This window comes from Anastrepha obliqua, chromosome 1, assembly GCF_027943255.1.
Source record: "Anastrepha obliqua isolate idAnaObli1 chromosome 1, idAnaObli1_1.0, whole genome shotgun sequence".
Taxonomy (NCBI): domain Eukaryota; kingdom Metazoa; phylum Arthropoda; class Insecta; order Diptera; family Tephritidae; genus Anastrepha; species Anastrepha obliqua.
Window position 1 is genome coordinate 88942250 of NC_072892.1, and position 72089 is coordinate 89014338.

The 72089-nt window shown below is 38.1% G+C and overlaps 1 protein-coding gene across 1 annotated transcript; it reads right to left on the minus strand.

Moving 5' to 3' along the window:
- Positions 1-11810: 11810 nt before the first annotated feature.
- On the minus strand, positions 11811-43444 carry LOC129235874 (uncharacterized). The gene is made up of 2 exons (XM_054869935.1): positions 42978-43444; positions 11811-12070 (listed from the first exon to the last, which is right to left on the minus strand). Exons 1-2 carry the CDS (start codon positions 43432-43434, stop codon positions 11811-11813), a joined length of 717 nt encoding a protein of 238 aa, XP_054725910.1. The 5' UTR covers positions 43435-43444.
- Positions 43445-72089: the final 28645 nt, after the last annotated feature.

Sequence of the window (72089 nt, forward strand, 5' to 3'; positions counted from 1 at the left end):
GCAATTGATCTTTGAGTAGAATTTTGTTGTAATGCAGATTGAAGCAAGCTACGTCTTCCTAAAACTTTCCAGAACTCCATCCTTCTTTCTCTCTGAGCGTAGCCAGGATGCACTCAAATCTCTATTGCTGGGAAAGCTATCATAAGGTACTAAAATTGCTACTAAATAATCTAGAAGGACATTGTGTAAAAATAACAAGTCAATAGAAGCAATATTGACGAAGTTAAGGCACGTTGCGCACCACTGCTCCAGTTTGTGAGTTGTGATGAAGGAAGAATTTTGTGTAGGCAAATACAAAATGAAGATGTAGGGCATCTTGGTAAGGGCTTTTTGCCCTGTTTACTGATTAAAAATTATTTATTTTAATTTCCAATTTTTTATAGAAATAAGCTTTAAACGTTTGTGTGAAACTTTTTTGCGAAACATCTCATCTAAAAAATGTAGTTTGATTTGTTTGCTTCTGATGATCCTTTTGCGAATAATGAAGTTTTTTCGAGGTAATTCCGGAGATTCAAGTTTCAGTACATTGCAATGAAAGCTTAGAAAAGTATTACCCATTATTATATGAACACTGACTGAAAGCTCTTCATAAAACTTTGTCATTTCAGCCATATAACGAGTGCTTGAAATTTTGTTAATCAACATTAAACTCATGCAAAACAAAAATAAATAAATCCTCCGTGTGATGCTTGGAGGCGACATAAGACTATAGGTTTCTTCATTGGCGTAAAACATCAAGAGACACATCAAAATTGGAGTAGAAACTCGGCTAAACAACCAAAAGGGCGTTTATACTGATTAAAGATATGGTGCGCTGATGGATCGCAATTAGAAGATGGTAGAAAGTGACGGGAATCAATGGGCTTAAATTTAAAAAATCGATTCTAATGTTTCTCTACCCAACTATCTTTCAGGCAGAAATGCATGCCATTGAGATATGTGAAAAATGAGACGAACTCACATTTACATACTTTCAGAGAGACAGGCGGCCTTGAAACCCCTTCTATCAACTACAATCACCTCAAAAATGGTATATGACTGCCTGAACCTTCTTAATATTATATGTTAGGGAAGTTCAACACAACATTATTGGGTTGGGAAGTAAGGGCACGTGAGAAACGAAATAGCAGACCAACTAGCAAAAAAAGAGGCAAACGCGCCCCTAATTGGTTCTGAACCTTTCTGTGGACTTACAAAGAGCCACATCAACGAAATTCTCAGGAGGTGGGAAGTGGAGAAGTTCGTTGAATACTGGCGAAAATCTATCGGTACGCGACAAGCAGAACATATATTATTATTTGAAAATGTCCTGCACTAGGCAGAAAACGGCTACAGCACCTTGGTGGTATGGCTGTACTTCCATATAAACTATGGAACAGTCAATCCTAAAATGTGCCAAAATTTTTAAAAAGCCTCAAAATATAAGGTACCTCAGCAGGCTTTGCACAGTAGATCTACTTTGCTCACAGTGCGCAGTAGGCTAATAATAATAATGATAATAATAATCCTGTTTGAATAAACTAAAACTGTTCACAAATAAGAAAAACTGCCTAAAAACGTATCTGGTTATATCGAACTAACTTTACCACCTCCTTAAGCGGTTTTTAAATTAGACAAATTACACATATGTGTGTGGGTCCTATGATTCGGCCAAAAGCTGTACTTTTGCTTCAAAACAGTACATATACCTATATCCTTGGAGTAATTAATTTTGTATCGTGTATTTTGAATACCTTTTACGGTCAAATCTGGTTTTTAAGCTCCAGCCTTTTTAGAATAATTTTATGTTTGAAGAAATATATTTTAATTATTAATTTTATATTTATTAGTAATTTTATTTTAATATTTTACTAACATTGCTAAAAATTGTGTCCCACATTCCCCCAATATCGATGCACCGTGCATCCTGATTAAAACTCAAATGTGAAGGAGAATGGTGGAGTGCAGTCCTCATGCAATCCACGTCTGTTGCACATTACCGGCAACTAAATAATAACTCAATTATAATTTGAAATTCACAGGAATGCAATCACAACAACACCCAGATATACATACATGCATTCTACAAAATATAATCATACATGCGTTTATACGTACATCTATATAAGTACGCTTATATGCTCGATACACCTGGAAGTTAGTTTTCATCAAAAGTTGGCACGTTGTATATTTGGCTTGTGTGGAAACAAACTTTACTTGCATCAGCGTCTGTGTATTTTATGGGTATGAAAAAGTAAGTATGAATTTGTATGAGCTTAAGAGCTGAGTAAAAGTCTATGAAAATGTGTATATTTCACTTAAATGTAGGTAAGTTTGCAACGCGGGTCATATATGTAAGTATGTGTGTGAATATGTATAGAGTTATGTGACCAAGTAGATGCATGTGTGTTGATTGTTGCAATCGTTTTCCGGTTATGTCGGAAATTGTAATAGCAAAAATATAGAAGGAATGTCGAGTAAACGCATTGTGATGTTATGTAAGGGGTAAAACAAATGCTCGCAGTTGATTAATTGGGTTAAAAATAGTGGAATGAAAGGATGAAATTTGTTGTGAGAGGGTTGGCTGTAGTAAGGCATATAGCTTTTGCCCTCATTTAATTTAAGAATTTCAATTAAATAATTGATTAGAGATTTAACCGTTACGCTGTACTTATAAAAACAAACGTATGTGACGTTAGTAGGTCAATATTACCCAATAGATCAAAGAAAATATTTTGATTATATTTCAATTATTATAGAACTTTTTGCTTAATAAATAAATAATTACTTTTTAAAATTCCAAAATATATTGCATATGGGTTTGTTTTAAACAATAATTACATCTGATCTATGTTTCAGATTGCCCTTCACAGATTTATTTATATTGGATGTTAGTGGATCGATTTGGACAAATGGAGCAACGTCCATGTTGTAAATTTCTAGGTTGTGGGATTGTTTCAACGGCACTTTGCAAGTTTTTTATCAAAAATTCCGTTTGGATTGCTACGAGGGAGGGCAGTTCTCCACAATATTTCCTGAGAAAGAAATTCATTTCCAAGCTCTGCTATGAATATACGACGTTTAAGGGGTTAGGGGTGGTCAGAATTTTCAAAAAATTTTATATTTTTTTCCATTTTCTTAAAGCATAATGTCTTAGAAATATTGTGTGAAAATTTGAAATTAATCCGAAAAATAACTTTGGAGTTATTCAACAATTAACAAAGGGCGCTCGCGCGGTCCGAAACGTTCGAGAACAAGTAGCTAGCAGCTAGCACCACATAAAATAAATAGATAGCAAAACTTTAAATGCGTTTTTCTCAAAACTATGTATTTTGCTCAAGATTATCTGTTAATACAACTAATTTCTCTTGTCCGATGGATTTTATATGAATCTCCAAGGACTTGTGATGATCACCGCAAGGGACCTCTGGAGAATCAAACAGCGATAACTTTTACAATTACTACTTATTTTTTTTTTTTAATTTTGTTAAAGTCAAGTTGAAACACTACATATTAATGCTATGTTTTTATTTTTGTGAAATAAAGCAACAGACTAGCAAACAAAATTATTTAAAATAATCATTTTATCGGGGCTCTGAGTACCCCTTAAATTTTTATTTTCCTCTCATTCACGATCTATTTTCTTAAAATTATAAAAATATGGTATCACAAAGACTATGGCCAGAGATGTTACTAAAAGGATTTAGGTTAAAAATCGTTCAGAGAAATACACTTGCAGAATTTTCCCAAATGTATATCAATATGTCTTTGAAAATATAGTTCTGACGTCAACATCTAAGCTAAAGTTTATTCTGAAAGCACACGTTGCGGTACCAGCTGGTGGTAGCAGAGGAAAAGGAAGGCTTCCTTTGTGTTGGAAAGATCCGGTAGAGAAGGTTTTGGCTTCACTTGGCGTGTCCAAATGGTGCCAGTTAGCAAGAGAAAGAAATTAAATTAAGAATTGGCGGTTATTGCGCCAATTACAAAGAAGAAGAATTGAGCTTTGAGTATGACGTATAAATCCGTTCAAGAGAGCATTCGCAGAAATCCTCTTAGAAAGCAAGAATCATGCCCAGCGAACCGAATATATCGACCAGATTCATGTCAAGTAATTGGTGATGATCTCGACAGGAAAGCCCTCCGTCGCTCAGCTGGTAGTCTTTTGACAACGCGCTTGAAGAAAATTTTACTCGACAGATGCAGCTTTTTCGGTGACACGCGATTAACGGCCATGGAAATATTATTTTCAGTGATGAGGATATTTTAACTTTTGAAGAAGGTTTTAATAAGCAAAACGGCAAAATCTATGCTAAAACTTCTAAAGATGCAAAAAATATTGTTCCAAGAGCTCAGCGAGAGTGTATTGTAAAGGCGCTACATCTCTTCATTTCTGCGAAAAAGGGGTTAAGACCGGGGAAAAAGTGTACCAGGAGGATATTTTAGAAGGCATGATGAAGCATTTGAGCAGTTCTCTCTTCAATGGAGTGCATTGGATCTTCCAGTAAAGATTCCGTTCCAGCTCATAAGACCGAAACCCCCCAGCAGGGGCTAGAAGATTAACCCCTTGTTAACTTTTTCCGTCTCGGTGGTTAGCGTTGCTAACCACCTATTTTTTATTTTTTTTATGACGGTTGGCGACATTTATGTTTTTAATTTTGCACGAATATTGATTATTGCTTCCTTTTAAGTGAAGAGGTCGCTAATAGCTAGAAATACACCCACCAAGTGTTGAGAAAATTTAAAGTAAAAATCCGTGGCCGCGCGTATTTGTGAAAGCTAGAAGTAAAAATTCATAATAAATTCAATAACGCAATTTATAGTTTGATATTTGTGCAAATTTAGTTCTTGTGGTGTGTTTGATACACAGTGGTTGCTTTCTCGCTTAAATTTCGATTATTTTACGAATATTTTTTACAATCAGTAGTGGTTAGCAACAATAACCACCGTGACGCAAGTATTCCTAGAATTTGCTTTTTTATACGGCCACTATGAGTGGGACTTTCTTTGGTATTTACAATAGTTTAGGCAATTATTTCAATAATGCAACGATCATTGACGCAAAGGGAAATTGAAGAATGTTTGTATGAAGATTTACCTTCAGGACCTGAAGGTGAAGCCAGTTCCGATGAGGATGAAAATCTAGACACGCCTGAGTGGCCAGTGTCAAAATCGATATTGGATGTGTGTGGGGCAGATGTACAGAATATCCATGAAGAGCTATTCGACGACGAGGATGACATATCATTATCAAACTTTGTAAGTCAGAATAATATTGTTAGCTCTACGACCTTGCAACCTCCTAAATGGAAAACGACCTTCTCTATGGATATATCTGGCGAGTTTGTTGAGAGTGTGGGCTTAGCTGATCATATAATAAGCTTGGAAGATTTAATACCACTCCGATTGTTTCACATGTTTTGGACAGAGGACTTGGTTGAGGTCATAAGCTTTCAAACTAACCTATATGCAACACAAGAAGGTAAACCTTTTTCTCCTACCAGTCCTTCTGAAATACAAACTTTCTTGGCCATAAATATGGTGATGGGTATAAGAAAGCTACCGAGTTACAAAGATTACTGGTCTTCTGATCTTGATTTACGTGACTCCTACATTTCCTGTTGTATGCCCCTAAATCGCTTCAGCTGGCTTCTTGGATGCTTGCATCTGAATGACAATAATCTCATGCCTGCTAGAACGCATCCAGACTATGATAAGTTATATAATATAAAGCCCGTCCTATGCTTGAAATTCTTCGCCGCAACTTCAGAAATATTTATAAACCATTCGAATGTGTCGCGATCGATGAAAGCATGATAAAATTCAAAGATGTGGAACAAGTTACTCGCAGGGAACGTGATGGAAGTGCAGTTAGGATCGATTGCCCTCTGGCTGTAAAGAAATACAACAGCAATATGAACTTCGTTGATAAATTCGATCAATTAAAAGCGTGTTACTCCATCGACGGAAAATCCCAAAAGTGGTGGCACCGAATTTTTTTTCATTTCTTGGATTGCTGCGTTATCAATAGCTATATAGCTTACAAAGAGCTTCAGATTAACAGACCTAATTTGGATGAGTTGACATTGGAGGACTTTCACCGCTCAATTGATCAGGGGCTGTTAGCAGCTTGCTACTTAAACAAGCGAGCTCAAAGAAGTTCCGCGATCAGCAATGGTTCGAGCCCAAGATCTCCTGTACCAGTTGCTATAAAACGGTATAAGCCTAGCGTACCTGCTGAAATCCGCCATGAGAGTAATCGACACCAACCGCTTAGAGGCACACCTTGAAGATGCACCTTTTGCAGTACCAAAAGCGTCCCTGTCCGCACAGTATGGCAATGCAGAACATGCCACGTCCCACTTTGCCTCCGAAAAGAAAAGACATGTTTTTCAGATTTTTACAAGAAATAATTATTTGTAAATTTAATACCAAATTTTGTATTGTCTTTTTTCTAAAAATAAATAAAAAAGTGAAGTAATTGAGTGCATTAGTTTTAATAAATTTTTGTATCCTTCAGTCATTCAGGTTACTGGTGGTGACCACTTTGTTTCTAAAAAACCTAACGGTAAATATTTTTTTTTTTGCATTCGTGTGTTACTTGTATTCCATATTCACCAATTAACAACAAAAAATAAATTTTTTATGTCGCAGTAAAGAGCGTGACGGAAAGAGTAACCGCAGAAGATTGGCCGATTGGAAGTCCAGATCTGAATCCATTGGGCTACAGTTTGTGGTCAGAATTACAGAACATGACCTTTGGAAGTCCTCACAAAAATTTGGAGACTCTCAAGCAATATTTGGTTCGACGTCAATATCCATGGAAACCCTGAGTGCTGCAATACCTGTAGCTGAATAGCGTAATCGTTTGAAGGTTTGTGTAAAAGCAAATGCTGACCATTTCGAATGATAATTAAATGTTCCTTTTTTAATATTTGCATGATTAAATAAAAATAACTAAATTAAGAAAGTCGCATAATTTCATATCCAAAACGTGCATAACTTTTAACAAAACTTATGGCACGACTAAATATTTATAATATAATATTATATAATTTACGTATTCGTGCTTTGCTACTTTTTTGATTTTACAGAAATATTGGTTTTCATATTTCTGCCTATATGTCATGGCATATATACTGTGAGCAAAAAGTAAGGTGAATTTGGTTGTAAAATGAAAAATCTTTATTTATTCTTGTAAATCAACTTCATCCCCTTCAAAATAATCCCCTCTCGATGAAATACACTTATGCCAACTATTTTTCCAATCCCCGAAACATGCCAAATAGTCCATTTCCGGTATAGCCATCAGCACCTTCTTCGATTCAGCTTTTATCTCTTCAATCGACTCGAAACGCGTTCCCCGGAGTGGTCTCTTGTGTTTTGGGAATAGCCAGAAGTCACACGGACCCAAATCAGGCGAATACGGTGGTTGCGGAACGATATACGTGGAATTTTCGGCGAAATGGTCACGAAGAACGAGTGCAGTGTGAGACGGTGCATTATCGTGATGCAAAAACCAAGAGTTGTTGGCCCATACTTCTGGTCTTTTTTGACGAATTGCTTCACGTAAACGACGCATAATGCTCAAATAATATTCCTTATTAACAGTTTGGCCAGGTGGAAGGAATTCATAGTGCACCACACCACGAAAATCGAAAAAAACTGTCATCATGACCTTTATTTTTGAATGACTTTGATGTGCTCTTTTCGGTCTGGCCTCGCCTTTAGCACGATATTCGCTTGATTGGTCGGTTGTTTCAGGGTCGTAAGCATAAATCCAAGTCTCATCTCCCGTAATGATGCATTTGAGCTTGCCCTGATAGTCTGAAAGCATTGTTTCACACACATCAACGCTACGACTTTTTTCCAAGAAATTGAGAGTTTTCGGTACCAAATGAGATTTGACTTTTCGTAGGCCCAAATGGTCATTCAAAATGGTTTTCACAAATCCTTCTGATATTCCGATCATATCAGTAAGGTTTTTAACAGTCAACCGACGATTTTTGAGCACTAACTCCTTCACTTTATTGACGTGTTGGTCATCTGTTGACGTCGATGGTCGTCTGGAGCGCTCCAAGTCATCAACACGTTCTCGACCCTCTTTGAAGTCTTTGTACCACTTATAAACATTTTTCTGCGACATGGTCGAATCAACAAATACCTTCTGCAACATGCTAAACGTTTCCACGGCCGAAATTTCATTCCGCAAACAAAATTTGATGGTACTTCTCTGCTCAATCAAATCAGACATTGTAAAAATCGAAAAATGCACTCTCGGTCGTTTGGTAAACACAAGCGTAAATATATTACTGATAATGACATTCACATGAAAGTTGGCCCAGATGTTATTAACAGTGCTGCCAACTCATGAAAAAAATAACTAGAGCGAAATTTTAATCCCGCGAAGTTTGACAAATAAATTCACCTTACTTTTTGCCCACAGTGTTATATCGTGGTTAACTTTTCTGCACAAAAGGAAGTTATTTCCTTCAAATCGGCGCATGAAGTCTGTTTCCATTTAAAAAAAAAACAAAGATTTATTGAATATATTTTAGCACGTCGTTCTTACATAGAGATGAAATATGTACACATAAATAAGTCGGCAGCAGTAATACAAGCAGAAATTTTTTGGTGTTGCAAACATACTTTTGAAGACTAATATAGTTTTGAATACAAGGAGTCTCATGAAAATATCGATGTCGTTTGTCCCGGCAATTTACCGACAAAAAAGAGAGGCATTGAATGTTCACATGCATGTGGAAATGTGGTTCCAATAGCGTCTTGTCATGTCATTATTTCCATGTTATCGCACATTTACTCGCATATCTTTAAGTCCCACACATGCCATTAGCACATCAACAGAAATAGTTACCTTTATGGGCACATTCAGCCCGACTAATGTTTAGCAATCAAAAAACGCTTAGGTCCAACATAATTGCCAATGTTGCTTTGACTAAACTTAACAGCTTTATACACTCCCTAGTAAATATACGTGCAAGTACACATTATGAATGAACCGTATTGGCCGAAGTACCTGAATTTGTGCAGGTGTGTTTGTGGATCGTTGCGAATAACCACAATAAAGTTAGGCTCTGAACAACGATAACAGACAAGTCCAAACATTGTGGTCGTAGTAACACATTAACAACAACTCTCTGCGGTGTCATTCAGTCTAAGACTATTCAATTACAGCGAACGTCAATATACCCATAGCTTGGCTAAGCATTATTGAAGATGAAAGAAGGATCAAGAAAAAGCTGGTTAAAAAAATGGAAGGGGAGAAGTGCTTTGAAATTTTGCATGAGCCAAGGAAATATGATGTATAGGTTCAGGCATGTGTGTATATTATTGAAGAGACATAGCCGCATAAAAACAAATATGATTTTCAAGCTAGATGGAGGTAAGTTCGGAGTAAAATGTATTGATATATTTTGAAGCACTGCATCTATTACGAGTATGGGTATGTAAATTAATATATGCTAATGTATTCACATTCATATCTTGTGCTTCAAAAATAGCTACTAATGAATGTTACGGCAAGGCCTTCGTCTATAACGTAAGTACTTATGCACTCATAAGTTTGTAATGTTATGGAAAACGAATCAAAGAGGTAACATAGAGCAGGCGACAGCACATCAATATTTTTGCCAGTACTGAGAATTTTTATTTTTTTTATTTATTTCAAATGTTTATAATTGAAGTATAAAAGTACAGTCCATTGTCTAGCAAAAACTATATAAATCCATGTTTCAAACCTTATACAATAAAAAAAAGGAAATTCGTTAAAATTTCTAATAAAATATCCGTGGTTTAGTCTTCAGAAAAACTTTTCGTATGCAGTTTTATAGCTTATTATATTTTTGCATAATACAGCGTAAATTGGAAGTTCCTGCAAAATCACGTTGAATTTAAAATTTTTTTTCCTCATGATTTTCCCTATATTAAAAAAATATCGCGCATTCATTATACGACGATCTCTAACGTCTGGTTGGCTGGCAAAAATCCTCCACTGAACCCGCCCAGAGGGTGCCGGCTGGTAATAGGTACCACTGTAGTCCTGAAATAGGAGGTACCTAGCTAAGCTAACTATACAAAGTTTGGTGTTCGCTACTCCTCAATAGTACAACATCATTCGGAGTATCTTTAGCATGGTCGGGGGTAAATGGCTGGATCAAGGTGTAATGCGACCCGTGCCGAGGATCTGTCAGGCTGGGGGCCCTTTTCAAAAATAACTCAGTCGTAAACGGAGCTTACGGATACCTGGCGCCCTCCGTAATAGCTAGTCTTACCTACGTACCTGGAGCTATGCGTAGGCGGACTTCTCCTTCTCCAACACTCGTGGGTCCAAAATGAATATTGACAAATTTATAAATAAACATTCTATGGAGACCGGTTCCTCCGCTAAAGGACCGGAAGGAGCTTCCAGCTCTGCAAAAAGGGCAGCGTCATTGACGAGCCTCTCTTCAGCCCCAGTTGCGACTGAGGCCAAGCCTAGTCAAAATTCGGTGGCTAACAAATCTACGGCTGGTAATTTGGTCCAGCCAAACAAGCAACTGTTGCGACAACCGAAAGTTGGTCGTCAAGCTGAGGTAACTGCGACCTCAGTCAGCGCTAAAAGCAGTTCTCAGGTCCAGAAATGGCCTACAATTAAAATTTCCGACCCGTCAAAGGCTGGGTACCAGGAAAGGCGCAATGCGGCCAGGTTACTCACTAGGGTACACTCAACGCCACCAGCTGGGGAAGAACTCACTAAGGAGCTGCAAGAGGCGATCGAGTGGGCGAAGGCGGTACTACCCAATTTCCAAATCGAGCGTCCGGTGCATCCGGACATATCTAAGCGTCAGAGGTCAGCCGAGGGGGACAGCTCGCAGGCAAAGAAAATAAGGTTGCACAATGTCACGCCACACAAGTCTTTTGCGGAGGTTGCAAAAAACCGCATCATAATAGGCGTTGTAGACGAAAACGACCCTGAAGGAAAAATCCCCAAGAACCAGTGGAAATGGGTGAATGCTGCGCTGACGAAAGTAGCGATGGAGGTTATGATCAGCAACCCTGGGCCTCCTCCTTCTTGTACAGATGCAGGGTGGTATCAGGGTCAAATAAAGATAGTTGCTTGCGATGACGAAAGGTCGGTGCAGCTTTACAAGATTGCCATCTCTAAAGTTGGCGAAGTATATCCCGGTGCCAAGCTGGCGGTGGTAGAGAAGAAGGAAATTCCGTCTCGTCCAAGAGCAAGAGTTTGGTTACCAACAACTCCATCAGAGCCTGAGGATATCATGCAGCTGTTAAGAGCATGCAATCCTAATCTTCCAGCTGACAAATGGAAATTTGTCAAGTCTTTTGAGGAGAAGTCAACCACCGAGGTGGAGTCGAAAAGAGCCACTATGCAAGTCATGTTACTGCTGACTGAGGACTCACTAGAGCCATTGGCGAAGAGCGATGGCGAAGTCAATTATGGCTTCTGTAAGATTAAAATCAGGACATACAGAAGCGACACGTTAGGCCAGCTTGCTGATGATGAAGATTCGTCTAGCGAGATGGACGTGCAAGAAAAGGAGTCTATAGGCGATGTCGACAGTATTGGACACGCTTCTTCTGGGGCGGATTTGACAGAAGACTTTGCCAACCTATTGTCGGAGAAAGAGCTCCTGGGTGAGGTAGACGCAGATGTAACCAATGAGGCTCCTTCAAATAAATCTGCACCACAGTAAAGCAGCCACAGCAGCCCTTGTTGAACTAATGGCGGCAGAAAATCCTGATATTGTCCTCGTTTAGGAGCCATGGGTGAGACAAGAGCGCATATGCGGATTGAGGGCTCCGCACTATAAGCTTCACGCTGCCAGCTGTGCAGGTAAAAGTAGGACATGCGTACTAGCTAAATCTAAACTTAACGTTTTCTTAATCCCAAAATATAGCAACGAAGATTTCACTACGGTAAGCTGGGAAGCAGTTGACATCGAATTTCGTTTGGCATCGATGTACTTGGCCCACGAAGAACCTGTACCACCACAACTATTGGTAGATTTGATATCGGACAGCGAAGCCTCCAAATGCAGATTAATACTGGGTGGTGACGTGAATGCACACCACTCTGTATGGGGAAGCTCGGATATCAACGAACGTGGTGAGTTACTTTTCAATTACATTTTATGTACTAAATTGCTGTTATGTAATCGTGGGAACGATCCTACTTTTATAATCAGGAATCGTCAGGAAGTTCTTGACATCACCCTACTCTCAGATTGTTTAATAGATAAGGTGGTTCAATGGAGAGTATTAGAGAAGCACTCCTTCTCAGACCATCGCTATATTGAACTAATAGTAGAAGAAGAAATCCCTCAACCAACTATTTTTAGGAACTACAGGAGGACCAACTGGCAGATGTATAATTACGAGTTGGAGAGAAATCTTCCCGAAATTCCCCCTTATTATCCAGAAAACGAGGAAGAATTAGATAAGCTAGTCAATTTGTTTACCGGAACATGTTGTAAAGCGCTAAATAAGTCCTGCCCTCTTGTCAGGCACAAGGGGAAGACAAAACCCCCATGGTGGTCCTCAGAACTTAGCCTTCATAAGAGTGTATGTAGAACACTATTTAATAAGGCGAAATACTCTAATTTGGAAGACGATTGGGACTTCTATTATGAGCAACTCAAAGTCTATAAAAAGGAGTTGAGGAAAGCAAAAAGATCTTCATGGAGGTCGTTCTGTGAGGACATAGAAACTACAGCGGAAGCTTCTCGCTTAAGAAAGGTCTTGGCTAGATCAACGACATCTATTGGCTTTTTACAGAAGCCAGACAACGGCTGGACGACTTCTACCAAGGAGTCGCTAAGTTTACTATTAGATACCCACTTTCCGGGGAGCTCTGAAGTCTATAACTCGGGCCCTACCCGAACTTGCAACCCCAGAGTATCAGAATTTGAGATTAGCTCAGATATCTCAGACATAATCAATGGAACTAATATTACTTGGGCTATAGGAAATTTTAAGCCGTACAAATCGCCAGGCCCTGATGGGATAATACCGGCACAACTTCAGCAGCCTCTGGCTCATATCACAGGGTGGTTAGTAACCATTTTCAAAAGTACTCTTCAGTTAAATCACATTCCCTCAGCATGGAGGGAGGTTAAGGTCATCTTTATCCCGAAGGCAGGTAGAAGCTCGCATACCAAACCTAAGGACTTCAGACCGATTAGTCTATCATCTTTTCTACTGAAAACATTAGAAAAGCTGATTGACTCGGCTATCAGGAATAGCATACCCCACTCACGTATGTCCAAATCGCAACATGCCTACTGTAAAGGAAAATCTACAGAGACGGCCCTAAACTCACTGGTCACATCAATTGAAAGCTCATTTGAAGTTAAAGATTATTCACTGGCAGCCTTTTTAGATATCGAAGGAGCTTTTAACAACATCCTGCCTAAGGTCATAACGAACACGCTGTCAGACCTGCGCATTTCCGGAACCTTTGTGAATTTCATTGAGCAGTTGCTTACGAGCAGGTTCGTGAATTCGACGTTGGGCTCTTCGGTGATGCGCAGATCTGTCTGTAGAGGTACTCCTCAAGGCGGGGTACTTTCTCCTCTTCTGTGGAATCTAGCAATGAACAAGTTGTTGTTGGATCAGGAGGAGAGGAGAATTAAGGTTGTGGCCTACGCGGACGATGTAGCTATATTAATAAGGGGGAAGTTTCCAGACACCCTCTGCAGTCTAATGAATAGAACCTTAAAATATGTGGATACTTGGGCCAAAACATGTGGTTTGAGCCTGAATGCGGCCAAAACGGAACTAGTGTTGTTTACAAGGAGATATAAAATTCCCGACTGTCGGCCTCTGACACTCAACGGAACTCTTTTGCTGGTCGGTGAAAAGGCCAGGTACTTAGGTTTAACCCTTGACAGGAAACTTTAATGGAAGCTGAATGTTCAGGAAAGAATAAAGAAGGCTGCTACGGCGCTTTATTCCTGTAAGAGAACTGTGGGCTTAAAATGGGGATTAGCCCCCAAAATAGTTCACTGGCTATATACGGTCATTGTCAGACCAATTATGACCTACGGAATCCTGGTCTGGTGGCCATCCCTTGATAAGAAAACTTCCATTAAGAAACTAGAGAGTATTCAGAGGGCGGCAAGCCTCAGTATTACTGGGGCGCTCAAAACAACGCCAACTTCGGCTCTAAGCGTTATGTTGCATCTACTACCAATTGACCTACATTGCAGACAACTGGCCGCCAAAGCGGCTCTAAGATTGAGGGAATCATCGATGCTCAAGACAAACAAATGGGGACACTCGCGCATACTTGGGATGTTTCCAGGTATTCCTAATACCACCGACTTTTGTGACTCGGTGAATACATACCTAGACAGGCCTTATACAGTCCATTTTCCATCCAGAGAGGACTGGGTGAATGGGTTAACAAACAACGAAAACGGGGTTAGTATATATACGGACGGCTCTAAACTCAATGATCAAGTGGGAGGTGGTGTATATTCGGAAACTATTTTCGCCAATTTATCCTTTCGCTTACCTGATCATTGTAGCGTATTCCAGGCCGAAATCCTGGCAATCTCAGAAAGCCTTTTAATGCTAAATAAAAGCGTAGTCACTGTTAGAGATATCTTCATTTATTCCGATAGTCAGGCAGCTATGAAATCGCTTCTATCAAGCAAACACTCGTCTAAGACAGTAAAGGAGTGTTACAAATTATTAACAACACTTGCACAGTACTTTTCTATTAATCTACTCTGGGTGCCAGGACACAGTAACATTAAAGGTAACTGTAAGGCAGATGAGTTAGCTAGATTAGGCTCCTCGCTCCAAATTAGTCAGGACAGGCTTGACATACCTATGCCCTTGGCAACATGTAAACTTTTGATAGACAGATACACCATTAGTGCTGCTAACTCCAACTGGAGGCAGTTAAACACCTGCGCTATAAGTAGACAAGCGTTGCCCGAATGGAACATGGGTCGCACTAAGAGTCTACTTAAGTTAGGCAGGAGGGATCTAAGGATTGTAGTAGGTGTCCTATCTGGGCACTGTCTAATAGGAAGACATGCCAGTAGATTAGGGGCACCATCTAATGACTACTGTAGAAGCTGTCAAGATATAGAGGAGGTAGAGACAATCGAACACCTTCTATGCGGGTGCATGGCTCTGTGTAGAAGGCGGTGGAGATTGCTCGGTTTCGCTTTTCTGGACAGCATTGCAGATGTTGCAAATCTCAAACTATCTAGTATAGCTAGCTTTTTAAAGGCCACACAATGGTTTAGAGAGGACCAAGTTGAGTAGGATAGGACAGTTCCGGTGGTATCACAAGGGGCCTCTAACTGGCCTAGGTGCGTCGTAGGACAGCCACTTCACCTAACCTAACCTAACCTAACGTCTGGTAAAGAAAAATACAGTAATGCTGCATTGAGTAATGGTCACTGCGGGATTGCTGGAAACGATGTGTCCAATAAGCTGCCATGAGAGCTTGTGTGAGTTACTGTGCATTTTTGTATATGCATTCCGGCTGGATCTTTCTTCAACAACATCCTTGCATAGAAGAATTGGAGATTGAAATTGGGATATAAAGTCTATGGCTAAACTCAAAATAAAGCTTCAAGATTACTGCGCTCGATTTCAAATACAAACAGCAATCGGATTAGTTTCTTTCTAGTATAATATCATTTCAGAAAGTCGACATGCATACCGAAAGCCAAGCAATTTCGCTTTCAGTTGTCTCTGAGGATTTCATTATCAAGCAACTCACACCAGTCAGGCCACCAGGTCAGTGATGTTGGAGTAAACTATTTATATGGCTGATCTGACGGCTAGGGAAAACACTCTTCAGAGTATAGTGGTTGAGTGACCATCAAGCAAGTTGCTAAAAAATTCCGTAAAATTGCTAAAATTGCTAAAAATGTTTTCTTTGATGGTGTTGAGCGATTTATCAAAATAAGAAAGGCATTACAACTTCAAATTTGCACTTTTTTAAACTTAAATTTAACAATTATTAAAATTGCATTCCAATTATCTTTGCGGAAATTCTAATTCAAGGCTTTTCTTGAAATTGGGATGTAAAGCTAGTGCAATTTTTCTATTTTTAAACAAAATTTGAAGATTGAATTTATATGATTTTTGCTATGTACGGGTTGCCCATATTCGACGGACTCGACGGATTTTGATGACTCTTTGGGTCCATTCCAATCGACGAGGCTTGTCCGCAGGCAACAATCTTTGCGTCAATTGAATCGTATGCGGGAATAAATGCTAATCAATGCGAATAATTCGTTCTAAAGTGGTCCGAGCAATGCCCACCTGCTGAGAACGGGGATTTTGGGATATCCTTGGCGACGTTTCAACACTGGCCCGTACAAGAGCAATATTCTCATCCGATCGCCTTGGTCGGGTTTGATTTGGCCTCTTTGGATTAGAAAGAGCATCACCAGTCGAAAACCTTTCTTACAAACGTTTAATGGTGTTCTTCGAAGGCGCACTTTTCACATTATTTAACGCACGTTGAGTTTTCACAATTGACTTCTTTTGTTGAATGTAAATTTCAACAATTTGGGAGCGCTCGCGTGGCGTGTACTGTTCCATGAGAAAAATCTGCTTGGGCTGACGCTTCCAACGCGGTATGTCATCAAGCGATTTGACGTGTCTGTCAAAAGATACAATGTTACCAGATGGGTCCGTCGAATATTAACAACCCTATAAAAATAATGAACTTTCAAAAAAACACCAAATGGGAATAAATGGCTTCTTCTTAGCAAAGCTTTCATAAGAGTCGGCGTTTTTTAATACTTTTCTGACAGTTAAAGTACTAATACGTATAGACATGTTTTCGAAACTTATTCCATCCTAAAAATTTAAAGTTTAATTTATAAAATATAATTTATACTCATATATATAAATATTCAGTTTGAATCAAAAGTTTTATTTCAGAATTACTAATTGAAAATCGGATTGAAAGGCATAAACTTGGTTTTTTTCGCAGCCTAGCCACTGAGTTATCGCCATAAAGCAATTTTAATATTGCGAATACTCTTTTCTGCTCTCGACTCTGGCATCTCCTGCCGCACTTTGCTGCCAATCAGGAAATAATACACTAAAAATATATATCTCTATCAGTAGTTATGGGGCTCCTAAAATATTTTCCGTATATATTATATATCACCATCATAAGTACAGGCTTGGCCTTGCCCGCTAAGATACGAACACTATTAGAAAATTTTTGTTATTAATTTTATGTCTATGTTCACCTCGAACCCCGTGCTAGCCGATTGGTAGTCACGCAATAACCCACTCGGCCAGTAAACATGAGACCAAACAACATAGGTTTCGCATCAATGCTCCTATTATTATTGCTATGAAAAGTTATTGTTGTTATAAATGTTTGTTTGAAGATTTTGCAATTTAGTGAAGATTGCGGACATACGGACACACGCATATGCCGATGCACTAACACATCTAAGTATGATACGTGCAACCTAACATTCACGAAAAGCATGTTTGGCATTTTGTTTAGCCTCCATGTACCAAAAAGGTATGTATGTATGGATGCTGGATTTTATATTGGCGCAAGTAGTGAAGTATACTTTTAAGAGTCTTACTAAAATGTCGCTTACGCCACGCACTAAGAGCGACCGTCCATAATGTGTACAGTGAATAGATATATGCAGGTGGGGATGTGTGTGTATATTGTACGAAAGCATTTTTGTGTATATACCGGAAGACATGAATGTATTGTAAGTGTGCCGGAGCATGTCCGGTCTTGGCTTTCACTGCGTACGTTAGTGCATTTCGGTAGCACGTTTTCTTGATGTTTATGAGCTTGAACACATGCCGAGTGCTTAGTTGACGTTTATATACTCATAGAATGTGTTCTCATACTTGCCTTAGTTTATGTATTTTTTCTCAGTTGGTTTTTTACCTTCTTGTTCCTTGTTGTTTAGAAGTAACTGACATTTCGTGTTAGTTTATTTTTCACGTATTTTTTCGCTCTTTGCAGAGTTCATAAAAATCGTACGTTATACGTTGTTGGTCAGTTGACCATCCGCAGCCCCAATGTAGCGAATGCTTGTAATTGAATTTATTTCTTACTTACATATTATATATACACACAATGCATGTAACCTTTAATGTTTGTGTTTACACGCACATAAAGTTAATATATCGACACATTTTTGTATGTATGAATATGTGCATGTTCCGCATTTGTTCCCAAAAGGGACAATGTAGATGATTTTACATAAATTATACTCATGTATGTACATATGTATTTATATAAAATTTATTATATATTTCTAAGTCATAAAGCTGCATTTTTATTTAAAATTTAAAACTGGAATCTTTCAGAGCAATAAAGTACTGTTACATGCATCAGAGTTATGCCAGTTTGTAATTCATGAAATTGTTGTTTTAACTTACACATTTTTTCTACTTTTCTCGCTGAATTTATATGACTTTGATCGGCCTTGTCAGCAGGACTGATCTTTTAAAATTCTTATAATATGTTCAGCGTTCTCGACAAAACAGAACTTTAACCCTCAGTTGTCTAATGCACAGAAGTCCTTAATAAGTGGCAAAAAGTTACTTAAATCAAGTTCTGGGATTGGTTGAATGGATTAGACTATCCTAATAAAGGGTAATTGGTAAGTAGGTAGGTGAAATGGTTGAAGCAGCACTCCTCAAGTAACACTGAAGCGCCATTCTGATACCATTATGAGACCTCCAACAGGCAGATATCTACAGCCAGCAAGAGCTGTTTATATAATGGAGAAGACTGATGGAATTTAAGTTGGCGCACTGCCCCAGGCTGTCGAAAAAAGGAGCACCCAGTGACTTTAATCATCGTCAAACCCAGACATTTACAGAGAAAGTGAACTACAGTCTCCTTCTCTGAAAGGTCCCCACAGCTTCTGCAATGGGTGTTAAATGGTAACCCTAGCTTTTCCGCGGGTTTGCCGATTGTCCAGTAACCGGTTAACCCAGATAGGAGTTTGGAAACTAAATGGCGAGGAGTGCAAAGGACTTCCTGAGTCCTTCATATATCGTACTGGGTTCAAAGGGTTTTCGAAATAGCACATGGAGAAATGGAGCTCCATCTTTTCTGCACCTTCTTGAGAAACAATTTGTGCAGTTCCCCTTTAACAACTGTAAGGGGGATACCGAAGATCGGGTAGGCGGTCTCTAAGGCCAATTCCGTATATGTTCCTGTGTACTGGAACCCACATCACAGAAATGTTACCTGCACAACCAACAGATTTGATCTTCTCCTTTCAGAAGTTTACTAACTTCATCCTGCACCATAGCGGCGTCAGAGCCTTAATCACGGTTAGACTATTGGAGGAAATATTAATATTTCCCTCACTCCCGTGTTTTCTAAGCATTTTGCATGCTTGCAGGATCGTAAAGACTTCTGCTTGAAAAACACTAGCAGTGTTGCTGATTTAGAGAAAACCCTTGCTCCGACTCCCGATTCCATCTTGGAACCGTCAGTGAAGACAGAGGTGCAAGCTTCGGTGTAGATTTTTCGCTCGCTGCAATCCCGCCTATTTGGAAAGATTGCTGTAGCACGACCCTCAAACTCTAGTTTGCTGATAGAGAGATATGTTCGAATTCGGAGAAATACGGTGTTAACAAGGCAAAACTGCTACCATATCCCTTGAGAGATAGCCTCCAGAGGCCAACCTCTTTTAACCTGATAGCCCATTGAGCTGCGATGGAAATAACGTAGAAGTCGATGGGAAGTAAGTGCAAAAAGATATTCAGGGCAGAACTGGGCCAAGTTTGACATGCTCCAATGATGCCAATGTATGCAGTCCTTTGCACACTCCCCAGTATAGTGGTATTATTGCCCTTCCGAAGAGCTTCCCACCAAACCAGGTACCCACACGTTAAAATTGGCAAAACCACTGCGTTGCACATCCACAGCACGACCTGCTTGAGTCCCCATATTTTACCGAACATAGATTTACAGGAGTAGAAGGCTATACTGGCCTTTAATTTGGGAGGTCGAAAGGGTGGAGGTATATATTTTCTGGTAAATAGCACCAGCTCAATTTTGTCAGAGTTGACTCAGATGGCGCAAGTGGTAGCCCCCTACTGATTACAGCCAGTAGGTGACCTTTCCAAACTCTTTCCATGACTAAGGGAAACGATCACATTAGGACCGAGTCCCCGGCGTATGATACTACCTTAACCCCACCTTTATTTAGCATTATCAGAACTTCGTCAATAGCAACTACCCAAAAAAAGAGCGAAAGGTCACCACTCTGCGGCGTCCCCCTGTGAACGAATCTCGTGACTTTAGCCCCTCTTGCCACCGCATTAACTTCCCTGCAGCCAAGCAGGGGCGAGATCTAGAAACAGATACTGAAATGGCTTTTAGGTCGTTTGGTTTCTTAGATTACAAACTATAGGCAATTTTGGTATTTTATGCAACTTTTTAAATTCACTTCCCAAACGTGTCTACTTAGTGTACGAGTATGCTAATTAAAAACGTGGAGACAGTTTTGCCTTGCAGTACCTGCAGTTCACCTACAACAAATGTATGTAGTTTCAAAGGTTCACCACGAAAAGGTTACAGTACAATTTTTTTACCCCTTCTCTGTACCAATTTTCGATTCACCAGCAGCCTTGCGAAAGGTGAATTAAAAAAAAAATACTAAGCGAGCTGCTCTTCACCATATCTCGCTTAAACTATTATGTAATTCCACAAATCTTTCAGACATTGCGAGTAAAATATGAGTAAAACATAGGAGGAATCTAAGCGAATCGCTTGTGAACTAAGCTGCTATAAACAAAGTCGGTTGATCATCGCTAAAGTGTTCCTGCTTTCAAGTTTTTCGCTTGGTGAGTAGCGAAATTCGTTAGCGAGAAGAAAAGTGATGAATAAAAGCGGCAGTTCAAATCCAACTATTTTTCTGGAAAATTGCCTCTTGCAGGCTTTGAAAAAAGTTTATTATTTATTCGATTAATTCAATGTTGAGAATTTCAAATATCTTCGGTTTTAAGATAAAATATACTCTTAGAGTTCTTCTTTTAATATTTTTCCTTTTTCTATTTTTTTTTAATTTTATTTTTATTTTTTTATTCATTCATTTTATTTTTGTCACTTTAAATATCGAGTCAATGAATTTGAAATCTAAATTTTACTTCCACAATCCAAACTTAATAGAAAAACATTAAAATAATATTTAAAAAATTTCTACGACATGATAATAAAGTTCAACCAAACTTCTCAATCATTTATATCCGACACAATTATTATTGAGATTGAACAAGAGCCACACCCACTTTTTATATGTCAAGACTTAATTTCCATCCGTCTGGCTGAGGTTACAAGCTAAGAGTACGAGGGGTGCCTTTTATATTTCGGGATTTGGCAACCCTGGTGTTGCAATCTGGCAACTGACAGCTGTATCGCAAAGTTTGACATTTTTTAGCTTTTACGTACTCAGAACGTTTTGAAATACCAGCGCTATTTGTGTTGTTTACAGTAACTTAAAAGATTCATCTCGGTCCAAAAATGGAATTAAATCGTGAACATTTTCGTGCGATTATTTTTTACAATTCATTTTTTGGCGATGATGCTCCATCAAGGACCAGTGTTTATCGATGGTGTGGTGAATTCAATCGTGGTCGTAGTTCACTCCAAGACGAATTTCGTGAAGGTCGTCCAAAATCAGTTGTTGTTCCGAAAACCATTGATGCTGTGCGCGAACTGATATTGCAAGATCGTCATGTGACCTATCGTGAGATTGAGACAATCTTAGGCATTAGTGGGACCAGCATACATTCAATATTGCATAAACATTTGACTGTCAAAAAAATTTGTTCGCGTTGGATTCCACACAATTTGTCAATCGCTCAAGAAAAGGCTCGTGTCGATTGGTCGGAGGAAATGCTCAAAAAATACGATCGCGGGGCTTCGAAACACGTCTATGACATCGTGACAGGTGATGAATCATGGATTTACGCGTATGAGCCCGAAAGTAAACAGCAGTCGACTGTATGGGTGTTTCAAGATGAGCCAAATCCAACAAAAGTTGTTCGCGCACGAAGCACTTCCAAGCAAATGGTAGCCTGTTTTTTCGGAAACACTGGACATGTCGCAACCGTACCACTAGAACAACGCAGAACTGTAAATTTTGAGTGGTACACAACCATTTGTTTGCCAATTGTCTTCCAAGAAATTAGGAAAACCAATCGCCAAAGACGGATCACTCTTCGCCAGAACAATGCGAGCTCTCACACATCGTCTCAAACAACTGCATTTTTGAGCACCCAAAACATCGAATTAATGGGTCATCCGCCGTATAGGCACCGAATGACTTCTTTTTATTCCCGTACGTAAAAAACAAACTGAGAGGTCAACGTTTTTCGACACCTGAAGAAGCAGTAGCGGCATTCAGAATGCATGTTTTGGAGGTACCTCATTCAGAGTGGCAAAAGTGCTTCGACAATTAGTTGAAACGGATGCAAAAGTGTATAGATCTTCATGCAGAATATTTTGAAAAACAATAAAGTGATTTTCGATGATTAAAATTTGTTTTTGTTCTCTAATCCCGACATATGAAAGGCACACCTCGTACTAGATACTAGCTTTGCTTATGAGTTCGTTTAATTTCAAAATATGAAGATTAGTTCATCAAACGAAAACTCAAACTTATTGGGCAATCCTTACTATTTTTGTGTAGAACCAACCACGACATTTATTTTTTAAGGATAATTCCTTTCAAATACTAGCCGCAAATACTCCGTAGCTTGGCCATACATAACACCAGTTTTGAGTGAATACTTGGATGGCTTCGGTCGGTATCTCGTGAATTACTTTAGTATTGTTGACTTTCAATGCCTAAATCGAAGCTCGTTTATCAACAAAGTATTTAGACTTTATATGGCCTCACAAATAAAAGTCCAAAGGTGTGATATCACACGATCTCGGTGGCCAATCTACTTAATCTACTGGTCTGAGACGAGAGAACAACTTGTCACCGAAATTACGCCGCAGTAAATCAATTGTTTCACGGGCTGTATGCCAAGTAGCGCCATCTTGTTGGAACCAAATATTGTGGATCGCGGACTTCAATTTTTGGCATCAAAAAGTCGCCACTCTCCGCGTTCATATTGGCGCCAGCCTCGTCTTTGAAGAAATTTGAGCCGATGATTCCTCCAGCCCATAGACCGCACCAAACGATTGTTTTCAATGGTTGTAATGGCTTTTCCTGAATGACTTCGGGTTGCCCTTCAGCTCAAATACGGCAATTTTGCTTATTAACGTAACCATTAAGCCAAAAATGGCCCTCATCGCTGATCGCCATAAGTTCGCCTGAGCGCGCGATGAACACTTTTCACAGAGCATCGTTTTTCGTAATACAATTTTAATACGATTTGTAAACGTTGTTGAGGAGTAAGTCAATGAATACTGAAAAAAAAGATGTATTTAGTTTTATAATAGTCACGCGTGATCTGTCAAAAAACCCTTTGGAAAATGTTCCTCCAATCTAATCACCCTTTATATTGGATCGACTTGATAATAAACAATTTTAAAAGTTTAGATAAAGAAACTTGAATGTTGAAATCATTCTAGTGAAGTACTATTAAAAGACATAAGTAAATGGAAATATTTATATATGAAAAAAATCAACCGATGACACTACTTTACCGACTGAACAACGACTGGTGGGACGAGTGTGTGAATACATGTGAAATGATCTTGCAGAATTCGGCTACCGAATCTCCCAAATGATGTGCCAGCCGAAGTACCCCTCACAATTTTCTGTTTGTCCATATTTAAAGAGCAAACCTTATAAATCTTTCATCCTTCCCAAAAAGTAGCAGGCAGCCCTAATTAAATTTTCCTAAGATGTGCGTTCAAAGCAACTGAACGTGAGCGCTGCTTAGCACGTCCAAGTAAACATGAAAACCTTCTCGACTATCCTTCCAAAACTTATTACCACCGGAGGAGCAGAACTTCCCATTTACGTGTATTTAAAAACAACATTCCAAAAGTCAAAGCCTTTTGCTAAGTTAATTAAATGTGGCTCCCACGAAGTAAGCGTAAACTTACAAATACTTTCACAAATCAAATAACAGTCTGACACAATTTCCAGCGAAAAATTTAAGCAGGGATATGCAAAACTCCGAGTAGGTAATCAAAGAATATACTCTACAATGTTACAAAAAGCCAAAAAGAAACAGACAAGACATGCAAAATAAAGTACTTTTCATTCCTTCTGTGAATTTGCTGCAATCTAATCAAATTTCTACAACAAAATTTAAAAGTAAGCAAATATGAAAGTTGCTTTATAACAAGACCCACAACGAAATGGCACAAAACCAACAAATCAAGAAATTTAAAAAAAGAAAAAATAAAATTGAGAAAACGAGTGTATATCTTTGTAGGCTTTAAATTGGCCAGTTTTGGCCTGAGAAAATTTGCAGATATGATTGCAACAATAGCAGCTACAAAAAGGTAACACTAATGGCTGCACAACTACAACTATTTAAGGACATCATATCGTGAAGCAGTTTCCGCGCGCACCAACTTATCTTCCTCGACTTTGTTTTCCTCAGCTCGTGCTCGTGTTCTTGTTCGCTTTTCCTCATTTGAAAACCCTCCACAGCAACCACTTTTGACCGAATTATTGGCTGCTTGGCTAGCAGTTTGGCGGAGAATGTAAACGGACGTCAAGAGCGCTACGATCGAGAAAATAAAGAAGAATAAAGTAGACAAGGAAGGAAGCAACTACTTTTGTGTGTTGCTTTCTTGGCTGGTTGTGGGCAGTTGGCTGCATGTAGAGACAACAATGGCAATTTTATACATGCTGCCAATTCTTAATAAAGAAACATTGAAGCAAAATAATAAAAAATCAACAACAACAACAAGAATACACAATAACAATAACCTTCAAGAGACGGAAATATAAAATAACGATCGTAAAAATGAAAATTGCATTTTATGTTGGTGTTATTTCGCTGTGGCTATATTATGTGGACGCTGTTATTGCTGCGAGCCACTTGCATATCCATACATACATATGTACATGCGTACATGCATATATGCTGAGTATCCGTATTTCTTGCAGCTATTCTTATTTGATTGCTTATTCGCTTGTCTGCTTCGTTTGCTGTGGTGATCTTATTGTTTGCAGAGGAAAATGTTGCATGACAGCGTGTTGTACCCGCAATAACCGTAAGTATAATAAAAAAGATGGATGTTTATAAGAGAGTGTGCAAAAGTATATGTGTGTGAGGTAAGCATTCACCCACGCCTTCACATATACAGTAGCGATCACAATAATAGTAGCGGGACATTTTTCAAGAGAAGTTTTGAATCTATATTTTGTATTTTATATCCGGCCGTAGCCGAATGGATTGATGCGTATCTACCATTCGGGGTATGTAGGTTCGAATCTCCATGAAACACCAACAGCGGTCGCCTCTCGGCAAGCAATGACATATCTTCCAGTGCATTTCTGCCATGAAATATGTAGCTCCTCATAAAAATATTTGCCGTTTGGAGTCGGCTTAAAACTGTTGGTCCCTCCATGTGTGGATCAACATCAAATCGCACGCCACAAATTGGAGGAGAAGCTCGGCCAAACACTCAAAAAGGGTGTAAGGGTTAAAAGAAATAAAACTCATACTACGCCGAAAGTCATATAACTTATATTTAAGAAACTAATTAACAAATCGTCCTCAAAAACAAAAGCTTTTTAATTAAATTTCTAGGAAAAATTCTGGGTATGTAGTTTTGTAGCAAATCATTGATTTTTGACAGTAAATACTGAATGCTGAAATGCTGAACAGCGATTTTTATCTATGAAACAAGTGCTCAGAACTTTTTCATATAGAAAAAATTACGTAGCACCGTTAAAAAATCAAAGGAAATTTTTAATCACTTCATACCTGCACATCATAAAACATTTAATCGGCTATAAAACTGCTTACCAAGACTTCGTCTAACAATTTTGATGAAAATTTTTGGAATTATTGTAGTTTAGATTTTCATTTTTCTTTGTGATCTAATTTTGTATGCGATTCAAGGATGATATATTAGGAAGTTTGGCTATCCGAAGCAAAATTTTGAGAGTAACTTAGGCTGCTACATTACGCCGGCAGCAGAATTCTGCCCGCTCATATCCCCATATTCGTTTGGTTTATAAATGCCAAATAAAAATGTTGCAGAGCTTGATAATAGATCGATATTGAGGGAAATCAAGAAAGTGATCAGCGCTGATAAAAAAAAGTTCAGCTGATGCTCGGAAAGCCTTATAAGCAACTTTAATTCTTTTGGTTCCGATGGAGCTCGCATTATGGTTTGAGGTTGTGTGTGATCAACAGGAGTCGGAAACTTAACTTTCAAAGAGGAACTTATGAATGAAACTACGTATTTAAATTTATTGGAAAATAATTGATGCCAAAGTTCTGAAAAATTAGATATTCGGGATAAATTTCCATTTTATCAAGGCAACGACTCCAAATTCAAATGAAACATAGTTCAATCATGGATCATCTGGAACTGTCCCCATGTGATTGAAACACCAGTATAATTGTCCGAAGTCACTTGACTGGATTAAAAAGGATGTTGCAACAGAATGATGAGAAAATAACACTCTAATAACAAAAAAACTTGTAGGCTCAGTCTCGGCTAAAATCAGTTTTAAATCAAAAAGCTTGCTTTGAACAATATTAATTGAAAAAAATCTGCATAATATTTGAATACCTATTTAAGTTTACCTAAATACATGAAAAAGTTGTGAAGTCGTTTTACGATGTATCTTGTTTTTATTGTAAATATTCTTTTTAAGTTATCGCTTTTTAAGTTAAAATGTGATACAATTTCTTTGAAATAAATGAATCCATGGAATAAGCCGGACGCCACTACCTTTTATGAAATTGAATTTATAAAATTATTTGAGACTATTGTTAAAACAAAGATGATTCTGTGAAGGATGATTAGTGAAAGTTCTACATTGTCTGTCATTGACTGTCACAATAACTTTAAGACTAGCTGTAATGTAAATGTCGCCAACACGGCCTTTGAAAGGGTTTGTCATGCAATTACTTACTAAATTAGCCGGCCGGCGTAGCCGAATATGTTGGTGAGTGGCTACCATTCGATAGTGCCCGGATTCGAAATCCGTTGTGAGCATGAAACATCAGGATAAGAAAAAATATTTTTATCTCCGATTGTATTTTTGTAGTGAAAAATCTTCTCATAAAGAACCATCTGCCATCCGGATTTGGCATAAAACTGTAGGTCTCTCCATTTCTAGAAGAATATCAACACTCACACCTCACTAAGAGAAAGAGCTCGGTCAAACACCCAATAAAGGGAGTAGCCATTACTTTCATATGATGAATTTAAAATCACTACACTGTAAAGAACCCTTTTAAAAATGAAAATGTAAAACTTGCGTTTTCACTTCACGAACCATGAGTGAACTCAATTATGTCAGAAAAACCTGATTCTCACTTCTTGGAGCGGTTTTGGAAAACTTAGTTCTAACTTATAGATTATATTTATCAGTGCACAGCCGGCAAGAATATAAAGAAATAAAAAACCTGGTAATATTTCGCGCTGTTATTATTTTGACCGCCACTGTAGATACTCGCATAAACGCAATTAGCTGTGCATGTTTTGTTTTTTATAAAAATGTACCTACATATATAAAATCTTCAAATGAATGATGTGTAGTAGTCTTAAAAGAATAAAAAAACGTATTGATTTTAATTAAGATGCACTCTTAGTCTGAAACACAATTTTTGCCCAAAACAACTCCCCTGAGGTAAGAATGTACGAGTATTTCATTTTATATTTCAGTTTGTCTTATACAATCGTCTATAAAATACATTGTATTGTTAGTATCTCAGGTTTGTAGACCGTATTGCTTAAGAAATACGAGAATGGCTGAAGCTTCAAGCAACGAGGCGCGAATGTTAACGTTTGGGACATAAGGATAACAAGTGTACTAAAGTGCAACATGGTGTGGCATGATGCCAATAACGAAATCTCACTTCTTCGACAGCTCTACTTCGGTTATGCATTTGAAACTGTTAAAAAACGATAAATTTAATACCTCTTAATCCTACTTTCTCAGTACTATTTTCAGTTTGTGTTTAGTTTCACTTTTATTATTTTATTTTATTTTATTTTTTTATTTTATTTTATTTTAGTTTACCAAAACAATTTTCCCGTTACACGCTAACAAAATTAACAAAACTCTATTGCCCAACTCTTGTATTTTGGAAAAAGATTGATTTTGTCCTACAGTGTTAGATTTCTAAAATATACTTAAATGTACAATTTGTCTAATGGAAGCACGACCGGCAAAATTCAAACTTAGAGTATTCCTATGTACGCACCATAAATATCCAAAAATTTCACATTCATTTGTAGCAAAATATTTGAAGGAATTGAAGAAGTTCATAAATAAATGAGTGAAATGGTGTATAGAAGTTAAAAACGTTGACGACTTCCTCGGACGAGGTTCCAAAAAAAAACTACCTCCAATGCAAAAGCAGAAAATTATTGATTTGCTTGTGAGAAAGCCAAACTTATTCTTGCGTGAAGCTGAAATAGAATTCAGGAGAAGTGGTGTAATTGAATCCAAAGATACGAATACCTCAAATTCTGAAAAATATATAAAAAACCGCTGCTCTCATCATCACACAATGAAAAAATACTTGCATGGGTTAAGGCAACTTCAGAAAGGAATTGACCAAAAGTAATACTCCTTGATGAATTTTTCTTTTGCGTAAAGTTTATGTATATGCCACTCCTGGTGAAATTTTGATAATATATAACTTCAACGAACTTTTTAGCCGAGTGAAAACAATAATTGGGATTAATATGTTCGATTGGTCTTCACAGTTGTCTGATACCAACCCTACTGAAAATGTTTGAGCAATAATTAAGCAAAAACTCAAAGAAAATCAAATATCAACTGCAAAAAAATTATCTAGCAAATTCGTCTGTTAGCTAGACTATATAAACTCCTATGTATAATCGAATAAATTATTGATTTAGCGAAATTGATTATGGCAGCTTATTCGATATAAGCTGGCCAAAGTTACAACAAACACTCCTTTACTGGCACCACTTATTTTAAATGTAAAACCGAGTGCGGTGTATGGTCCTAATATCTTACACTTCATAAAAACTAATGTAGAAAAAGAAAGATATGAAAATACATTTAGCCGAGTATTTCATTTCCATCGAAATTGGACAAACCCATTGAATCAAGTAAGCCTCCATTAAATATAGCAGCCAGAGCCGTTCGAAGAGTAAGAATTAAAAATTGTGTTCGAGCGCGCAACCAAGAAGTGGTTTTAGAAGGGCTCCACACAGCTCACAACTTCCGGGATTAGCCCGAGTATCCTGTGGTTAGCTTCCGAACACCTGTTCGAGAGCGAGCTAATGTGGGAAGGCAAAGCATCCCAGGATAGGCTAGATGTGCACTGGGTTTGGAACCCCCTACGTAAAAATCCTACTCCCACCAACCCGGAAAGCAATGGAGCAACATTTCTCGTTCTTTACGAACCGCCGCCGAAGAACAAATCGGATTTCGGTGAGCCTAAAAAACCAGTTGGTACGAAGAGGAAAGGATGCTGCCTATAGAGCTACGCTGCGATTGGGCATAATGCGAGTCATGTGATATAGCTACCGAGATCTAAGAAAGGAAGATAGACGTAAATATTATCCGACAGAAAAAACGAGAGTCCGAAATATACATATGAGTGCGAGGAGCTTGAGATGCTGGCCAATATGAACAATTCACGAAACTTCTACCAGAAAGTTCGGTGGTTTACAGAAGGTTTCAAGACCGTTTTCCTGTAAGATCAAAGACGGCGATCAAGTGACTGACATCCAGAGCATACATTAATTATGGAGGGAACATTTCTTGAACCTGTTAAACAATTATAGCTGCGCATGTCACAGATAATGTGAAGATCCTGATACCCCAATCGTTGACGACAGAACTGTCGTTCCGGTCCCGATCATGAAGAGGTGGAAATTGCGATAACGCTAGTAGAGAGCAGCATAGCCGCGGGTGACGACGGACTGCCGCCTGAGCTATTCAAACATGACGGCGAGGAGCTGGTAAGGTGCACGCATCGGCTTCTATGGTCGGATGAAAGTATGACTGCCGATTGGAATTTAAGTATGCTCTGCCCAATCCATAAGAAGGGGGATCATGCAATCTGCGCCAATTACCGCGGGATTAGTCTTATAAATATCGCTTATAAGGCTTTAGCGAGCGAATTGTGTGAAATGCTGAAGCCCACCATCAACCAACTGATTGGACCTTATCAGTGTGGCTTTATACCTGGAAAGTCTACCATCGACCAAATATTCACAATACGCCAAATCTTGGAAAAGATCCAGGAAAGGAGAACCGACATTCGACAGTACGAAAAGGAGTTATCTATATGCCACGATGTCTGAACTTGGTATACCCGTAAAACTAATACGGCTATGCAAGATGATGTTGCTCAACACCAGCAAGGCCAACAGAATTGGGAAGGACCTCTCCAAGCCGTTTGACACCAAACGAGGTTTCAGACAGTGAGACCCGCTGTCGTGTGACTTCTTTAACTTGATGTTGGAGAGCATCGTGCAAGCCGCAGAACTTAATCGCCTTCTCCAAATTGGATAAAGAGACAAAGCGAATTGGTCTGGTGGTGTTCGAGGACAAAATGCAGTACCTCTTGTCTTCAAACAAACAGTCGGCGCTCTCGCGTATCCGCACCCACGTTACTGTTGACAGTTATAATTTCGAGGTTATAAAATCTTCATTTATTTAGGAACCAGCATTAACACCGATCACAATGACAGCCTTGAAATCCAACGTAGAATCTCTGTTCCCAACAAGTGCTACTTTGTACTAAGTAGGCAATTGAGTAGGAAAGCCCTCTCTCGACGAACAAAACTAACACTCTACAAGGCTCTCATCATGCCCGTCCTAACGTATGGTGCAGAAGCTTGGACGATGACAACACCCAATGAGGCAACGCTTGGAGTGTTTGAGAGAAAGATTCTGCGCAAGATTTTTGGACCTTTGCGAGCTTTACGACGGCATAGACATAGCGCAGCTAATCAAAATCAAGCGGGTACGCTGGCTGGGTCATGTCGTCCGAATGAATACAAACGCTCCGGCTCTAAGTAAGAAAGGAAGGCTTCCTCTTCGTTGGAAAGATTAAGTGGAGAAGGACTTGGCTTCACTTGATCCAACTGGAGCCGGTTAGCGTGAGCGCGCTCTTTTAAACTTGGCCAAAATCGCGTAAGCGGTTATCGCGCCTATTAAGAAGAAAAGGCTTTAACCAAGTGAATCAAAAGTTATTACTTATAAGTTTTTTTTGTTTAGCAATGACTTTTCTTAGAACATATTGTATTATTTTTTTCGTGCAACTACATAAATCTCTTTATCTGCTCTTTTGTGATTTGGATTTAATTTTTTTTCAGTCAATGCAATAGTTTTTTACGTTGAAAGCGTGAGGTAAAAAGTGGAAAACTTTCATTGGTATAGTTTTGGTAAGGCATGAGTAATATTTAAAAAAAAGAATAACAAAAAAATTTAACTCGATAAACGTTGTAAATATTTATATGAATTAGTATATAGGACTTTTATTCAATGACCACGACTTTCGCCTCATACCTACACTCGTCATGCTTCGAAAGTTAAACTGAGATTCGCTGTTTTTTTTTGTGTGAAAAAGCGGACGAATGATAGAAATCGTTAACTTTACGTGATGCAAAACGAAAAAAAAAATATTTTTATGTAAATTTATAAGCATAAATTTGTCAGATGGCATTAGAATACAATAGATTTGTGTCAAAGCTGATTCTGGATAAAAAAAATTACTAAATTGACGAGCGGACATAAACTTAGCTCTAACATTTTTTAGTTCTAAATATTTAGTCCTAATTTACCTGGGCTTAGTGTAGGACTATGATTATGCGCCAAGAAATGCAATCTGGAGCTAAATTAAGAAAACAAATTTTTCTTCATACATCGATAAAGAAAATAGAATGTTAGCCTAGTTTCTCCAGTGCATATATCTATATATTTATTAGTACAGGTGTATAGGTATGAGATACATTTGCAAGAAAACTAAATAAATGCTCGGCATTATTTTCATAGGTGCCTCCTGAGCTTGCATACCCACTTATATCCATATACCTATGTACAAATGTATACTCGAACAAATATGCATTGGTAGGTGTACGTGCTCGTGTGCGTGCAAGACTTATCAAGCGTGCTGTTTATCATGCTTATAAGCCGTAAACACATACCCACACACATACACTTACACACAAATATCTGTTTATGTATAAGTAATAGTGCACATATGGAATGCAACATCAGCGCCAGCCAACTATAACTTGCCGCAGAGTATGCAAATCTTTATTTGCATGGATATGTAGTAGCACACTGTTCCACCATTTTGCATTTCTCCTCCAGTATCGCTCGCAATTCTGAAATACTGAAGCACTGTGGAACCTCCACTCTTACTTTTGTTTTTTACAATTTCACTGTTTGATGGAAAACAAAGTTGTGCCAATTTGGAATAAAAATTTCAATATCATTTTATGGCAGTTACATGTACAATGTGTATGCAAGTGTGTGCGTATGCGAATTCCACGCAAATGTATGACTAGAGGCAGAAAATTTCACTTGTGGAAATTGAAATTTTTACTTTCATACTTGTAAGTCATGCCTGCGCACACTTTCATACCCATATTTCAATATGAGGTAACGATTTTTTGTTTTACTCTCTTGCATACATATCTACGTATGCACATATGCACATACATACATATATATTCGTTGATTGTTTTATGAGCTCTCGGCGCATTGTTTACGTGCTTGTGTGGAATTTTCTGAGCTTACAAGGTTGCAACCGAGCGATTGACGGCTTAAAATTATGAATTCAAATGTCAAAATATAAATTTTCTTTACTAGTCATACACACAAACATACAAGTGAATATATAAAATATTGCAGTACGAATTTATGGAATTAAAATTTTTGTTAGAATGATTATAAGCGTTTTTGAAGTTTACCAAAATATAAAAATTAAAATATATATATATACATATATTCTATATATACTCGGTTGTATAAATATATTATTTTACCAAGCACCTATTTGGCCTTGAACTAGCATGGTTGTCGAACGCGTTAGCAAATAAACAGGAATTTGAGTTATCGATTTTATTTTAATATCCGCAATGCGTCTGAAATTCAGTTCATGGTTAGACGTTTACAAAATGAGTAATGTTTTGCTTAAATAGAGTTGGAAAATACCAGGTGACGTAAAATTGATCATTCATTTTTTTTTATTAATTTGTTTACTAAATCAAAAAATGAATTTGAGCGGTAGAAATCCTTTGATTTTGACGTTTACGCGCTTCATCGCTGGTTTGTTTATATATTGCAGCTCTCCAATGATTGACGTACGACGCCATTTTCAAAAAGGCTAAATCCTCCGACAAGGTGATTAATTTTGCCCCACCTTAAATATATTTGGAAATCTCGAAAATCGTTTAATCAGTGGAAGCGGTAATGTAGTTTTGCCGCTTATATACGCTTATATAATATAATGGAGGATGGTTCCATGTGTAGAAGTCCACGCAAGTGGGGAAAGTTACTGATCGCCATTCACTTGGGAGTGGCCAGGACGATTCTTCTACATATGGTTCAAGCAGCTCACAACGTCCGGGATTAGCCCACGTATCCTCTGGTTAGCTTCCGAACACCCGTTCGGGAGTGAGCTAAAGTGAGAAGGCGAAGCATCCCAGCATAGCTGGTTGTGCGCTGGGTTTGGGACCCGCCACTTAAAAAGCCCCCCCAATGAAAACAGCAACAAAGCCTCGGATGAGAACTCCCAACACTGATGACGACCCCTGCAAACGAAATAAGGAATACGATTTGAGGGCATGCACCTGGAATGTCCGGTCCCTTAATGGGGAAGGTGCCTCTGCCCGGCTGGTTGATGTCCTCGTGAGAGTAAAGGCTGACATCACTGCCATCCAAGAGATGCGATGGACGGGGCAAGGTAAGAAAAACATAGGACCTTGCGACGTCTACTACAGCTGCCATGTAAAGGAGCGCAAATTCGGTGTCGGATTTGTTGTGGGAGAGAGACTTCGTCGCCAAGTACTGTCGTTCACTCCGGTGGACGAGCGTCTCGCAACAATCCGCATCAAAGCGCGATTTTTTAACATCTCGCTAATTTGCGCCCACGCCCCGACGGAAGAGAAGGACGATGCGATCAAGGATTCTTTCTATGAGCGCTTGGAACGTTCCTATGAGCGCTGCCCCCGCCACGACATAAAAATCGTGCTTGGCGACTTCAACGCCAGGGTGGGCAAGGAGGGAATTTTTGGTCCCACAGTCGGAAAATTCAGCCTACACAACGAAACATCCGGTAACGGACAGAGGCTGATCGACTTCGCCGGGGCCCGAAACATGGTAGTCTGCAGCACCAGATTCCAGCATAAAAAGATACACCAAGCTACCTGGCTGTCTCCTGATCGAAAAACGCGAAACCAGATCGATCATGTTGTGATAGATGGAAGACACGCTTCTAGTGTATTAGATGTACGTACGATCCGAGGACCCAACATCGACTCGGATCATTACCTTGTTGCAGCCAAACTGCGCACACGCCTCTGTGCAGCAAAGAACGTACATCTACCTACGCAAAGAATGTTCGACATCGAAAAGCTGCAATCACAACAGACAGCCAGAAGATTCGCCACTCGACTCTCACTCCTGCTCTCGGAGAGCACTGCCCAACACACCGGCATGCGCGAGCAATGGAGCAACATTTCTCGTTCCCTACGTACCGCCGCCGAAGAAGAAATCGGATTCCGGCGAGCCCGAAAAAACAATTGGTACGACGAGGAATGTCATGCTGCCGCCGAAAGAAAAGATGCGGCGAAAGAAAAGATGCCGCCTATAGAGCCACGCTGCGATCGGGCGCAACGCGAGCCATGTGGGATCGCTACAGAGAGCTGAAAAAGGAAGAGAGACGTATTATCCGACAGAAGAAACGAGAGGCCGAAATACGTGAGTGCGAGGAGCTTGAGATGCTGGCCAATAGGAACAACGCCCGAAAATTTTACCAGAAAGTTCGGCGGCTTACAGAAGGTTTTAAGACCGGGGCGTTGTCCTGTAAGAACAAAGACGGCGATCTGGTGACTGACGTACAGAGCAATCTTAAATTATGGAGGGAACACTTCTCGAACCTGTTAAACGGTGACAGCTGCGCATGTCATAGAGAATGTGAAGATCCCGATACCCCAATCGTTGACGACGGAATTGTCGTTCCGTTACCCGACCATGACGAGGTGAGAATAGCAATATCACGGCTAAAGAACAACAAAGCCGCGGGCGCCGACGGACTGCCGGCTGAGCTATTCAAACATGGCGGCAAGGAGCTGGTAAGGTGCATGCATCAGCTCCTATGCAGAATATGGTCGGATGAAAGCATGCCTGCCGATTGGAATTTAAGTGTGCTCTGCCCAATCACTTAAAGGGCGATCCTGCAATTTGTGCCAATTACCGCGGGATTAGTCTTCTAAATATCGCCTATAAGGTTCTAGCGAGAGTATTGTGTGAAAGGCTGAAGCCCACCGTCAACCAACTGATTGGACCTTATCAGTGTGGCTTCAGACCTGGAAAGTCTACCATCGACCAAATATTCACAATACGCCAAATCTTGGAAAAGACCCATGAAAGGAGAATCGACACACACCATCTTTTCGTCGACTTCAAAGCTGCATTCGACAGTACGGAAAGGAGTTACCTGTATGCCGCTATGTCTGAATTTGGTATCCCCGCAAAACTAATACGGCTATGCAAGATGACGTTGCTCAACACCAGCAGCGCCGTCAGAATTGGGAAGGACCTCTCCGAGCCGTTTGATACCAAACGAGGTTTCAGACAGGGTGACTCGCTGTCGTGTGACTTCTTTAACCTGATGTTGGAGAGCATCGTACGAGCCGCAGAACTTAATCGCTCAGGCACAATTTTTTATAAGAGTGTACAATTGCTGGCGTATGCCGATGATATTGACATCATCGGCCTTAACAACCGCGCTGTTAGTTCTGCCTTCTCCAAACTGGATAAAGAGGCAAAGCGAATGGGTTTGGTGGTGAACGAGGACAAAACGAAGTACCTCTTGTCTTCAAACAAACAGTCGGCGCACTCGCGTATCGGCACCCACGTCACTGTAGACAGTTATAATTTTGAGGTTGTAAAAGACTTCGTGTATTTAGGAACCAGCATTAACACCGATAACAATGTCAGCCTTGAAATCCAACGTAGAATCTCTCTTGCCAACAAGTGCTACTTTGGACTAAGTAGGCAATTGAGCAGTAAAGTCCTCTCTCGACGAACAAAACTAACACTCTACAAGACTCTCATCATGCCCGTCCTAACGTATGGCGCAGAAGCTTGGACGATGACAACATCCGATGAAGCGACACTTGGAGTGTTCGAGAGAAAGATTCTGCGTAAGATTTTTGGACCTTTGCACGTTGGCAACGGCGAATATCGCAGACGATGGAACGATGAGCTGTATGAGCTTTACGACGACATAGACATAGCGCAGCGAATAAAGATCCAGCGGCTTCGTTGGCTGGGTCATGTCGTCCGAATGGATACAAACGCTCCGGCTTTGAAGGTATTCGATGCGGTACCAGCTGGTGGTAGCAGAGGAAGAGGAAGGCCTCCTCTGCGTTGGAAAGATCAGGTGGAGAAGGACTTGGCTTCACTTGGTGTGTCCAATTGGCGCCGGTTAGCACGAGAAAGAAACGACTGGCGCGCTTTGTTAATCTCGGCCAAAATCGCGTAAGCGGTTATCGCGCCAATTAAGAAGAAGAAGATACGCTTATATTTTGTAGAGCACCGTTAATAATAAAAATTTTAAGTTTAAAGAGTTTTAAGTATAGGAAACATAAAATCGAAGTAAGTGTCAAAACTTGCGAAAATATACTCGAATATTATTTTAGTCCAATAGCCTATTGTAAAGGCAACCCTAGCAGTCATTTTGACGAAATGTTGCTTATGCTCAACGCCAAGATTTACTGTTACTAAAAAAATTAATGGAAAAATATTCATTACTGTGGGCAAAAAGTAAGGTGAATTTGGTTTTAAAATGAAAAATCTTTATTTATTCTTGTAAATCAGTTTCATCCCCTTCAAAATAATCCCCTCTCGATGAAATACACTTATGCCAACGATTTTTCCAATGCCCGAAACATGCCAAATAGTTCATTTCCGGTATAGCCATCAGCACCTTCTTCGATTCAACTTTTATCTCCTCAATCGACTCGAAACGCGTTCCCCGGAGTGGTCTCTTGAGTTTTGGGAATAACCAGAAGTCACACGGACCCAAATCAGGCGAATACGGTGGTTGCGGAACGATATGCGTGGAATTTTTGGCGAAATGGTAACGGAGAACGAGTGCAGTGTGAGACGGTGCATTATCGTGATGCAAAAGCCAAGAGTTGTTGGCCCATAATTCTAGTCTTTTTAGACGAATTGCTTCACGTAAACGACGCATAACGCTCAAATAATATTCCTTATTAACAGTTTGGCCAGGTGGAAGGAATTCATAGTGCGCCACACCACTAAACTCGAAAAAAACTATCATCATGACCTTTATTTTTGAATGACTTTGATGTGCTCTTTTCGGTCTGGCCTCGCCTTTAGCACGATATTCGCTTGATTGGTCGGTTGTTTCAGGGTCGTAAGCATAAATACAAGTCTCATCTCCCGTAATGATGCATTTGAGCTTGTCCTGATAGTCTGAAAGCATTGTTTCACACACATCAACGCGACGACTTTTTTCCAAGAAATTGAGAGTTTTCGGTACCAAACGAGATTTGGTTTTTACAGATCCTTCTGATATTCCGATCACATCAGTAAGGTTTTTAACAGTCAACCGACGATTTTTGAGCACTAACTCCTTCACTTTATTGACGTGTTGGTCATCTGTTGACGTCGATGGTCGTCTGGAGCGCTCCAAGTCATCAACACGTTCTCGACCCTCTTTGAAGTCTTTGTACCACTTATAAACATTTTTCTGCGACATGGTCGAATCAACAAATGCCTTCTGCAACATGCTAAACGTTTCAACGGCCGAAATTTCATTCCGCAAACAAAATTTGTTGGCACTTCTCTGCTCAATCAAATCAGACATTGTAAAAATCGAAAAATGCACTCTTAGTCGTTTGGTAAATACAAGCGTAAATATATTACTGATAATGACATTCACATGAAAGTTGGCCCAGATGTTACTAACAGTACTGCCAACTCATAAAAAAAATAACTAGAGCGAAATTTTAATCCCGCGAAGTTTGACAAATAAATTCACCTTACTTTTTGCCTTTTGTTTATGGCTGCATTAAATTAAACTCTAAACGATAGATGGATCAGATTTATGCCATTTCTACAATGAAAATGAAATCCAACGCATCCCAACTTGATAAATTGTAAATTTTTTACCTCAGCTGTTTTCTCCAGTAAAATTTGCCTTATAAACCAGTAAAAGTATATTTGAAATATAATTAATAATTTTATTTGAAGAAAAAATTCACATTCACTCTCATAGTATCTACTGGTATAGATATTTTGGCTTTCATTTGATAATAACTTAGATAGTTTTGTCAAGTTCCAAAATGCTTACAGCTCAGTCTTCAATTTTCCCAAATTTTTAGGAAATAATAAAATAAATAATTTAAAAGTATGCTATCGTCACCATTTTAATTTTGTTTCCTTTCAGTATGCAAAATTTTGCAGATATATACCGAGATGATTACAACTATTTCAAAATATACGGCTTTTCTGATTTCATATATTAATTAAAAATAATCTTATGTAATATAAATACAATATAATAAAAAAAAAACCTTATCTTATTCACGTAGACAGTCTTTTTCTGAAACGGCCCCTTATAGCAGTTTAGGAACTTCGTTTGTATGAGGAAATGTTCGGCGCGTATTGACTTCTTGCATTTGACGCATTCTTGCCGAGTAGCTCGCTTCCTTTTCGATCTTCGGTGGCGCAGCTAGCAACTTGCTTTTTGCTTGATGCGACCTTGTTGTGGCTCATCATTCGTTTTGACCTGCCTGAATTATATAGTCACTTCAATTATATAGTCACTTCTTGTTCAAAAACTTACCCAAACTACATTCAATTGCTTTGTTGGAAAAAAACAATCGCCGACTATCACTCGCGACAATGGCCTTATTCCATTTTACAAATTCTTCTAGCAACGGGAGCGAAGTGAAATGATTACTTGCAGTAAGGTTAGGTTAGGTTAGCCTGGTTGGCAATAAGCCGCGCATAGACCTTTTGGTCCCTAGCGATACCAGATGGAGACCGACCTCTATGAATACCTGAAGTAGACATCATGTAGGATGTCAGCGCTTTTAGCGAATCTAAGTAGGGCTGGGAGCTCCGCTTTAGAGACGTCTTCCAGACCCTCAAACAGTGGTGCTCCCAGGCATTTCAGTCGCGTTTTTAGTAATGCCGGACAAGCGCACAGAAGGTGTTCTAAAGTCTCCTCAACATCCTCTCTGCATTTCCTGCATTTGTCCGTGTTAGCAATCCCTATCTTGTACGCATATGCAGCCAGTAGATTGTGGCCTGTTAGCATACCTATGATAGTTCTGCATTCCTTTCGCGAGAGCGTAAGTACGAATGGAGTCAGTTTTTTGTCGTTAGTCCTACACATGACTTTTGCCGTTTTGCATGTGGTCAAGTTAGTCCACCTAGCTTCCACTTGCCTTTTCATGTGGTCGTCCATTTCGTTGTATATTGTGTTTAGCGGTTTTGGTATGTCGTTCTCTTGATCAAATGGTAGCCTCACAGCACTTTTTGCTATCTCATCTACTATTTCGTTCCCCATAATGCCTTTGTGACCAGGTACCCAGTAGATATGCAGCCTATTGTTTCCGGCTAGCCTTTCTATGGCCTCCCTGCTCCGTCGAACATTTTTGGACTTAATACAATATGAGCTTATTGCTCTTATTGCTGCTTGACTATCCACGTATATATTAATTGTTGAGTTCTTTCTTGTTCTAGAGTAGGCTAGCTCCGCGGCCTTCCCCACAGCAAAAACTTCCGCTTGGAAAATACTGCTGTGGTCTGGTAGCTTGATAGGCTGCCTTATTCCTAGTTTTGAGCAGTAAATACCTGCTCCCACTCCGTCTGGAGTTTTCGAGCCGTCTGTATAGATGTGAAAAGTTCTATGGCCAGGCTTCATGCCTTTGTGCCATCCCTCCTCTTCAATTGTAGTGCGAAACCTTCTCTCCCAATTAAAGTACGGAGTCATGTAGTCCGTGCCACCTGAGCTCCACTTTCCTATTGAGCTGTGACCGAAGGTTCTGCAGCTGAATACCCCCGCAGCCATTAGCCTCCTCGCGGATTTCGCTGCCAGGTTTTCCGCCATGAGGTCAATAGGTGGCATGCTGAGTATCTTCTCCAGTGCCGCCGTTGGAGTGGTTTTCATCGCTCCTGTTATGCACAGAGCAGCGAGGCGTTGAATCCTTTCTAGCGGCATTAAGTATGTCAGTTTTTTTGTCGCAGTCCACCATACTAAGGTTCCATACAGCAATATCGGTCTGACTACTGCTGTGTAGCACCAATGCATCAGAGAGGGTGATAGACCCCAAGTAACACCCAGCATTCTTTTACATGCGTACAAAGCATTACTGGCCTTCTTCACCCTCTCCTCGACGTTGTGCTTCCACAGCAATTTGCTGTCCAGTATTACTCCGAGGTACCTCGCATAGTCTTTGAGAAGTAGTTCGTTATTGCCCAGCTTCGGTAGGTTCCACGCCGGAACTTTGTACTTCCTGGTAAAAAGTACCATGTCCGTTTTTCCGGCGTTTATCCCTAGCCCTGCGCGGGATGTCCATTGGTGTATCGTTTTGAGAGTGTTGTTCATCACATTACTGATGGTGTCCAGGTACTTTCCCGTAACTATTATAGCTATGTCATCGGCATAAGCCACTAGTTTAGGTGCCCCTCCGTCAAGTTTCTTAAGAATTTCATTTGCTACAAGTAACCATAATAGCGGTGATAGTACCCCACCTTGCGGAGTACCTCTACATGCATATTTGGTGACGCTCGCATCGTTCCACTCCGCTTTTATCTTTCTGCTAGCTAATAGCTGCCTTATCCATAGATAAACCGCGGGTTGCACGTTAAGTGACTCAATGCCGTTTAGAATAGCATCTTTTGTCACGTTGTTAAAGGCTCCTGATATATCTAGAAATACTCCTAGAGCATACTCCTTATATTCTAACGCCTTTTCTATGTTTAGTATAAGTGAGTGAAGTGCAGTTTCAGTGGATCTGCCTTTAGTGTAGGCATGCTGCGCCTTGGATAATTCGTCCGGCGCAATTGTGTCTCTAATGTATGTGTCTAAAATCTTCTCTAACGTTTTCAGGAGAAATGAGGTCAGACTAATGGGTAGGGTGGTCCAAAAAACTCAAGTTTTTTTTAGAGACCTAGGGACCCTCTCATTTTGTTACATCTAATAAAATAATAATCTATGCAAAATCTTAGCACCCTAGAACATATAGAAGGCAGTGCTCAACAACGTTTAGTTTTCATAAATTTCTATAAAAAACTCATACTTTCGGGTAATTAACGCCTTTTTTTGTTTCAGGTTTGAACTATATTTCAATCAAAATGACTGCTCTTAAGACGCGTCAGGCGGACAGTGTTTACTTAATTGGTGTTAAGGACTTAGAACCTTTAACAAAGAAGAACCAACTTCCTACAACGGCGTTGAGCACTGCCTTCCAAGTGACTTATGACCTTGAAAATTTAGCTCTTTACTTCTTATATCAAATAGAAAAGAATTGGGGGGTCCCTTGGCTTTTACATCCAACTTGAGTTTTTACCATAGGATCTTGGACCTACTAATGGGCCTGTACTCCTTTGAGTAAAGAGGGTTGCTTTTTCCCGCTTTTGGAATAAACACAACCCTCGCCTCTCTCCACAATACAGGAACGTAGCTGAACCTCAGGCATCCCCTGAATATCGTTTTTAACCATGGTACCACAAGATGGCTTACCTTTTGGAGCATGGCCGGGAAGATTCCATCCAGTCCTGGCGATTTGTATGGGTCGAAACTTTGTATAGCCCATTCTATTTTGTTGTTTGTAATTATGTTCGTCGGGATTTCGTGCACAATATCTCCTCTAGGTTCGAGATCTGCAGTGTCCGCACACCCTGGAAAGTGTGTACTGACTAGGTCTTCTAGAGAGTCCTCACAGCTGTCAGCCCACTCCCCGTTAGTTTTTCGTATTGTTCTTGGCATAGACGGATTCTTGGATAACAGTTTCCTAAGTCTAGCCACATCGTTAGTGCCTTCCATACTGCTACAGAAGTCTTTCCAAGATTCTCTCTTGGCTTTACGTATCTCTTTCTTGTATACTTTTAGCAGATCCTTATACTCTTTCCAACAGAACTCATCCTCAGCCACTTTTGCTAACCTATAGAATTCATGTACCCTACGCCTTTGTGCTCCTAATTCCCTGTTCCACCAAGGAGGCTTCACCTTGCGTCTATTACGTGTTGGAGGGCAGGATCTTTTAAAGGCTTTAACAAGCGTAGTTGTAAACAATTCAACCCCTTTCTCAAGCGCGATGTTTGTCTTGTATTTCCGGGGTATTATTGGTGTTTTTGATAGTATATCCCTATACAAGTCCCAGTTCGTATTCTTAGGATTTCTAAAGGATGTAAGCTTGTTTTTTGAGCGAAATATCACCTGAAAGCTTATGTATCTGTGATCAGAGAATGAGGGCCTACTCAATACTTCCCATTCCTGAACCATAACATGCCTGCTTGTGTAGAGTGTTAAATCGAGTACATTCTTCGAGGTTGGTCCCACATATGTTGGTTCCTCACCTCTATTAGCTATTTCTAGACTACTTTGAAGAATATAGGTAAATAGTGACTCACCTCGGTCGTTTATGTCTGCACTTCCCCAGACTGTGTGATGTGCGTTTGCGTCCGTCCCTACCACCAGAGCATGCTTCTTTCTGGCAGCTGTTTCTACCAGCTTCCGAAGTTCCGCTTGTGGTGCTTCCTCATCATGTGGCATATAGCAGGACCCAAAGAGTAGCGTCTCATCCTTGCAGCCCTCCAGCGCCACCACTGTCAGATCGTCTGAAGAGAGATTGTGATCAATATAAGAACATATACTTTTTTTGACTAATATCGCTGTTCTTACCTTATTTTTTACAATCGGGATGTATGTGTTGTAGTTTTGTGACTTTAGACCGGAGACTATGTTGCCCGACGCTATCCATGGTTCCTGGACTAGAGCCACATCGTAGCCGACTCCCTCTATGTTGAGCAGGAGCTCGGCTGAGGCGTTTTTACTTTTGTGGAGGTTTATCTGAAGGACTTTCAGCATCTAGCCTCAGTACCTCCTCGGGGTTGGATACTACCTCCAAGTCGCCCTTCTCCACTTCCTGTATATTGAGGGAGGCTTCCAGGATCTCTTCTATGCCGAGATCCTTTTCCACCTCCCCCGCAGCGAGCGTGTTGTGATTGTCGTCTGCCGGGTTGCGCTTTTTGAGGCGAAGGTGCACGCTACCAACTCCCCAAGCCATCCTCCCGAATCGCGCGTAAAGCAGGTCCTCTGCCGGCTTGTTGATTTGGATAATGTAATCCTGGCCACCATCAGCAGTTGTTGGTTTTGCCACGCTCAACACTTTCCAATCGTCTGTCGGCACGTCCGTGTTTTGACGTTGTAGTAGTCGCAGCGGAATGAAAACCTTTGCCTTCGGTATTGAGGGAATGCAGCTGCGATCAACGATTTCCAGTGATGCCCCCTCCCACAGGCCGCGAAGCGTTCTCACCGCTTCCTTTAGCCATGTGAGCGTGGGGTCATCCTTGCACTTTATTATTTTGACGCCGCTGAACCACCCTGCTCCGTCGAATGCTGGCATGGGTGCGTTCGGCTCCGCGTCCATTTTAGTAAACAAGGTTTCCAGTAGCTTCATCTCCACTACCTTCCACCGTTCCTGCGACATTCGCCCCAGCTGGTCGCTGCGGTCAGTGAGTGCCACTATGAGATGCCTCTTGGCAATTTCACTGGCCGCTACCGCTGCTTTCGACGTCGTAGGTCCTTCGTCTCCGTTTTTAGGTTTAGCCGTCTCGTGCCTGTGCTTCTGCTTTTTTGATGGCCCTGAGGCCTCACTATCCGCAGAACGCTGCCTCTTGATGGCTAGCTCTTCTTCGATTTTGTTCGCATATTTCGGGTTCGAGGCTGCGAACATTGGCTTTGCTGCGTAGAAGGCCCGGCCATTTTTGATCTCCTCTCTGGCCCAAGCCAACCGTTCCTCCTCTTGCTTCGTCAGGTTGGACTTGCTGCCAAATCGGTCACAAACTTTGACCGCAGCCTTGTATCGGGCTTTGGCCTTCAGCTTCTCTTTATCAGGCTTGATCCTTGGTCTGTTCTTGCTATCCGAAGCAGCACCATTGGACTTAGCCGGAGAACGCAGAAGAGCCTCTTCCTCAGCTGTATTGATGCTCCCGGCGCTTTCGTGGTCCGAGTCTTCGTTGACAACGGCACCTCCGCGCTGAAGAGCGTTCTGTGTGTGTTTGGCAGTGGGATTGCGACCACTGTAGCCTGCTCCCGCTACAATGGAAGTTTTGTTGCTTGATTTTTCATCTGTATTCATCTTTTTCGTACGACCACCTGCTCGACGAGGCGAGCGCAGTGGTCTATCTGTATAATGGGGAATTCAAAACGGTCCACCACGGCAGCGCCCCATACCGTGGCAAGGCCACAGTTACTTCCTAAGGCGGCCCGGTGTTAGGAAGGCGCCGTTGAAATACAGCCGGTCTGGTGAACCCCCTGGCTGCAAACCATCCAATGGGCACGGTGTCGCATAACACCCTGGATTAGGGGGTGGGCTAGGAGAGGAAATAGCGGGATGTGAGGGGTTTGGGGATGGCAAAGGGATCTTCGTCGGTACGGTGATCTTCGCATGGTGATTGGTTGGCCACCAGGTTCGCCGTAAGGCGAATGGATGGCAAGCCAGTCTCCATATGAAGCTTCCCTCTTAGTTCGTGTTGGGTTGGCCCCCATGCTATGGGGGTCAGACCACCACTTAAGCCTCATCCCCGCGTCAAGGAGACCAACATGATGAGGTTACTTGCAGTAAGGTTCCGACCAGAATTTTTATAAGAAATAATGAGATCCTTCTCTACAATTACCCTGCTTTCCGGTATCAATTTGGAAATTTAGGGGAAACGAAGTTAGTGTATCGTTTGCTCACCAAATCGTTTGACTGTATGCCGCTGGCTTAGAAGGTATATATTGAGTAAACTTGGCGCAACTTTCATATCCATATAGTAGCACATCTAAAGTTATGCATTTAAGACTTGATTAAATGCATAACTTTAGATGTGCTACTATATGGATATGAAAGTTGAGTTGTGACAACCCAAAATAAGCTTAGACTTTTTTAGAATTGCATTTTCGGTGCCCATCGCAAGCAAAATTCCAACGAATGCAGTGAACTGTCACCAATTGAAGTCCATACTACCGGATCATTGTTGGGGTTATTAGCGTTCCATTGGCGGTAAAAATCTTTGGATTTCTAGTTGTATAGCCTACACATCTGTTCTGTTACCGGCGAGCTAAAAAATAATGTATCAACAGGTAAAAAATGTGCTAGAACATCTGTTAATATTTTGTATCCCTAAATATAACTCCTCATATAAATTGTAAGATGTAATTTAATATCTTCGTCCGCCGTAGCCGAATGGGCTACCTTCATGAACGCGGAGGTGAAGTAATTAATTTAATAAAAGCCCATTTTGGCAAAGCCATTTCCTCTGTAGCGTCAGTGCTCGTGAGCCTGATTCATATCAGATTATAAAGTGGCATCCTAAGATGCACTACTTTATGCACCTAAAGTGTTCACACAAGTTTCTGTTTGCGTATCTAAATGACTTTCGCACGTTATGGCTCTATTGTTTATCTCACCGGATGCGGATCAACAATGCACCTATTAGCCAATGTATTATAACTGACAATAGGTACTTCGACAACAATGCTAATGACATTATTAGATTACTCATTAATTAAGATCATTTCCGACTAATCGCATTAGCATTAGTAAATGTATGTTTGTTTTTGGGGGTGGCATATTGACCCTCCCATGATTTCCGTGATGATCTGTACGTTCTGTATTAAGTAAGAACAAAAATTTCAAACTTCAAAACAATAATGGCAATGTCTTAAAATAAATTGGTATATGTGCAAATGAGCTTTCTTGTTAATTTTTCAATGAATTTTGAAGTTATTCAAAATGTTGAAACTGGCTCACCTTGCGGCTATTTGCACCAAAAGATGAATTATAGAAGATGATTTACACAAGTACACTGGGCTGTATATTACACTATCAAATACCGGGCAAGCGCTATTTAGTCGCTAAGGCAAAGTTGGCGTATCTATGTAATGATAAGAGAGCATATTTTTTCGTATTTACTTTGCGTGTTTATTTCCCTTTAGTGGACCACGGCACACAGCAAACATACACACAAATATGTAGATTTATTTTTTAAAAGTATCTGTTTTTTCTTAAATATGAGAGTAATATTAAAATATTTAAATTTTTTAAATTATTAAATTTGATTAATGCAGAAAGTAAACATCTCAATATTTTATTGCAAAACAACAGCCTTTGAATCGATTAAGTCATTTTGTTCGCTGTACGCATTTGAATATAACTCGAAAACTGTCAGGGATTATTGAGTAGTAGTAGTAGTAGTAATTCTTTATTTATTTATAAATATTACATCTTACATTTCAATAATTTTTACAATAATTCGTTTAAATATATAAATACATAAAGAAAAAAATAATAAATTTGTGGCAATAACAATGTTGTCTGTCACAACTCAAAAATTAATCAAAAATTAAACTCTGCAATAAGAAAATTTCTATAGCGTAAGGCTGAGTATATAAAGCAAGTTAGTCTTTTCCAATTATGGCCATTAAGTATATCTACTACTTCTGCTTTATTTAGCTTCGCTGCGTTTAGGTATTTTGTTCTGATCTCCTTCAGTACCGGACATCTTCCTAAAAAGTGCTGCATATTTTCTTCCTCGTTTAAATTGCAGAGAATGCATATTTTCTGAGCATTTCCATACGTAGTTGCATTTAGCTTCAGTAAACCACATCTTGCTTTGAAAATTGTCGTAGTATCAGTTAGCCGCATATCTTCTTTAATATATGATTCCCCTTTTGAGTAGTATAAATGTTTATAAATTCGCTTCGCGCTTGACTGTGCTTGTTGCCTTGCCATGTTGATATCTTTTATTTTCATTTCGGTAAGACGTTGCACACAGCGATCTTGCCAGTCTATAGAGGTGATGTTTTCTTCAAACTTCAGACCGAACTCCATTCCCATGTCGTTCAGATGCTTAAGCCAAACACACATTTTTACTTAAGATGCGTTGTGTTAGTTTGTGAGGGAGTCTGTTGCAATTATATTTATAAATAGTTTTCCAGATATACTTCATGTGTAATTCTAAAGAATACATGTGGCTATCTTCTATATTAGTTTCTAATGTTATTGCATAATTGGGAGTGAACTCGGGTAGTTTGAGGATTCTTTTAATAAAGTAACGTTGAAGTTTATTTACCTCATCGAATAAGGATTATTGAGTATGGTCTCAAATATTAAGAAAAACAAAAACCAAAAAAAAAGCTCTGACAAAAATAAAATTGTTCCATACTTGTTTTTTACATTTACCTCATCGAATAAGGATTATTGAGTATGGTCTCAAATATTAAGAAAAACAAAAACCAAAAAAAAAGCTCTGACAAAAATAAAATTGTTCCATACTTGTGCCCAAACAATCAACTTTTTTCTAAAAAATTTTTTATAAGTAAACGTTATCCCAACAAAAAATAAAAAAGAAACATTTTTGTAAAAATTGAAAAGACCTCTGGTTCATTAAAGTATAGTAAGTATTTCATTAAAGTGGTAAGTATTTCATTAAAAAAATATTTCTAAATATTTCAAAATTTTGAACATTTATTAAATACCAAATTTGTAAATTTTTTCTTTGTATTTTTTTTTACTTCTCACTAACTCAAGCTTATAAATAAATGAATTTTCATAAACATTTACAACAATGTCCAAAATATTTGGATAACTTGACATACAATCACTCACTTACGTTAGGTTAGGTTGCAGTGGTTGTCCACTAAGGGATATAGTCAGGATCATACCCCATAATAATACCGCATGGGGAACTCGTCTTTATATCTCCTTAAACCAAAGTTAACCGTTCAGAAACTTTGGAAGGTTCCTGATTTCCACCGAGCTAAGATCTTCCAACTCATTGAAATATTTTCTATCTAAAATTGTAAATCTACGTCTGCCTAGAACAGAACTGTAGCGTAGAAGGTGGAAATTGTGTCTTATTCTTTCTTATCTAGGCAGCTTCTGCAGAAGTCATGTATCTGCCTTTCATCTCTGGGCATTTCTGCCTACTAGACAGTACCCCGTTATAACAGAAATCAGTGTAGTTATGCTTGTTTTGGCTTAGCAGAGACTCTGTGCATTTAGCATTGACAGTCGACCACAATTGTCGAGCGATTCTGCAGATGGGTTCTTTACGCCTTCTTTCTTATTCACTCAGGTCGAAAACGACCCAATCTGTCAAAAAAGTCCTAAAACTAAAAATAATTGTTGCCATATAAATCAAAGAAGCTTAAACTTCCCAAGTTCGATGTTTGTAGTAATGGTCAAGCAAAGAAGTCATGAAATAATGAAAAATTAAATATTAGCAGTAGTTTTAAAAATATTTAAGTTAAAAAAAGATTTGGTCGAAATCGACCACAACGTAGGTCTACGTTAAACCGAAGCAAAAGTTGCAAAACGAAATTGGAATGTTGATTAAATAAAAAAAAATTGTATGTACATGTATAAAATAACACAAAAATTAAGTGTTTCGTGTTTTGAGGTCGCGGACTTGAGAACTGAAGAATGGCTTTTGTAGCAATAAAAACCGTTTCAACATTCAAAACTTAACGAGAATTATCTTGCCTTTTGTAATCGCTTTCTGTTTTTACTTTTTTTTTGGGGCTGCCAGCTTATCTTAATGTTTTCTCTTGGCTGCATTTCGCAATTTTCTAGTTCTTTTTAGCACGACAATGGTGATGCAACACCTCGCCAACAAATTACAGGAATTGAGGAACTAACGCTACACTGAGCGATTTAACGGCGCTGCCATAAGGATTATAGTTTTATAATTAAATGCTTGTATATTTATTTGTAAAATATTGTTAGTTCTTCGATTTGTATAAACATTTCTTATCTGGGAGTGTTTTTCGACTCTTACCTTTTGTAATGGCCGTTTAAACTATACAATTTTTTAAACTCAACTCAACGCTTACTTTTTATCTCACCTGCCTTATTTAGATTTTACTGAGCTTAGCTTTTGAATAATAGCTCGCGCAATAGATGGTGTGTCATCCTTAAAAATCAGAGAAGTGAGCTCACGATTTAATGAAACATCTGGTTACCGGTAATTCGAAAGAGGTTAGCGCCTATACACAATTTAATGGTCATTGTCTGGGGACAAAATAAAGGCAATTTAGAATGAACGGTCATATTGAAAAACTCCCAGAGCTTTCTGCATTTCCAAGTAAACATTTCTTTAAGGCTTCATTAATTTTTAAATTATGTTGCTGAGTGCTTTTCTAAAATGTGGAAAAAACGATTAAAACAGTTTTCTGAGCGACATTCCTAGTTTGAACATTTATAGTGGAATTTCAGGAGGAATATTTTTGTGGAATATTGCAACCCATTAGCTTTACCACAACAGGGTAGTTTTGACCATGTTTGGAGGGCTTTGAAAACCCATGTATCGGTGTAACCGCTATATTATAAATTATATTTTGTCCCCGAAAAGTCAACACTTTTTTCATTTTCTGTCAGAAGCATTCACGTTGCAAATGCACTAAGCTCCAAAATGAATCGGTAAGTAATTTAAAAATGAATTAATTAAAATTACCTAATAATGACTCCCTAATTGGACTCACTGTACCCCGTGAATGGTTGTTGTACTATGCTAGTACATACGGCTACCATTTTTATAGAAAAATAAAATTATTATACCATCTAAACAGGACTGCTAAAGCAGAAAATACATATAGATGAATAGCAAAAATGACTAAGGTATGCATTCTTGCTATATATATGGCGGCTGCCGTAGCCGAATGGGTTGGTGCGTGACTACCATTCGGAATTCACAGAGAGAATGTAGGTTCGAATCTCGGTGCAACACCAAAATTAAGAAAACCATTTTTCTAATAGCGATCGCCCCTCGGCAGGCAATGGCAAACCTCCGAGTGTATTTCTGCCAAGAAAAAGCTTCTCATAAAAACTATCTGCCGTTCGGAGTCCGCTTGAAACTTTAGGCCACTCCATTGTGGAAAAACATCAAGAGGCACGCCACAAATAGGAGGAGGAGTTCGGTCAAGCACCCAAAAAAGGGTGTACGCGCCAATTATATATATGTTTATATGCATTCTTGCTTAAAATCAACTTTGAGTCTTTTTGTTTTGTTCAGTTATATTTGATGATGACTTTAACAACTGCAACTCCAACAAAAATACAAGCCTTTGCGTGAAAAGTGGAGAGGTTAGTTGCATTTATTACCTACAGCTGATTAATATCATCCAGTTTTGAAAAATCACGGTGCAGCTGGAACCTAGTAATATAAAACCAAAATTTAGAATTGAATAGTTTTGAATATTACAAGATTTACCTGTTTTAGTCTGATTCGCCGTTACTCTGGAGCTTTGGAGTTAACTGTAAAGCTTAGAAATAAGTCCTCAGCTACATCTAGAGTTGATTAACATAGTTTTTGAAACTCCTATGCAGCCAAATGGAAAGGATTGTCCACATCCTGGAGCAAACGTCGATCCATTGTTTGCGGGATCACAACTTCTTCTTCACGCGATAAATCAGAAGCCAAATTCTCGAAAGACATGTTCGAGTATTTTTTTTAATAACCTGTTGATATCGTAATTGCACCGTTTTTATTAAAACCAGTAATTCGTATATTTTCGTTTGAGTTAAACGCATCAAAGTTGTTGTCATTTAGTTTGTGAAGCTCGACTTGTTAACCAAAACTGCTGATTTTGTCTTATCGAACTTTGTTACGAAACGGGTTACCGAATAGTCAAATCGTTACAATTGTGGTTAAGGAAAGATAGCAGTACAAATATCGTTATCGAATTCCACTACTGGTATTGAAACCATTTCATACATGCCTTATGCCTTAGTTTTTGCTAGAGTTTTGGGACTGCAGTTCCACTTACCAGCATCTCAAGTCTCACGTTCTTTCTTACATATTGTTGAAAATACATCTCTCCCTGTGAGGTGATATTATTTAAAATTCAAGCCTATACAACGCCTTTCGTTTGAGCCACACATTTTTTTAAGTGCAGAAAGCTAGTGCACGAGTTAAAATGGCATGTAGCCAAAATATAGAGATATAGATGTGCGCAGATATATCAGCTCATAAAATAATTCTGCTAATGTTTGTACGTACAAATATATATATATATATATATATATATATATATATATATATATATATATATATATATATATATATATAAATGCATACGTATAAATCTCCCGCAATTCAAGTTCTATGCTTCGTGTAAGCCGCAAATGTGTCTGTCGCTTTTTGGCGCCTTATATAAGTGAATAATGTTTGCAACTTAACTGCACATTATGCTTATCCTTTCTATTGAAATAGTACTCACATGGTGTTTATTTATGTATGTGTGCATATATGCTTGGATGTGCATGTTTGCATGTGTACAACTGGAAATTGAACTTCATGTCTGACACGCTAAGGAATTCATAAAATATAATCTAATAAGCTTAGAAATGTTGCCCTCCAAACGATCGACGATGCTCTAGTCAGGGTTGTTGGCAAGTGGCATACTGCAATAAAATTGCTCTTTAGATAGTTGGGCTTGCATGAAATGCAAAGAATGCTTACAGTTTTCATATTTAGACTTTTTCCTTTTAGATTTTTCATATATCGACACTTTTATTTATATTAGCAGGGAAGTGCCTTCTTTTTTCTATCTCATGTAGTTGTGTCAAAGCGGATACAGTCAAAGGGTCTTTTAAAAGTGACGCCTAGAAATCAGTAGTGTATAATTGCTAGACGGTACCTGTTTTATGTCAAGTAAGTAGACAGATATAAAATTCTACACGATAGAACAACGTGTTAAAATTATTGAAACTTGTTAAGAACAACATATCTCAAAATTCGTAACTGTTTTGGTGGAAATAATTGTCCGAATGAGTCAACAATTCAAAGGTTGGTAAACAAATATCAAGAAGCTGGTTCTGTCGAGGATAGAAAACGGACTGTCAGACCAGAATGGGGATTTTTGAAAGGTAAAGTAAAAGATTTCAGAGCTGAAACTCAACAAAATTTTAATTTTTGTATGTCAGAATGCAGATGGGTTCATGGCGGACATTTATTTTTTTTTTTCATTTCCATCTGTCAAACTTCAACACTTAGTAATCTTACAACACGCAACATGGGTAATATTAAATCATTATTTAACAGCATTTCTTTTTAAGGATAATATATATAAGGATTACATCACATAAAGCGGAAACATTAAAATTATGTATTTTTCATATATAATTGTTAAGATCCGTATTTGGAATAAAATTGATGAAATATGAAAGAATCTAAATAATGTCGCGTCTTTTGAAAGACCCTTTAGTATTTATACTACTTATACTTTATATTAAAACATTACCTAAGAAATATTTATATGTATGTGTGTATATTAGAGCGGGTAAACGGTTTTCGACATCATTCCTATTAGATTCGGATTCCACATAAAATTGTAAGGATCAAAGTCCAAAAGATAATAGCTCTAAAGACCATTTAGAGCCCTACAAATTTTAAAACAAACTATATTGAATTAATACGTTAATGTGCAATAATTTATTATCTGCTGTACTATGGACTGCAACTTTTTTTAATACAAACTTTTATTTGGGAATTTTTTGGAACGACGACTTTATTTACATTTTTCATTTGAAGAATCGCAAGATACAATTTTTTTTTCTAATATATTGAAAGTATAAAAAAAATTACTTGCAGTCACAACATTAAAAAATTATATACAAATTATTTTTGTAGTGCCAAAAATAAAATAATTTTTTTTTTACATGCGAGGTCGAGCATTTTCTTAAAAGACTTCCACACTGCCTTATATGAAAAAAAAATTCTCGACATGTTATGCCAAAAAAATTTTGATAAATCAACTAGATTTTAAATCGACATTAAATTATACTTTATTACGTTAATATTGGATGGGCTATAAAAGTGTATACCCAGAAGTTTGCTAAAGACTCTGATTGAAATGATTAAAAATTTAATGTAAATTTCTTGAATTTTTTTTCAATTTCGTAGATAACTTAGCACTTTTGCTTGTTTCGTATAATGAGCTATGTATATACATATATGAAAAATTTATGCAAAAAAAATTTAGCATGAAAAATATTTCGAATATTGTAAAAAGATGAAGTAACTTATTTATGTGAGCACAAGGGTAGCTTCTTTCAAAATTTGTTTGGTCAAAATTTACTATGCTCTATTGGATTTTTTTTTCTTATAATTTTATGTAGAATTTGAATCTGCTAGAAAGGATGTCGAGAAAAATATTTCCATAAAAATGCACCTACCCTAATATATATATAAATATATAGTACAAGAGGCGGGAACTGATACATCCATTTATGAGTTTTCTTGACCGAGCTTTCCCTGTTGTGGACGCCATGATGTTAAATATGATGTACCAAGCAATACCTGGCATGCACTGCGTTGTCAATAGTAGGAAATATAATAGGTATATATAGAAAATCAGCAGGTACAGAAATGATAGAGCGTACATTTCTCATTTTCCCTTTTGCTACTCGTTCCCTCTTATTCCGCTTAGTGGAGTGCTTCTTTTTTTAATGTATTTCCTCTGTAAACTTTCAACACTAAAAAGTTCACATAAGAATTATAGCTGAAGCCTAAATATTTGGCTTTTGCTTCATATTTAATGACTTCATTATTTATAGTCAATATATGTAGATCACACTCTCTGTTTTTATATATTACTTGGATAGTTTTATCTGTGTTCCTTTCGGTTCCCCATGCATTGATATTTAGAAAAAAAATGTTACATTTGCTTTAAAAATTGTAATACAAATAGGAAGTAACTTATATATTTAATTATTTGATTATTCTGGTGGTGCGTCAAAAGCTCTTCGTAAAAAAATATCTGCGTGCGGAGTCGGCTTAAAACTGTAGGCCCATCCATTTGTGGAACAATATCAGGATCATCAATTAAAATTTAACGTCGATTTGTGATTGAAATAAAGGATATTTTCTTAGGTTTTCTAGTTTGGCGTTAATACTTATACGCTAATACTTTCTATTCAACTGAAACCGAGATATTTTGGAGAGTCATTCGATATTTAAAATATTTCGGCATCTCATGCGCATATGTGGAATGCGTGTATGAATCGATATAACTACATATAATGTTTCACTGATCCTATAATAGTCCTATAATAAATACCTGCTCATTAAGTTAAAATCGTTGGCTAGTAAGAGGACTATTTTCTCCCTCACTTTCGTTTTCGATTTTGGAACTTAGAACTAATTATGCTTCAAATGCCTCGATTTCTGGAACTTTGAAAGAATTTAAAATGCGCTCAAATTATCAGGTATTTCCTCCACAACGTACTACGTCAAAATGTTACTAAATGAATTGTTTAACTAAATCCTAAAAATTCTCTAATATTCTTTCTCTGTAAACTACAAGAAATATTACATTATCTGCATTAAAATGAAATACATGAAATATCAGTTTAGTTTATTTTATTAATTTTTTCTTTAAATACTTAGCATTAGTCTGTTTTGCACAGTCTATTTTTAGTTTATTAGTTGACATAATTTCAGAGTTTTGTTTTACACCTTTCCGTTTAGAAACCACATTTATTTCCATTCTCTTTTCTTTTCTCTTCCATGTTTACATTGGTCTAACTTGGCTTTTTACTTTTTCTTGCGGAAGGTCACTACTTTCACGTCTCTCAACCAGTTACTTCATCCGCCCATCCACACCTCATGTAAATAAAATTACTTCATGGCAAAGGACCTCAAAGGACCGCTTCAATCTGCGTAATATAGTATTCCATCACTTTTGACAGGCTTAAACTGCGCTAAATAACTACCGCATTGGGGCTTTTTGACAAATTTTGACTTCTGTGTCTTATTGAATTTTAACAATTTTTTTCTGCAAATATATTTTGTTCTCCTGCAAAAACAATTTAATTCAAATTGATGCAAATTTAAAAAGAAAACTCAATAAATTTTCATTCAAACTTCAATTTTTTTTTAAATTTCGGGCATACAGATTGCAGTCCAATAAGTTTTAATATAACAAAGTCCAGGTTTGAAGTGGCTTGAAAATCGCATTTATTTTTGACAAATCTTTTTTCGCTCATGTCTTACACAATTTCATCAAATCATTTTAAAAAAAATTTTGAGTATGTAAATAGTTTTATAACATAACACATTAAATTTTGATACAATAAACTGAAAGTGGCTCGAAAATTGCGTTGATATTTGACAACTTTTTTCTTGTTGGCAGTGTTGGGTGGTTTCCTCTATATAAGAAAAATTTTCTACACAAATTTGAGGAGGAGCTCAATCAAGCAAACGCATGAAATATATATGTATATAGTAAATATATGGCGGCCGCCGTAGCCGAATGGGAAACTACTTTTAGGAGAACGTGGGTTCGAATCTCCTCCGCATTTCTGCCATGAAAAAGCTTCCCATAAAAACTATCTGCCATTCGGAGTCGGCTTAAAACTATAGGTCCCTCCATTTTTGGCACAACATCAAGACGCACACCGCAAATAGGAGGAGGAACTCGGCCAAACACCAAAAATGGGTGTACACGCCAAGTATGAATGTATTTATATATATATGTATATATATATTAGACTGAACATAGATTTTATCTTTCCCTCTTCCATATATCCATCCATCATCTACAAAAAGGTCGCGGAGTTCGGCGACACCGCTTTCTTAACAACTTGTTTCGCTTCAAGCTTGCAGCTTTACCCAAATATCAATCAATTCATTTCCGTTGCATTAGAAACTCTTCAAATTCTTCCAGCTTCGTACATTTTCGGAAAAAATATTTTCACATACATCGACAATGCCTCCGTCTGAATTTCTCACATACTTTTTACGGATATCCATTCTTCATGTTTGCATCGGTCATTTCCCAATTAGTAATTATTACCAAACAACTTTATTTGTTTTCAAGATCACAGCTCTCTGTAGCCTGAGAGTACCTGAGTTTATGGCTTTCGTGATGAAGTATAGAAGTATCGAAACTTTGCTTAAAAACTCTCGATAACTCTAATTTCCCAAGTTGAAAGAAAAAATGTATCACTGGTAACTAATTTCAGTTAAAACAAACCAAATAATAGAATATCTCTGAAATTTCGACTTAAGCAGTGAATGAGAAGTATATAAACCTATTAATTAAAGTTTTGTACCTGTACTCTGATCCTTTAATCCGCCACTACGCCTTTTGTGTACCTGCTTTTGAGTATCCCATTTAACGCTTTCCCTTATTTATAGAATATACTGCCTAATTCTGCTAAGCCGACTACAAAAAACTTCTGTATTCATATAAATGTATGCATATCCACAATACATCTACTATATACTCGTGTAATAGCGGCAGCGACATTGAAAAGAAAATCAATAACTCAAAACTGTAATTAATTCAATTGTAAACTCATAAGACTTTAATTTAATTGTAAAACTATTTAATTCAACTTATTTGAATATTTGCATATATTCGTTTAATCAAAATTACTTCCTCTTTTCCTATTTCTAAAACACTATTCTAATTAAATTTGATTTCCGAAGAGAGAAGCAACTATAACCTAAAGCAAGATATGCCTTTCCGGACAACTGAATTGTGTGCAATGTGCAACTAACTCTATTTTAATCAAGAGAACTCAGCAATGGACTCGCATGTACTTGAATTTTTATGTGTATGTGTTAGTACATTTTAGCCTTAAAGTTAAATCAAAAATGTTATTTGAGAATGGTATTATTTTCAAAATTCATTGCATAAATTCAGGCTATAATAACTTTTTTAGTAAATAAAAACAAAAAAATTATTTTGAGTGATGGAAATTTGTATTTTAACCTTACGCGCTCCATTGCTTATCTGTTTGTATACTGCAGCTGTTTACTTCACAATTGTCAAAAATGATTGACGTACAACACAATTTGCAAAAAATATAATTCTTCTGGATAGGTTTAGTTACAAAGTTTTTGAAAAAAAACAGTTTCAACAAATGATTAACAAATTAAGAGTATTGAAGGCTTTTTGAAAAAAAAAATATTCTTCAACATATTTAATACGGACATTTAAGAACTCAAGTACCTATGTCAACTACGATGGTCCTCAAAAAAATTCGTTTTCCTGAATTTATTCTATGGCTAAAATGCTGAGTTGCCTATGTACATATGTTTTTTTTTTGTTTTTGTTTCAGTTCAATATTTAATATTTACCTGAGCCGCAAACACTTTGAAATTTACCATTGAATCTGTATACGAAAAAAGGTACTGGTCGAGAAATTTTATATAAAATTGCTCGATATTATTTAGTCCGCTATTTTCATTTACCTTCACAAACGTCCAAAAAAAATGTCACTATTTTTTATAGGAACCCTGAAAACTACCCAGAATTAAAAATATACAAAAAATGCAAAAATATTAATTTTGCTTACTTTTTTTACTATTTTACTATTTTTTTTTTTTTTGCTTTTGTGAGGAAAACTTAAAAGAGGATACGAAATAATATCGCCATGCAAACATTTATAACCAAATATACGGAAAATTGAATTTTTTTCTATGCAAATTTAATAGTAATACGATACGAGTAAATATTAAATAAAATAAGAAATAAATACAAATATAGGTGAAACTTTTTTTTGGCCATAAAATAAATTTGGTGGGTAACATCACAAAACAAAACTTAAAAAACTGAACTAAAATTTCAAAACCACCAATACTTCTTACAAATTTCGAAGAACCTTTTCGCCATTTATTTCAAGGAAGAAATTGGCATAGTTGCAATTATGGAAATGGTTCCAATACGTTTTCTGATGAATCTTAAATACCTGGTCAATGGAAGTGCTGGAGTAAGTGCTCAAAGTCAGTCTGATTCGACGGTTTCTCTGATTTTATTAATACAAGGTGGCGCAAAAGTAACCTTGCGATGTTTTTTGGCTGTAATTAAAAAAAAAAAATGAAAAACTTTGATTCTTCTGGTGGATTATTTTTATTTGGTCGTTTAATTTTTTTTACATCAAGTCGAGAATATGATGTCATGTAAATGGCCGCCGCCACAGTTGATTGCCATTTGAGCCCTTTTTATGGCATTTTCCACCACTTTGGCTAAAACTTCCGGCGATAGATCCTCACATTCTTGACGGATATTGTCTTTAAGAGCTGCAAGAGTCTGAGGCTTGTTGACATAAACCCGTGACTTCAATAAGCGCCACAAAAAGTAGTCTGGAGCGGACAAATCAGGCGATCTTTCTGGCCAGTGCAAATCGCCATAACGGGAGATTAGGCGCCCGGGAAATGCATCCTTCAGCATATCGGTTGTGGCACGTGCAGTGTGTGCCGTTGCACCGTCCTGTTGGAACCACATTTTTCCAATCCCAATTCATCAAGTGGCGGCAAAAAGAACTCGTTGATCATTGCTCTGTAGCGCTCACTATTCACAGTAACCATTTGGCCCGTGACGTCTTCGAAGAAAAAAGGTCCGATGACTCCTCCAGCGAAAACAGCACACCATACAGTGACTTTGAGCGAATGTAATGGCTCTTCGTGGGTTACACGCGGATTTTCATTGCCCTAGAAGCGTAAATTTTGCTTATTTACGTACCTGCTAAGATGGAAATGGGCCTCATCACTCATGATTATTTTTGATGAAAAATCATCTTCCTCTTGGTGGTGATTAAGGATGGCTTGAGCGTATGTTAGACGTGATTGGCGGTCAGCAGCTAACAGCTGATGCACCGTTTGGCCTTTGTACGGAAACATCTTCAAATCTTGTACCAAAATTCGTTGTAAAGACGTCGTCTGGTCGATGTCGACGGCGCTTCCATGACATCCTCGGCTACAGCAGCAATATTCTCTACAGAACGGCTACTCCGGGGTCTGCCACGCCTGGCAGCATCTCGTGGTGTGCCAGTCTCTTTGAGGCGAGCGGCTGAACGTCGCAGTATTTCACCAGTAGGCGTTGGAAGGCAAGGAAATCTGCGACGAAATTCACGTTGTGCCAAATTTACCGACCGATTATTGGTCAAATAAATAGTCAGCAATATTCCGCGTTCTGGAGCAGTGTAGCATAACATTGTTTATTAACGTGTATTTCGCATGTGTTTACTACACAAATGTCAAAACAGAACTGACATTAGGGGCCAGTCGCAAAATTTATAGCATTTTCTGATAGGAGGATTACTTTAGCGCCACCTGTTACACCGAACGGAATAACTGCTTGCTACTGCATTTGTGTATGTATAATTTTATACTCTTTGGATGTTTGACCGAGCACCTCCTCCTACTAGTGGTGTGCGTCTTGATGTTTTCCACAAATGGCAGATGGCAGATGGCAGATAGTTTGGGTTTCGTGCCCCGTAGTTGGTCTTACTTAATTGGAGACTTCCTATTCTATTACTAGATTGGCTTCAGTTTTAGAGATAACATTTACTTTCCTTCGTGAAACCATTTTGTGGCTCATATGAAACGTAGAATTGATCCCAACACCACGCCAGACAGTTCTGTAAGAGATTTGAAAAAGTATTTACCTAGACAACCTGCTCTGATTTTAGCTAGGGCTGGACCATTGCAAAGGAAGTTTTCATCTGTTTCTTCCTCTTCCTCATCTCTGCAATTTCTGCAATATTCATCGGAGAAAACTTTTAGTCTGGTGAATTGCCTGCCAAATAGCCAATGACCAGTTATACAAGCCAAGACCTTCGTGATATCATTTCTTGAGAGACTAAACAATTCCTTTGCCCTTTTCTTATTTATTGTTTTTATTATTAGTTTACTCGTGGCCAAAGGTATTCCAATGGTGATTTTATCACTAAGCAGTCACTTTTCTGGCAAGCTCATCAGCTTTACAGTTTCCTTCAATATGCACATCCAACCTTATCGTCCAGCCTGGAACCATCTGTATAAAAATTTAATTCCCCCTTCTCCATGGACTTGGTGTCTGCCACTCCCTTCTTGACGGTATACTCTTTCGAAGGTGAGCTATATGGCCTATGTTGCAGAATGAACTACATTTTCATTGAAAAAAAAATATAAAAAAATTATTTATGAAAAATATATACATACATATTTATGTAGTATTTAATTTGCCACTACATTCAATTGAATACAGATATTTGTAATAAAAAAAGTGTACGAAAGATGAACAAACTTGTTTTAAATATCTGAGCATTCACCAAATATACCAACATAACACAAATGCATTTGAATGCGGTCGATTAAGCCAAGTCATTATTCTTTTAAGAGCAAAGTAAATACCTAATGAGAAAGAATAAACGACAGCTGTTGTAATACACATACAAACGCACATATCTGCCTCACTATTTATTTTTGGCCAATAAGCATTGCTGTAACAGAATATTTTCATGTGTATGCTGTTAATCTCAAAGCGAAATTTTTGTCAACAAAAATAAAATACACAAAAGCACACAAAGTTTTATTAGCCGCTGAAAAAGTCCTAAAAGCCGCATATAAACTAAACCTCAAGACGTTGACATTTGAGCTCAGTGTAGGCCCGTTGCAGAAGTGCCCACCGCGCAACATGACCTATTTTTTCTCCAAGTGCTTGTCTTTCTGCTTGAGTCGAGTGGCAATACAAGGCAGGATGCAAGTGTACAAATATTCACTTAAATTTACAGTACAGACCAAAACTAAGAACCCATTTTTAAATATTTTGAGATGGTGTATTGAATATGAACTTGGTGTCTTTCAATTATTTACATATTTATTCAGTCTCTTGTTTAACAGTCTTACAGATTTTCGCACAAAATTTAGCGCCAATAATGTACAAGATATACATATTTTTTGGAATTGAAAATTGAAATTGAAATTTGAATAGGTCGAGCCAAGAAGCACCAATAGATTTGGCGGCTCCTAAAACCCTCAGAGGGTAGATAGTCAAGGAGGAAAGGAGAAAGTTATTAGAGAAAGACATAGAAAGGAATAGAGACAGAGACAAAGGTAAGTTAGTCCTGTGAGAATTTTCCAGATTCTTTGGCAAATCTGTAAATATCCTCTAGTTTGATAGAACGAATATTACTCATTCTCACGACATCCCAAAACTCATAGCCCTGCTCAAGCAAGGCAGGGCACTCACAGAGAAAGTGCTCAGTGTTATCCTCCTCCTCCAAGTAAAACAGGCACATCAGGTTCTCAATGATTCCAATGGTGGTCATATGCTAACCCCATGGGTTGTGCCCTGTAAATATACCGACCATCAACTGAACGTCTTTCCTTCTAAGTTTTAGTAGAAAGTTGGAGAAGTTGGAGATGGACAGTCAATAATTTCACATACGATATTAATTACAAAAGAGTATGAGAGAAAGACAGTTATGTTTCGATATTAACAAGCTGATATTGATTTCATAAGAGGCAGGTGTTTAGTGAAATTTAATGATCGCAGAGCAAATTTAGCAAAACCTTTTTGTATACCCTATATTCTATAGTTGGAGCATGCATCGTAAGCTCTCGAGATGAAAAAAGCATACTATAAAATAATTAGTGTTGTGTAAAGAAGCTTTAACGTATATGGACGTATTCTGCCCCAAAATGGTAAACTATTTTGCGGAAAGAAGATGTATGTTAACGCTTTAAAGACAATATAACTGCGATGTGACAAAACAATTTAAATTTGTGTCAAAATAAGGGACTAAGTCTTTTACTTCAGTAACTTGAATGCCTCGATGGTATTGTACTGCGACGGTATATTGCGAGCACTTTTTAATATTCTGGCGTATGTGGTTTTGAGTATACCAAGAGTTAAATTTATCAATCTCACGCTGAGCTGCTTAAGAGTCTCCAAAATTCCATATTAGCGAGTATATTTCAAGATCGTCTGGATATGAAAAACAATTTAAGAGGGAAAGCAGGACCCAATATCATTAAAAAGTAATTAAAGTAAAGATGCTACCTAGCGCCATCCTATAAAATGCTACCAAAGGGCGTCTGTTGTAAAAACACCAGTTGATCCACTTAAGAAAAGTTAAATGAAAGCCTAAGCGAGAAAAATGAGATAATAGAATTTTGTGCATGGCTCTATCGAATGCCTTCGAAAACATTGTAACATTGTGTGAAATAGTTAGCCAACTTGAAAAGTCGCTAAACAGTATTCAGAGAAACTGCGCTGGTTTAGAGAAATGAAGCATAAAAATCTCCATAACTCCGCCTTAAATGACGAAACAAACTAAAACATTTAGGCTCTTCTGTTAGACTAAAATATTTGCCCAAAGAGAGGGCATACTTGGACCAAGAAATCCAAATCGTCCTTTGTGAAGCCATTGGGTATTTGTGGATGACGACCGAACGATGACTGAGATACGGTTGTGTTAACTATTTCATACTACAGATGAAGTTCATCAGGTTGTTTTTATCAAGGTCTGCTATATCAGCAGGCGTAGCAAAGATATGAGAGCTAATATGCCGAAATCTTAGTCCGTGAGAGCAGAGAACCTAAGGAGAAGGTGCTGTGATGATTCCACTTCATCCTCCATACAGCGGACGCACTAAGGGCTCGAAGTCATGTTGTATCTCACATCACATATACCTGGCCAGTGGCCTTACAGGATACCCAGGAAATTCAAGAGCCGAAGAGTAGAAAATTTTGTATATTTGGAATTGCGCGAATTCAAAGCACAGTCACACTCAACTTTCCAATGTTTCACCAAAATAGCTTAGCATGCATCCATAGAGCTCTCCTCTGAGCAATATCTTATTATCGTTTTAATTTTCGAAAAAAAAAATTATCTTTAAAATCACATGTGGGTTTTCCAAGCTCTACTAAAGTATGGTACACTTCATTCTACATGAAATAACAGAGGCTAGAATGCAGTGACTAATCAGGTCCCGTTAATCGCGACTACGCTTTTGTATATCAGACTGTACATAGATCTTACATACTTACATGCATATGCATATATTCTAGTTGTCATTCTACATTCATGTTAACAAAATGGTAAACATGAAAACCCACAAAAATCATCTGCGTATCCTTGCCTACATTCAAACTTGCAACATGGTACAAAGTAAAATTTTAGAGAAGTCAGTTTTGTTGGAGTCTACTTGAAAATTCTTACACAAATGATGCCACCAGCGCAATGTATACATATGTACATAGAAGATTAACAAGGAATCAGACAACAAGTATGCGTACGCAGATGTGCAACTGGATGTGTGCACGGAGTATGAGCGAGCACTTAAGCCAAACAACCTGCAAATGTTAGCATAAAGCTCAAAGCAACACAAACTTCACTGTGTTGATATACTAAGCGCTGAGCTTCAGCAATTCGCCAATCTCTCACAGCAGCTCAAAATATACACCGGTAGTAAAGACATTAATGTGTGAATATTTAGGTACTCGTATGTGTGTGAGGACGCAAAAATTTATATTACTATAAAATATACTATGTATAAAACACATTTACATATTGTTACATATTCACCAACGCACTCTTCACGCAGATATGCATGTACGTATGTTTCGTTCCGCACTGAAGGCATCGCAGTAAGGTGCCGAATGCCATGATGCGAAATAATTTGTTGGGAAAAAAACCTTGAAGCCTCGGCATGTGAGCTTCCAATGGTGCGCCAAGTGAGCGGGATCACAAAGTAGAAGCGATCGCTTCAATACAGTAGTGGTTCATACTTACTTTAAGTTGAGGCTATTTATGAGTGTAATCTATAATCTTAGTCTTATACAGTTAATAATATTATATAATCAAACCGTTGCCATTTCGTAATTTTATTCACGAGCCAGAAGAAGAAACAGACACGTTGTAAGACTACTACCACGATCGAGTCGCATAAGCAGACTAAAGAAAAAGAAGAGGAACTAAAAAAGAGTTACGCGTGCACACATAGGATGCATAGGATCTTCCGACCACAAAACATGTTCACCCGCTCATTTTCGATTGTTTAAATTACTCTATGATCAAAAAGTACCGGGAATGTTTAAATAAAACAAAACAGAATTTAATTTCAGGCAAATGTATTTTATCCCCTTCAAAATATGGCCCGTCTGAAGCAATACACATGTGCCAACGTTTAACCCAGTTCTCCATGCAACCCTGGTAGGCCGACGAAGGGATGGCCTTCAGCTCCTTCGTCGCATTCTCTTTGATCTCCTCTATCGACTGAAATCTCCTTCCACGAAATGGTAACTTCAACTTGGGGGGGACCACGGGGCCATATCAGGTGAATACAGTGCTTGAACGATGGTATTTACTTGGTGTTTGGTCAAATAATCCAGCACAATTTGGGTTCGGTGCGATGGCGCGTTATCATCATGCAAAATCCAAGAATTGTTTGCCCACATTTCCGGTCGTTTGCGACGTACAGCATCTCTTAAACGATTCAAAACAGATAAATAATATTTTTTATTGACTGTCTGGTCCGATGAAAGGTACTCAGGGTGCACCACGCCTTGGCAATCGAAGCAAACAGTCAACAACACCTTCACGGTACTTTTTGATCATAGGGTATGTCAAGTTCTACCAGCGATTGTTTTGAATTGTAAGTTTAATAAATAATAATAATAATATTAATAACAAATGTCAAGGCATGGTTAAGTTTTTATTGATAATTTTTAGTAACTGACAAATCCCTTAACTAAAAACAGATAAAAATCGAACCCTTGAACAAAAATTAAAAAAAAGTGGATGACAAGCAAGAAACATTTTTTTTTGATAAATGATTTTTACGAAAGCGGTTAAATTTAGGACTAACCTGCATTGAATTATCCGATTTGTAACTTGCAAATTTTATCTCAGTTTTTATCTCGTTTGATGACAAAAAAGATTTAATTTGCTATAACGCATGAGTTTTTTGTTTTTTTTTTCTAAAAATTTTACATTTTCTTCCTCGAGTTTCAGCTTTTTGTGCATTATGAATAGCATTAACATCTTATGCATCATTTTATTACTTCTGGTATTTGATCCATCGTTTCTCCTTGTTTTCTAAAATTATTTATTAATCTTGCTTCTTCACGAGTACAATGCCATTTTACTATTTATTCAGCACTAAGCGATCTTTACTTAAAATTTAGTTAATTAATTTTACATTGAAGACTAACCGAGCGAAATTCGTAACGTTTAAAATTTGTATCTATCATTAAATATTTTGCGTTTCTATTATTTTTGCCGACCACAAAACTAATTTATTTACTCAAAAACCGCACGAACTTATCCATAGATTATTAAAAGAATAAAATAAGAATGAGGCGAAATAGAAAATAAAATGTAAAAAGATCAAAAAGCCGTTAACCACTGATCCCATAGTGAAAACAATCTTAATGAAAACAATTTGCAAATAAGTAATAAAGTCCATTCGAGAAATGGTTGGCGGTTCACTCATATTTGTGGATGAATTTACAATTTACAAGAGAAGTTAGATTCCTCACAGTTGCATTTAAGTAAAAATTAAAGAAGAGAAGTTAGTTTAGTCCTCAAGAGATCAAGGTGCAAAAAAATGAAAATTTCATGTGCCTTCTCTACAGTTTCTAATCGATTTATGATATAACTTAATACACAATTGGCGATAAAGCCTCCAATGTATATTTCGGTAATTTGAAAAATTGAACCAACAGGGTTTCAGGGAATTAACATAAATAATGTTGTACATTAGGCATGGGTTACCAAATTTATTTGCCGTTTCATTATCTATTAAGAAACTGCTTGAGATCGTTCATTGTAAACGTAAAGTTCTTCTTCGAAGAATTGCACTCAACGTACTGGGAAAACATGCCATTTTCACTTTCGACAACACCTAGAAGGCACATGAGAATTAAGAATTATAATTAAGAATAGTAAACAACTCGGATATTAGAGCTGCTTTTATGAACTTTCTTGTTGAAATAAAGTCAAATTGTGGAGTTTTTCATATTTTTTCCACCAAAGCGCACCCCAACGGCCGAACTGTTAGATTCAGAGTAGCAGAGAAAGACCTTTTTATGTACAAAATATTTGTATTTAAATTAATTTAATTTTTTTTAATTCACCTCCGTGACCGGCAGCTTCAAATAGAAAAAAAGAGGTTAAATCAGCAACGTGAGCAAACTGAGAAATAACTTCTGTAACAGCTGTATTTCCGCACAATATATAATATTTTGAATACCTACTATACATACATATTTCACAAGCCTGTAGCACTTATATTTTTATGTTTGCTTTGCAACTCCATTGTATATGTACACTTTAATTGCAACGCTGCTGCGTTCACTTGTTTTTCGCTTTATTAACTTTCGCTGATCACTTTGTAAACTCCATCGGCTTCGAGCTTGCGCCTAGAGGAGTTCTCGTAAGGCATTGCTTCAAACAGTGTTTCTGCCCCTGCCACAAACCGAAGGAGATTGTGTGCATATTTCGTGTAATTTATTATAATTTTTTTCATGCAATGAACAATAAAAAATAAAATTGCTCTCACGAATCGTATGAATTCTTCTTACAAAACGCAAACAAGAAAGATATACTTCTCTATTGGTTGGATGTTTTTTAGCTGCATGAGCACTACCTATAGCGATAACTATGAGTTGACCGCTGAGAATGGCAAAATGTGTTGACATTTCTGTTTAGCAAGTCATCATGAATCGTTTAATGCCAAAACAACGCTTCGAAATTGTGGAAATTTACTTTGAAGAAAAGAAAACTGTTCGCGAAAAAGAATAAATCTGAAGAGTGAAGTGCTGAAGAAGACGCCGAAATGCCGATTTGTCGTCGTTTTCACCTTGTTGACCTTTATTCAACAACTGGAAAGTTTTACATAAGGATCTTGGTATATGTGCCTATAAGATATAGCTCGTGCAAGAATTGAAGCTAAATGACCATCGCTTGCATCAAATTTTTGCTGGTTGGGCTCATTTAGATTTATTTTACAGATTTATTGGAAAATGTAGTCAAAAATTGGACTGATTTAGTGGGCTAGGTAATTCGTAGCCATGACGGACATATACGGGATATCATATTAAAAAAAAAATGCCATAAAATTATCTACCAAATTATAAAAAATAAAAAAAAAAACTTATTTCAACAATATTTCTGTTTTGTATTATTTTTTAAGCTCTCGATTGTTAGTGGTTTTCTATCACCCTTTCGCATAGCGGAACCCAGCTAAATTTGACAATATGCGGGTTTACCGGGAATGCCGTCCGAGATAATCGAGAACATTACTGAGATAATTTCTGATTAATTTGGTTATACATGTCTGAAACTTAATAAATATATTTAAATAAATATTATAAATATACATAATTAAATATATTAGATATTATTTTAAAGAACATTTTCTTCCATATAACAGTCTTCCGAACAACGGAAGAAAATTCCAAGCATCGTACGCAACAAGAAAAATTCAAAAATTAATGCGATTTAAGAGAGAAAAAAAATTTACATTTTATTTCCAAAGATCCTGATTAAAAAGTTGAGAATTTGGTGAAGATGTGAAGCAATTTTTTGATTTTTGCATAAAGTGTGAAACAACGATTTATATGGTTTTTGTTGCACAGCTAATTATTCTTTCTCTATAGAGAAAAGTATACTTGTAATAGCCAAAAATTAGCCAAACTCACAAAAAAGTGTGCCCCTGCCAATTGTGTCTTGCACCTATTTTATTGTCCATGAGTGTATATGTAGGTATATTTTCATATGTGTATTCTAACTAACAACTATTAAATATCCAACACACAACTGGGTACTGACAACAATCTCGGCATTTTTTATCATCTACATTCATAAAATACTCGTAAGACACAATTGTTGTACTCGTACTATATATGGCAACAACTGCACATAAGGGCCAGCAGCATATTATCATATACACAAGACAATAACAATGCAAAAACATTACCAAAATGTTTATTCAAGTTATTTAGTTTAAACTTCAAGTTAAATTAAGCAAACAATGACAACAATAAAGAAATGACAGTCATAGTGGCAGCCAGGGGAAAATTAAACTGTAGAGATTGGGGGAGCAATGCAAACCGAAGAGCTGAAGAGGATGTAATACGGCAGTACCAGCTAGTCGTAATAAAAACATAAAAATACCAACAATAAAGAGGTGGAGCAGCCGCATTAGAGCCATTTGTTAAAGGATCTTAAAGTAAATATTTAAAGAAGAAACAACAACTAGCAACAGAAACCATTAAGGGCAGTTAGCAAAGCAAAGGAGTGTGTGCTGCTAACAGCCTGCAATGAGAGTAATAACTACTCGAGGAATAGCAACAGCAACAGCAACCAGTGTACATGACAATATTAGTAAAAGCAACAATACTAAAAGTAAGCTAGTACAACAACATGTGTACAGTTGCAAAGATCAACGACAACAAATGATAACGACCAGGCAAACAACAAAGCAAGCAACCAAGCTAAGCAAATCAACCGCCTCAAACTACACACATGCACACAAACACACATTGCGTACACATAATGTCTAATTCACGAGTATGTTTGCGTATTCGCCCAGCATATGCGTGCATACTTTTAGTTGTATGCGTCTGCTTCCACCTGCTTGTGTGTGTGTGTGTGTGTCACTAAGCACATGATAAACATATATTTTGCATAAAATGTAATTAGGTTAATGTCCCAACCGTGTTAACAAGTTCAATAACTCAAACAGAAGCAGTGCAATGGACCAAAACTGAAAGAGAGTCATGGAATCCAGCGTTCAACGTTGTAAATAGATTATTATTTTCTTTTGAAAAAGAAAAGTTATTATAAAAATTGTTTTGATATCTTACTCAGTTTGCTTGCGCTAAAGGAAGCGTTTGCGGATTCGACCTGGTAGCTACAGACAAGACCGAAAGAGCCCTCAAGTCCAATTATGTTATGCGGTCGGCCTTTTGTACAACGAGGCTGCTTTTGATAATACTGACTTCATATCGACGTCACTGATTTAAAGAGGCATATAAAATTTTACTGTTATTCGACAATATGTAGAGTGCAGGCATTCTTAGACAATGCAGAGATTGCAAATTCCTATCTGTAATGTCATAGCCTATGAGGATGACATTGCATTAATCCCTTGGGTACATTGCACGCCTGAAACAAGTCATTCACTTTTTTGCACTAGAAGCAAATGACATGTTTGGTTTTTATTAAATTTGATTTTTGTTTTTTAAATTCTTATTACCTAAAGTCATCTTAAAACTACATAGGTCACTAAGATTTTAGAAACAAATGAGTTCCTACACAAAATGCACTGCTTTTACATACTAAGAAATCAAAAATTAAATCCGTTCCAAATGCAAATATTTTCTTAAATAAATCCGTACCCAAGGGATAAAGTATCAGGGAAGCATCTGCAAGTTCTTAACGAACAATTACAAAACGCGTTGCACATTTTTGATAGCTGGTCTAGTGAACTGAGTGAACTCCACAAAGGCCGAAATGATGCTATATATTTACAAAGAAATATACCTCCTTTCAGGGTCCACTCACTAAATGTGATACGATTTACATTTGCTACTGAGGAAAAGTACTCCGGGATTATTCTAGACCGTGAACTCAAGTGGAACAGAAATATTGAAAACTGGTTCAGAAAAGTGGTAACTGACCTATAGGTATGAATAGTATCTATCTTCTTTTATTGAGACTCAGCTATAACTTCTCATCATAGGTATACTGATACATATGTATATATTGTATGATATATGACAAATTTCGGCTGATGAATATAGTACATGCCTATTTTGGAAGGATTTCAGATTTGGCGACTCAAAAATTCCAATAACTTTTGATTTGCAATTTTGTTATGGAAATAATTTTTTCACAAGAGTCACCGAAATATCTGATTGGAATAAAGTTAAAAACTTTGATTCAGGGTCAATGGGTATCTGCGCTGACGACTCAAGACTAACTAAAAGCGTCAAGAGTGGCATCCACTAAGGGGTACTGTAGCTGAACCTAAATCTGCATCTGCCTGACTACTGCTATGCCCTTCAAGATTAACGCAAGTTGCAAAAACTGCGTTGTATGTAAGAGATCGCTGTAGCTTAACCGATTACTACCTACTCTGACAGTCAGACTGTTATTAAATTAATGCTATTAGCTATTCTACCCCGAACGTTGTCTGAATACTTGAACAGAGACGTTTATGGAAATTGCATCACGCTGCATGCGCTGTCAAGGAGAGGAATCTCAAATCAGCCCAGGGTGAGGTGACTAGACAGGACCGTTCTATGTACTATTAACGGGCGCTGACTAATGGGAACACAAGGAAAATTAACAAAATTATTGAAAGGTGACTAAATAGGAACTATATATATTCTCAAGTTCCTATAATTATATATAGTTGGTGGGCTTAAGTGGTGATTCTTCCAGAATCCAACTAGCGCTTCCGCACCATTTTCTTGCCACACCCTCGTTACCAACTTGCTTACCAGTTATTTACAGCATGACTATATCCAGTCTGTGTGGTTCAGGAACCTTATCAGGTTGTTGACATCTAAGCCAGACAGCTGTTCAAGACTCTCGAATAGCAGTTTCCCCAGGGTTAATAGTCTGTCCTTCCATAGGGCAGGGCATTCGCAGAGGAAATGGAAGATTGTTTCCTTTTTCTCCGGTTGTTTACAACAGTATGTGTTGTGAGGGCTGTCCATTTTGGCTGCTTGTTCTCCGACAGACCAAAAGCCAGTTATGACTGCCGTTAGTCTACAGGCGTCCCGTCGTTTCATGTTTATCAATATTGACGATTGCTTATGGTTGTAGGTGGGCCATAACGTTCTGCTAATTTTGCATTTCGTCTGGTCTCTCCATCTACAATCGGTGATTCAGAGGTATTTTAGGGAAACTGCATTCTTGACTGCACCTAATGGTGTGAGTACCGATTCTGCAAGTGCGTTATTTATGGCAGATCCCCTTCTTGGCAGTTCATCTGCTTTTTCATTATCTTCAATGCTTCGATGTCTCGGGACCCAGATTAAGGTAACTTTATAGTTTACGCTCAAGGTGGTAAGGCTAATACTGGTTTGTTCCACCAGTTTACAGGTTGTTGTCGCCGAATCCAGTGCATGGATTGCAGTTTGGCTATCCGAAAGAATAGCGATATTGCCCTTATAAGAGGGATCTGCGATTAGTGGCCTACAAGCTTCTCCAATTGCCAGTACTTCCGCCTGGAAGAAACTGCAAGCATTAGGGAGACGCACAGATTTTCCAATTTTAAGTCTATGAGAATACAAAACGAGTATATGCCAGCTCCAACACCACAATCCATTGCCATCTGTAGTGTCGAAGTTGTTTAGTGAGAGTCCCTTATTCCATGGCAGTGCGTTCAGGGCCTCCCTAGGACATGGTCTGATTTCACCGACTATTACTGCACAATTAACACCGTACGCGATGCCATCATCGTACGCTATCACTTTTACCCCACCTCCATTAAGTTTTATTAAGATTTTACTAATAAGACATAACCAGAGAAGTGGAGATAATACTCCCCCCTCTTAGTTATGTTTATAATACCCATATTAGCTCTAATGATCCTGGTTTCTAGCATAGAGATGATCCATTGCTGATACAATTTTCCACCCCGAAGTCTATTAACGCCCGTTGAATAGCATCAGTGCTAAAGTACCTTCTATGTCAAGAAAAGCTGCCATAGTGTACTGTTTGCTTGCTAGAGACTAATTAT

Bases quoted from the DNA above. Each gene is read 5' to 3' on its own strand.
- LOC129235874 (XM_054869935.1), bottom strand. From the start codon at position 43,434: ATGCTGAAAGTCCTTCAGATAAACCTCCACAAAAGTAAAAACGCCTCA. The intron at 12,071-42,977 runs GTGAGTCACTAT...TTCCCCATACAG, and splicing joins TGCAGACATAAACGACCGAG to AGTGGTGTGCATTCACGTCA.